Source organism: Zea mays, chromosome 6, assembly GCF_902167145.1.
Source record: "Zea mays cultivar B73 chromosome 6, Zm-B73-REFERENCE-NAM-5.0, whole genome shotgun sequence".
Classification (NCBI taxonomy): Eukaryota; Viridiplantae; Streptophyta; class Magnoliopsida; order Poales; family Poaceae; genus Zea; species Zea mays.
This window is the reverse complement of record NC_050101.1, coordinates 138297271-138369204: the sequence shown is the minus strand read 5'-3', so window position 1 is coordinate 138369204 and position 71934 is coordinate 138297271. Positions and strand designations below refer to the sequence as shown.

The 71934-nt window shown below is 50.2% G+C and overlaps 1 protein-coding gene and 1 long non-coding RNA gene across 2 annotated transcripts; both read left to right on the top strand.

The window, feature by feature from the left end:
* Positions 1-29784: 29784 nt before the first annotated feature.
* On the top strand, positions 29785-30145 carry LOC118472246 (uncharacterized). The gene is made up of 2 exons (XR_004850319.1): positions 29785-29824; positions 29946-30145. It is a non-coding gene; the product is annotated as an uncharacterized lncRNA (long non-coding RNA).
* A 32061-nt stretch (positions 30146-62206) lies between these two features.
* LOC100273684 (Importin subunit alpha) lies at positions 62207-68193 on the top strand. The gene is made up of 11 exons (NM_001148096.1): positions 62207-62545; positions 62674-62770; positions 63434-63525; positions 63621-63752; positions 63840-64025; positions 64114-64277; positions 65223-65301; positions 66278-66406; positions 66680-66807; positions 66924-67292; positions 67385-68193. The coding sequence occupies exons 1-10, from the start codon at positions 62333-62335 to the stop codon at positions 67288-67290; spliced, it is 1587 nt and encodes a 528-aa protein (NP_001141568.1). The 5' UTR covers positions 62207-62332; the 3' UTR covers positions 67291-67292; positions 67385-68193.
* The last annotated feature ends 3741 nt before the right edge of the window (positions 68194-71934 follow it).

Sequence of the window (71934 nt, the reverse complement as noted above, 5' to 3'; positions counted from 1 at the left end):
ATACTCGAAACAAGGGGAAAAGAAACGCAGCTTTACAACACGACGACGGTATGTTTGGGCCTCGGCGGCCGCAAAAACATACGCACACTACAGATAAACTATCCCTGCAGGTTCAAACATCAATAGGGGGAGCAGCAGCACCCTCGGCGTCAACTCCACCATCGACGGAGTCCGACCCAGCCTCGGACGGCGACGCGGTCGAAGGGTCTCCACCTCGAAGAAAGATGTCAGCACCGCGCCTGGGCCATCGTCGCCGGGGTCTCCTCTAGGAACCCGGCCCGAGCAGACGGCTCGACCGGCCGCTCCGTAGCCTCAGCCAGCTGTCCCTCGAGGACATCAGCCTGGCTCATGGCCTCGGCAACCTGACCCCGGCGTTGGTCCCACCAGTGGACGGCCCGGCCAGGCTCCGGCCGACGAAGCTTCTTTTCGAGCCAACTCCGCCTCTGTCCATGCTGACACCGCTACCTCCGGCTCTAGCTCATCGCAGAGCGGCCGCGGGTTTTTCTTTAACTGAGCAAGAGAAGCCTCGGGCGGCAAGGCCGACCGAGCCGAGGGACTCCTACGCCTCCGGGATACGGATACCTCACTCGTCACCTTTCGCAAGAGGCAACTCACACTTGGTTAAGCGGTTCGGCTAGCCGACAGGCGAGTCCTAGTGCTCGAAATGAGGAAGAAACACGGCTTTACGCCAAAATACATAGATGTTCAGGCCCCGACAACCACAATGAACAAACACCGGCACTCAAGGTGCCATTACAAACGGAACTCCACTTCCGCCCCCGCAGGTACGAATAACCCCCCCACATTGGAGGGCCTGCGGGGCGACAAAACCCCAGGTGGCTCGCCAACGCCCGCTCCAGCAGCAGCGACAACGACCTCCGCTCTGGGCGGCCAAACAGCAGCAGCGATGACCTCAGGGCAGATGCTGCTGCGACAAGGCCCTCGCCCACGTCCCCACCATCAAACTGGTGGTCACCGTCTTGGGTGACCATCGGCAAGGGGATGCAGCCGGGCTGCCTGATGAAAATCCTTGAAGCCGAGCGATGGCTGAAAGGTACCAACTTCCACGAAGTTGCGTTCCTCCAATAACAGCAAGACGAAAGCAACGCGGGCGCTCCCCATCCGGGGGCTCGGAAGGTGGAAGGACGCGATGCATGAGGGGAGTACGAAGGCATGACTGCCATCCTAGGGGGTCGCCCCCTTTTTAAAGGCGACTCTCCCCACTTGCATCCTCAGCCGTCGCGGACTGAGTCTTCACCAACACGCTCCAAGGTCCTCCCCCTGCGACACGGGGGCTGGGTCCCGCGCGTCATGCAAGCTGGCCCAGGGCAGAAGAAGCCAAACCGCCGCGCGCAGAGCGCGTAACTGCCCAGCGGTTACAAGCACTCCTCCACTTTCGCCCAGACCAGCGGGTGAAAGGGCGGGCCATCATGCAGGCGGCATGCAACCGCACCAAGGGGGCGCACCCTTTCAACTTCGACGCGTCCAGCATGGAGGCCCAGGCCCACACGTCATGTAACCGGTGCGCCGGTTACTACGTGCGAGAAACTGCACCGCCACTTGCGCTCGTACCGCGCCTTCTCGACTGCGGAACCGGAGTCGCGACTCGAGACGAGCTTGCGCATGGCCCAACAGTGCCAATCAAGCACATCGGTCATGGGTCAGCCAGCCGCGGGAGAAGGCACAACGGTCGATACGGCCAGAAGTGGGCCGACAGTAATGGCGGCGGCAGGCGAGCGGAAGCAGCGATCAAATCAACTGCAGGCTCACGTCCCCTCCTAGAGCAGCAGGAGAGCCCTCTCCCACGGCGTGAAGACGACGCGCCCGTGTTCCGTTCCTCGAACGGCTCGCGCACGCACAACGGCTACCCCGCGAACCACTCGTCCCGTCGCATTAACTCTGCGGCAGGACAGGCGGCACCTTTGGCAGGCGAAGCAGGCGACGCTTCACCTCCGCCATGATGACCGCGTCAAAAAAGGTATGCCACGTCGTTCGATTTCATATCCCTTTTTCTCTTCCCCTTTCTCTCTCTTGCTACAGGGACCGGGAAAGGGGATACTCCGAAAGGGATCCTTCTCCGCGAAGGAAGCGGGCCCCGAGCCCTCCTACTGATCAGATGTTCGAAGGCTGGCCCCTCGGAAGGGTTCGACAGCCGCCTCAGAGCACTCGGGCCCCGAGCCCACTACTGGTCAGAGGTTCGAAGGCTGGCCCCTCGGAAGGGTTCGACAGCCGCCTCAGGCCACTCGGGCTCCGCGCCCACTACTGATCAGGGGTTCGTAGGCTGGCCCCCGAAGGGTTCGACAGCCGCCTCAGAACACGTAGAGCGAGGGATGACTCTGGGTACGTCTGATACATGGCCGAGGCTCGGGCTATGCTCCCGAGGTACCCTAGGACATTTCCGAGACCAGCAGGAGCGATTCTGTAACGGAATCCCACCAGAGAGAGGCATCGAGCCCTCGGACCCTATCAAACGGGACCGGGTCCAGCAAATCACCTGCAGGCACTTTTGGAGCGCGCCTCTGGGCCACCAGCTGACCCTTATCGAACGGGGCACGAGCGTCCACTCGGATCACCCATTAGCAACTCACTGGAGACACCATGTTCAGCGCCCTCCGAGGGCAACATGGCGCTTTCCCCCTCCTCCTTGCGGAAAGGCGACGCAGGGGCGTACGAAAAAAGCCGAGTCAGTCCTTGACCGTCCTCTCGCTCTGTGCGGAGGCTCGGGGGCTGCTCTCGCAAACCCGGCTCCGGCCAAACCGTTGACAGCGTCAACATACCAGCCCGAGAACTTGGAACCTGACTACGCACCCGGGCAACAACCAGTTCGCATGAGGGAACAACCAGACCGGCCGAGGCATCACGAAAGGCATTAAGACCTCGAAGGAGTCAAACCACTCCTCCAAGGCCTCGGGGGCTACACCTGGTGGGTGCGCTCGCGCGCACCCACCAGAACGAAATGCAACCGAGAAAGGCCGGTCCCCTTGCAAAAAAGTTCGACAAAAGCCTCCAAGCAAGTACTAACACTCCCTTCGAGGCTCAGGGGCTACTGTTGGGGACCTTAATTAGGGGTACCCCCAAGACTCCTAATCTCAGCTGGTAACCCCCATTAGCACAAAGTTGCAAAGGCCTGATGGGCGCGATTCCGGTCAAGGCTCCGTCCACTCGCGGGACACGATCTCGTCTCGCCCGAGCCCAGCCTTGGGCAGGAACTGTAGACCAAGGCAGATTCACGCCTCGCCCGAGGGTCTCCTCAAGCAACGGACGCACCTTCGACTCGCCCGAGGCCCAGCTCGGGCAGGCTTCGCGGAGAAGCAACCTTGGCCGGATCGCTACGCCAACCGACCGTATCGCGGGAGCATTCAATGCAAGGATCGCCTGACACCTTATCCTGACGCGCGCTCTCCAGTCGACAGAGCCAAAGTTACCGCAGTCACTTCGCCGCTCCACTGACCGACCTGACAGGAAAGCAGTGCCGCCAGCGCTGCTCCGACTGCTGTGCCACCCGTCAGGGTAAGGCCGACAGCCGCCAAGACCAGCCTCAGGCGCCATAGGAAGCTCCGCCTCGCCCGACCCCTGAGCTCGGACTCAGCCTCGACTCCGGAAGGCGGTCTCCGCCTCACCCGACCCCTGGGCTCGGACTCAACCTCAATCTCGGACGACGGACTCCGCCTCGCTCGACCCCGGGGCTCGGACTCAACCTCGAACTCGGAAGACGCTCTCCGCCTCGCCCGACCCCCGGGGCTCGGACTCAACCTCGACCTCGGACGACGGTCTCCGCCTCGCCCGACCCCCGGGGTTCGGACTCAACCTCGACCTCTGACGACGGTCTCCGCCTCGCCCGACCCCCGGGCCCGGACTCAGCCTCGACCTCGGAGGAGCCTCCGCCCCGCCCGACCTCGGGCTCGGACCGACCACGTCACCGGGGGGGCCATCATTACCCTACCCCTAGCTAGCTCAGGCTACGGGGAACAAGACTGGCGTCCCATCTGGCTCGCCCCGGTAAACAAGTAATGATGGCACCCCGCGTGCTCCATGACGACGGCGGCTCTCAGCCCCTTACCGAAGCAAGGAGACGTCAGCAAGGATTCGACAGCCTCGACAGCTGTACTTACACAGGGCTCAAGCGCTCCTCCGACGGCCACGACATCACATGAACAGGGCGCCAAAACCTCTCTGACAGCCACGACGGCATGTACATAGGGCTTTGGCTCCCCTTTGCTAGACACGTTAGCACATTGCTACACCCCCCCATTGTACACCTGGGCCCTCTCCTTACATCTATAAAAGGAAGGTCCAGGGCTCTCGTACGAGAAGGTGGCCGCGCGGGAGAACGGGCTGGCGCACAAGGCTCTCGCTCTCTCTCTCTCTCCCACGCGAACGCTTGTAACCCCCTACTGCAAGCGCATCCGCCCTGGGCGCAGGACAACACGAGGCTGTGGTTTCCCTTTACTGTTTTCCCCCTTGTGTTTCGTCTCGCGCCGACCCATCTGGGCTGGGACACACAGCGACAATTTACTCGTCGGTCCAGGGACCCCCCGGGGTTGAAACGCCGACAGAAAGAGACGGCGAAAACAAATCACAAGCAAATAAGAGCGGATGACACGGTGATTTGTTTTACCGAGGTTCGGTTCTTGCAAACCTACTCCCCGTTGAGGTGGTCACAAAGACCGTGTCTCTTTCAATCCTTTCCCTCTCTCAAACGGTCAGTTAGACCGAGTGAGCTTCCTTCCTTGATTTCCCGGGTCACTTAGACCCCGCAAGGACCACCACACAATTGGTGTCTCTTGCTTTGCTTACAAGGCTTTGAGAGTAAGAATGAGAAAAAGAAGAAAGGCCAACCAAGCAACAAGAACAACAAAAGAACATAAGTCGATCTTCTCACAAGTCCTAAAACTAGAGTTGAATTGTGGACTTTGATTCGATCGGTGGCTTTGATTTGTATCTTGGAGTGTTGTGTATTGCTCTTGTATTGAATGAGAAGTAGTGAATGCTTGGATGCCTTGAAGAGTGGTGGTTGGGGGGTATTTATAGCCCCAACCACCAAAATGGTCGTTGGGGAAGGCTGCTGTCGAATGGCGCACTGGACAGTCCTGTGCGCCACCGGACACTGTCCGGTGCGTCAGCCACGTCACCCAACCGTTAGGGTTCGATCGTTGGAGCTTCTGACATGTGGGCCACTGGAGAGTCCGGTGGTGCACCGGACAGCTACTGTTCACTGTCTGGTGCGCCATCTGGCACCTGCTCTGACTTCTGCGCGTGTAGTTCCACTGTTCACTGTAGACTTTTGCAGACGATCGTTGGTGCAGTTAGCCGTTACTCCACTGGCACACCGGACAGTCCGGTGCTACACCGGACAGTCCGGTGAATTATAGCGGAATGGCTTCCCAAATTCCCGAAGGTGGCAAGTTTGGAGTTGATCTCCCTGGTGCATCGGACACTGTCCGGTGGCACACCGGACAGTCCGGTGCGCCAGACCAGGGCAGCCTTCGGTTGTCTTATGCTCTTTTTATTTGAACCCTTTATTGGACTTTTTATTGGTTTGTGTTGAACCTTTGGCACCTGTAGAACTTATAATCTAGAACAAACTAGTTAGTTCAATTATTTGTGTTGGGCAATTCAACCACCAAAATCATTTAGGAAAAGGTGTGAGCCTATTTCCCTTTCAATCTCCCCCTTTTTGGTGATTGATGCCAACACAAACCAAAGCAAATATATAAGTGCAGAATTGCACTAGTTTGCATAATGTAAGTGCAAGGGTTGCTTGGAATAAACCAATATATATTTAATAAGATATGCATGGATGGTTTCTTCTAATTTTAGCATTTTGGAGCACGCTTGCACCACTTGTTTTGTTTTTGCAAATGTTTTGGAAATTCTTTTTCAAAGTCTTTTGCAAATAGTCAAAGGTATATGAATTAGATTTTGAGAAGCATTTTCAAGATTTGAAATTTTCTCCCCCTGTTTCAAATGTTCTTCCTTTGACTAAAGAAAACTCCCCCTTAATGAAATTCTCCTCTTAGTGTTCAAGAGGGTTTTAATTATAATTTTGAAAGGGGTCATACCAATTTGAAATTATACCAACCCTAAGATATCAATTGAAAAACTTCTTTAATACAAATTGAAAGAACACATTTTTTGAAATTGGTGGTGGTGCGGTCCTTTTGCTTTGGGCTAATACTTTCTCCCCCTTTGGCATGAATCGCCAAAAACGGATACTTGTGAGTGAAATATAAGCCCTTTTTCAAACTTTCTCCCCCTTTGGTAAATAATATAGGAGTGAAGATTATACCAAATTGGAGAGCGGTGTGGAGCGACGGCGAAGGATGAATAATTCGATGGAGTGGAGTGGAAGTCTTGTCTTTGCCGAAGACTCCATTTCCCTTTCAATCCATGACTTAGCATAAAATACACTTGAAGACCACATTAGTCATAGCAAATGAAAGAGATATGATCAAAGGTATAAATGAGCTATGTGTGCAAAACATCAATCAAAATTCCTAGAATCAAGAATGTTTAGCTCATGCCTAAGTTTGGTAAAAGTTTTCTCATCTAATGGCTTGATAAAGATATTGGCTAGTTGTTCTTTGGTGCTAACATATGCAATATCGATATCCCCCCGTTGTTGGTGATCCCTCAAAAAGTGATACCGAATGGCTATGTGTTTAGTGCGGCTGTGCTCAACGGGATTATCCGCCATGCGGATTGCACTCTCATTATCACATAGGAGAGGGACTTTGGTTAATTTGTAACCATAGTCCCTAAGGGTTTGCCTCATCCAAAGCAATTGCGCGCAACAATGACCTGCGACAATGTACTCGGCTTCGGCGGTAGAAAGAGCTACAGAATTTTGTTTCTTTGAAGCCCAAGACACCAGAGATCTTCCCAAGAACTGGCAAGTCCCTGATGTGCTCTTTCTATCAATCTAACACCCTGCCCAATCAGCATCTGAATATCCAATTAAATCAAAAGTGGATCCCTTGGGGTACCAAAGGCCAAACTTAGGAGTATGAACTAAATATCTCAAGATTCGTTTCACGACCCTAAGGTGAACTTCCTTAGGGGCGGCTTGGAATCTTGCACACATGCATACGGAAAGCATAATGTCCGGTCGAGATGCACATAACTAGAGTAAAGATACTATCATCGACCGATATACCTTTTGATCTACAGATTTACCTCCCGTGTCGAGGTCGAGATGGCCATTGGTTCCCATGGGTGTCTTGATGGGCTTGGCATCCTTCATTCCAAACTTGGTGAGTATGTCTTGAATGTACTTCATTTGGCTAATGAAGGTGCCCTCTTGGAGTTGCTTGACTTGAAAGCCTAAGAAATACTTCAACTCCCCCATCATAGACATCTCGAATTTTTGAACCATTATCCTACTAAACTCTTCACAAGTAGATTTGTTAGTAGACCCAAATATGATATCATCAACATAAATTTGGCATACAAACAAATCATTTGCAATAGTTTTAGTAAAGAGAGTAGGATCGGCTTTTCTGACTTTGAAGCCATTAGCGATAAGAAAATCTCTTAGACATTCTTACCATGCTCTTGGGGCTTGCTTGAGCCCATAAAGCACCTTAGAGAGTTTGTAAACATGGTTAGGGTACTCACTATCTTCAAAGCCGGGAGATTGCTCAGCATAGACCTCCTCCTTGATTGGTCCATTGAGGAAGGCACTCTTCACGTCCATTTGATAAATCTTGAAGCCATGGTAAGTAGCATAGGCAAGTAATATACGAATTGACTCAAGCCTAGCTATGGGTGCATAGGTTTCACCGAAATCCAAACCTTCGACTTGTGAATATCCCTTGGCCACAAGTCGGGCTTTGTTCCTTGTCACCACACCATGCTCGTCTTGCTTGTTGCGAAAGACCCAATTGGTTCCTACAATATTTTGGTTAGGATGTGGAACAAGATGTCATACCTCATTCCTCGTGAAGTTGTTGAGTTCCTCTTGCATCGCCAACACCCAATCTGAATCCCTTAATGCATCTTCTACCCTGTATGGCTCAATAGAAGACACAAAGGAGTAATGTTCACAAAAATGAGCAACACGAGATCGAGTGGTTACCCCCTTTTGAATATCGCCGAGGATAGTGTTAACTGGGTGATCTCGTTGTATTGCTTGGTGGACTCTTGGGTGTGGCAGTCTTGGACCCTCATCATCTTCCTTGTCTTGATCATTAGCATCTCCCCCTTGATCATTGTCCTCCTCTTGAGGTGGCTCCTCTTGATCTTCATCATCATCATCTTGAGCTTGATCCTCATCTTGAGTTGGTGGAGATGCTTGCATGGAGGAAGATGGTTGATCTTGTGCATGTGGAGGCTCTTTAGATTCTTTAGGACACACATCCCCAATGGACATGTTCCTTAGCGCGACGCACAGAACCTCTTCATCATCTAGCTCATCAAGATCAACTTGCTCTACTTGAGATCCGTTAGTCTCATCAAACACAATGTCACAAGAAACTTCAACTAGTCCAGTGGACTTATTAAAGACTCTATATGCCCTTGTGTTTGAATCATATTGAAAGGGAATTAGGCTTACACCTTTTTCCTAATTGATTTTGGTGGTTGAATTGCCCAACACAAATAATTGGACTAACTAGTTTGCTCTAGATTATGAGTTCTACAGGTGCCAAAGGTTCACAACAAACCAATAAAAAGACCGAGAAAGGATTCAAATATTGAGAGCTAAAGTCAGCCGAAGTGTGCCCTGGTCTGGCACACCGGACTGTCCGGTGTGCCACCGGACTGTGTCCGGTGCACCAGGGACTCCAACTCCGAACTGCTCACCTTCGGGAATTCTGGAGGCCGCTCCGCTATAGTTCACCGGACGGTCCGGTGGCGCACCGGACTGTCCGATGTGCCAGCGGAGCAACGGCTACTTCGCGCCAACAGTCGTCTGCAGAATGCATTGAATGCGCTACAGTGCGCGCCAGAGTCAGAGTAGAGCCAGATGGTGCACCGAACACTGAATAGTGCCTGTCCGGTGCACCACCGGACTGTCCGATGGCCCAGAAGACAGAAGCTCCAACGGTCGGAATCCAACGGCCAGGTGACGTGGCAGGCGCACCGGACAGTGTCCGGTGCGCCATGCGACATCAGCCTTCACCAAACGGCTAGTTTGGTGGTTGGGGCTATAAATACCCCAACCACCCACCATTCATTGCATCCAAGTTTTCTAACTTCCCACACCTTACAAGAGCTATAGCATTCAATACAAGACACACCAAAGAGATCAAATCCTCTCCCAAGTCCATAGATCATTCCCAATCAAATAGTGACTAGTGAGAGAGTGACTTGTGTTCATTTGAGCTCTTGCGCTTGTATTGCTTCTTTTTCTCATTCTTTCTTGTGATCAACTCAATTGTAACCGAGGCAAGAGACACCAATTGTGTGGTGATCCTTGCGGGGACTTTGTGTCCCGTTTGATTGAGAAGAGAAGCTCACTCGGTCTAAGTGACCGTTTGAGAGAGGGAAAGGGTTGAAAGAGACCTGGTCTTTGTGACCACCTCAACGGGGAGTAGGTTTGCAAGTACCGAACCTCGGTAAAACAAATCATCGTGTCTCACTCTTTATTTTCCCGCGATTTGTTTTTCACCCTCTCTCTCGGACTTGTTCATATTTCTAACGCTAACCCGGCTTGTAGTTGTGCTTAAGTTTATAAATTTCAGATTCGCCCTATTCACCCCCCTCTAGGCGACTTTCAATTGGTATCAAAGCCCGGTGCTTCATTAGAGCTTAACCGCTCGAAGTGATGTCGGGAGATCACGCCAAGAAGATGGTGATCGACGGTGAGAAGTCCGCTACAAGCCACGGGAAGGCTCCATCAAGGGAGTCCACCAACAAGAAGAAGGATGGATGCCCTTCACGCATTCGATCACACAAGAGTGGCGAGAAGAAGAAGAAAATGAAGAAAGTGGTCTACTACGAGACCGACTCTTCCTCGCCCTCTACATCCGGATCCGACGCCGCGTCCGTCACTTCTAAGCGCCAAGAGCGCAAGAAGTATAGTAAGATTCCCCTACGCTATCCTCGCATTCCTAAGCATACTCCATTACTTTCCGTCCCATTAGGCAAACCACCGACGTTTGACGGTGAAGATTATTCTAGGTGGAGTAATATGATGAGATATCACCTAACCTCACTCCACAAAAGCATATGGGATGTTGTTGAGTTTGGTGTACAGGTACCATCCGTAGGGGATGAAGATTATGATGAGGACGAGGTGGCCCAAATCGTGCACTTCAACTCCCAAGCCATCAATATACTCCTCACCTCTCTAAGTCGAGAGGAGTATAATAAGGTGTAAGGATTAAAGAGCGCCAAAGAGATTTGGGACGTGCTCAAGACCGCGCACGAAGGAGACGAGGTGACCAAGATCACCAAGCGGGAGACGATCGAGGGGGAGCTCGGTCGATTCCGGCTTCGCCAAGGGGAGGAGCCATAAGAAATGTACAACTGGCTCAAGACATTGGTGAACCAAGTGCGCAACCTCGGGAGCAAAAAATGGGATGACCATGAATGGTCAAGGTTATTCTTAGATCACTCATTTTTCTTAACCCTACGCAAGTTCAATTAATACGTGGTGATCCTAGATACACACTAATGTCTCCCGAGGAAGTAATAGGAAAATTTGTGAGCTTTGAGTTGATGATCAAAGGCTCAAAGAAAATCATCGAGCAAGATGGCCCCTCCACGCCCGAAGCACAACCGGTCGCATTCAAGGCAACGGAGGAGAAGAAGGAAGAGTCTACATCAAGTAGACTCCCCATTGACGCCTCCAAGCTCGACAATTAGGAGATGACGCTCATCATCAAGAGCTTCCATCAAATCCTCAAGCAAAGGAGGGGGAAGGACTACAAATCCCGCTCCAAGAAAGTGTGCTACAAGTGTGGTAAGCCCGATCACTTTATTGCAAAATGTCCATTATCAAGTGACAGTGATAGGGGCGACGACAAGAAGGGCAAGAGGAGAGAAAAGAAGAGATACTACAAGAAGAAGGGCGGCGATGCCCATGTGTGCCGCGAGTGGGACTCCGACGAGAGCTCCACGGACTCCTCCTCCGACGAGGACGCCGCCAACATCGCCGTCACCAAAGGGCTCCTCTTCCCCAACGTCAGTCACAAGTGCCTCATGGCAAAGGATGGCAAAAGGAAGAAGGTAAAATCAAGATCCTCCACTAAATATGCATCCTCTAGTGATGAAGACAATTCTAGTGATAAGGAGGATAACTTGCGCACCCCTTTTGCCAACCTAAACATGCAACAAAAAGAAAAGTTAAATGAATTAATTAGTGCTATTCATGAGAAGGATGAACTCTTGGATTCCCAAGAGGACTTCCTAATTAAGGAAAACAAGAAGCATGTTAAGGTTAAAAATGCTTATGCTCTAGAAGTAGAAAAATGTGAAAATTATCTAGTGAGCTAAGCACTTGCCATGATATTATTGCCAACCTTAAAAATGAGAATGCTAGATTAACTCCTAAGGTTGATTCAAATGTTTGTGATGATTCAATTTCCAATCTTAGAGATGATAATATTAGTTTACTTGCTAAGATTGAAGAATTGAATGTTTCTCTTGCTAGCCTTAGAAACGAAAATGAAAAATTAATTGCTAAGGCTAAGGACTTAGATGTTTGCAATGTTACCATATCCAATCTTAGAAGTGAAAATGACATTTTACATGCTAAGATTGTTGAACTAAAAACTTGCAAACCCTCTACATCTACCGTTGAGCATGTTTCCATTTGTACTAGATGTAGAGATATTAATGTTGATGCTATTCATGATCACCTAGCCTTAATTAAGAAACAAAATGATCACATAGCTCAACTCAATGCTAAGATTAATGAGCATGACTTAGAAAATGAAAATTTTAAATTTGCTAGAAGCATGCTCTATAGTGGGAGACGCCCTGGCATCAAGGATGGCATTGGCTTCCAAAAGGGAGACAATATCAAACCTAATGCCCCTCCTAAAAGATTGTCTAATTTTGTTAAGGGCAAGGCTCCCATGCCTCAGGATAACGAGGGTTACATTTTGTACCCTGTCGGTTACCCCGAGCACAAGATTAGGAGAATTCACTCTAGGAAGTCTCACTCTGGTCCTAATCATGCTTTTATGTATAAGAGTGAGACATCTAGCTCTAGGCAATCAACCCATGCTAAATTGCCTAAGAAGAAAACTCCTATTGCATCAAATGATTCTAACATTTCATTTAAAACTTTTGATGCATCTTATGTTTTGACTAACAAATCCGGCAAAGTAGTTGCCAAGTATGTTGGGGGCAAGCACAAGGGGTCAAAGACTTGTGTTTGGGTACCCAAAGTTCTTGTATCTAATGTCAAAGGACCCAAAACCGTTTGGGTACCTAAAATCAAGAACTAAATTTGTTTTGTAGGTTTACGCATCCGGGGGCTCAAGTTGGATCATCGACAGCGGATGCACAAACCATATGATAGGGGAGAAGAAGATGTTCTCCTCCTACGAGAAAAACCAAGATCCCCAACGAGCTATCACATTCGGGGATGGGAATCAAGGTTTGGTCAAAGGATTGGGTAAAATAGCTATATCACCTGACCATTCCATTTCCAATGTTTTTCTTGTAGATTCTTTAGATTATAACTTGCTTTCAGTTTCGCAATTATGTAAAATGGGTTACAGCTGTCTTTTTACGGATATAGGTGTTACTGTCTTTAGAAGAAGTGATGATTCAGTAGCATTTAAAGGAGTGTTAGAGGGTCAGCTATACTTAGTAGATTTTGACAGAGCTGAACTCGACACTTGCTTAATTGCTAAGACTAACATGGGCTGGTTCTGGCATCGCCGACTAGCACATGTAGGAATGAAGAATCTTCACAAGCTTCTAAAGGGAGAACACATTTTAGGACTAACAAATGTTCATTTTGAGAAAGACAGGATTTGTAGCGCATGCCAGGCAGGGAAGCAAGTTGGTGTTCATCATCCACACAAGAACATCATGACAACTGACAGGCCACTCGAGCTCCTACACATGGACATATTTGGCCCGATTGCTTATATAAGCATCGGCGGGAGTAAGTACTGTCTAGTTATTGTGGATGATTATTCTCGCTTCACTTGGTTGTTCTTTTTGCAGGAAAAAACTCATACCCAAGAGACCTTAAAGGGATTCTTGAGACGGGCTCAAAATGAGTTCGGCTTAAGGATCAAGAAGATAAGAAGCAACAACGGGACGGAGTTCAAGAACTCACAAATCGAAGGCTTCCTTGAGGAGGAGGGCATCAAGCATGAGTTCTCTTCTCCCTACACGCCACAACAAAATGGTGTAGTGGAGAGGAAAAATAGAACTCTATTGGACATGGCAAGAACCATGCTTGATGAGTACAAGACCTCGGATCGGTTTTGGGCCGAGGCGGTCAACACCGCCTGCTACGCCATTAACCGGTTGTATCTACACCGAATCCTCAAGAAGACGTCATACGAACTCCTAATCGGTAAAAAGCCAAATGTTTCATATTTTAGAGTCTTTGGTAGCAAATGCTTTATTCTTGTTAAAAGAGGTAGAAAATCCAAATTTTCTCCTAAGGCTGTAGAAGGCTTTTTACTAGGATATGATTCAAACACAAGGGCATATAGAGTCTTTAACAAGTCCTCTAGACTAGTTGAAGTTTCTTGTGACATTGTGTTTCATGAGACTAACGGCTCTCAAGTAGAGCAAGTTGATCTTGATGAGCTAGATGATGAAGAGGCTCCGTGCGTTGCGCTAAGGAACATGTCCATTGGGGATGTGTGTCCTAAGGAATCCGAAGAACCTCCACAAGCACAAGATCAACCATCTTCCTCCATGCAAGCATCTCCACCAACTCAAGATGAGGATGAGGCTCAAGATAATGAAGGAGAAGATCAAGAGGATGAGCCACCTCAAGAGAAGAGCAATAATCAAGGGGGAGATGCCCATGATCAAGATGAGGAAGATGAACAAGTTCCAAAACTGCCACACCCAAGAGTCCACCAAGCAATCCAACGAGATCACCCCATGAACACCATCCTCGGTGATATTCAAAAGGGGGTAACTACTCGATCTCGTGTTGCTCATTTTTGTGAACATTACTCTTTTGTTTCCTCTATTGAGCCACACAAGGTAGAGGAAGCACTTCAAGATTCGGATTGGGTGGTGGCGATGCAAGAGGAGCTCAACAACTTCACTAGGAATGAGGTATGACATTTAGTTCCACGTCCTAACCAAAATGTTGTAGGAACCAAGTGGGTTTTCCGCAACAAGCAAGATGAGCATGGTGTGGTGACAAGGAACAAAGCCCGACTTGTGGCCAAGGGGTATTCACAAGTCGAAGGTTTGGATTTAGGTGAAACCTATGCACCCATAGCTAGGCTAGAGTCAATTCACATTTTACTTGCCTATGCTACTTACCATGGCTTCAAGCTTTACCAAATGGACGTGAAAAGTGCCTTCCTCAATGGACCAATCAAGGAGGAAGTCTATGTTGAGCAACCTCCCAGCTTTGAAGATAGTGAGTATCCTAATCACGTATATAAACTCTCTAAGGCGCTTTATGGGCTCAAGCAAGCCCCAAGAGCATGGTATGAATGCCTAAGAGACTTTCTTATCACTAATGGCTTCAAAGTCGGAAAAGCCGATCCTACTCTATTTACTAAAACACTTGCAAATGATTTGTTTGTATGCCAAATTTATGTTGATAATATTATATTTGGGTCTACTAACGAATCTACATGTGAAGAATTTAGTAGGATCGTGACACAAAAATTTGAGATGTCTATGATATGGGAGTTGAAGTACTTCTTAGGATTTCAAGTGAAGCAACTCCAAGAGGGCACCTTCATTAGCCAAACAAAGTATATTCAAGATATTCTAAACAAGTTTGGAATGAAGGATGCCAAGCCCATCAAGACACCCATGGGAACCAATGGGCATCTCGACCTCGACACGGGAGGTAAATCCGTAGATCAAAAGGTATACCGGTCAATGATAGTGTCGGGGACCATAATTAGGGGTACCCCCAAGACTCCTAATCTCAGCTGGTAACCCCCATCAGCACAAAGCTGCAAAGGCCTGATGGGCGCGATTAAGGTCAAGGCTCAGTCCACTCAAGGGACACGATCTCGCCTCGCCCGAGCCCAGCCTCGGGCAAAGGCAGCCGACCCCGGAGGATTCACGTCTCGCCCGAGGGCCCCCTCAAGCAACGGACACACCTTCGGCTCGCCTGAGGCCCAGTCTTCGCAGAGAAGCAAACTTGGCCAGATCGCCACGCCAACCGACCGTATCGCAGGAGCATTTAATGCAAGGATCGCCTGACACCTTATCCTGACGCGCGCTCTTCAGTCGACAGAGCCGAAGTGACCGCAGTCACTTCGTCGCTCCACTGACCGACCTGACAAGAAAACAGCGCCGCCTGCGTCGCTCCAACTGTTGTGCCACTCGATAGAGTGAGGCTGACAGCAGCTAAGTCCAGCCTCGAGCGCCATAGGAAGCTCCGCCTCGCCCGACCCCAGGGCTCGGGCTCAACCTCGACGCTGGACGACGGACTCCGCCTCGCCCGACCCCAGGGCTCGGACACAGCCTCGGCCTCGGAAGACGGTCTCCACCTCGCCCGACCCTAGGGCTCGGGCTCAACCTCGACGCTGGACGACGGACTCCGCCTCGCCCGACCCAGGGCTCGGACTCAGCCTTGGCCTCGGAAGACGGTCTCCGCCTCGCCCGACCCAGGGCTCGGACTCAACCTCGACCTCGAAAGACGGACTCCGCCTCGCCCGACCCCAGGGCTCGGACTCAGCCTCGGCCTCGAAAGAGCATCCGCCTCGCCCGACCTAGGGCTCGGACCGACCACATCACAGGGGGGGCCATCATTACCCTACCCCTAGCTAGCTCAGGCTACAGGGAACAAGACCGGTGTCCCATCTGGCTCGCCCCGGTAAACAAATAATGATGGCGCCCCGCGTGCTCCATGACGACGGCGGCTCTCAGCCCCTTACGGAAGCAAGGAGACGTCAACAAGGATTCGACAGCCCCGACAGCTGTCCTTCCACAGGGCTCCAGCTCTCCTCCAACGGCCACGACATCACATGAACAGGGTGCCAAAACCTCTCCGACTGCCACGACGGCATGTACTTAGGGCTCTAGCTCCTCTCTGCTAGACACGTTAGCACACTGCTACACCCCCCATTGTACACCTGGACCCTCTCCTTACGCCTATAAAAGGAAGGTCCAGGGCTCTCGTACGAGAAGGTTGGCCGCGCGGGAGAACGGGCTGACGCATAAGGCTCTCGCTCTCGCTCTCTCCCACGCGAACGCTTGTAACCCCCTACTGCAAGCGCATCCATCCGCCCTGGGCGCAGGACAACATGAAGGCCGCGGTTTCCCCTTTACTGTTCTCCCCCCTTTGTGTCCTGTCTCGCGCCGACCCATCTGGGCTGGGACACGCAGCGACAATTTACTCGTCGGTCCAGGGACCCCCCGGGGTCGAAACGCCGACATTTGGCGCGCTAGGTAGGGGCCTGCTGCGTGTTGACGAGCAGCTTCCCGTCAAGCTCTAGATGGGTAGTCTTCAGCAACCTTTCCAACCCGGGACGATGCTCCGTTTCGGGAGTCTTGAGTTCATGTCCCTCGACGGCAGCTACGACATGATATTCCTTCCTCCGCCGCGCGACAGCGACAATGGCGGCCGTCAGCCCGCCCGCCGGCGGCGGAATCAACGACGTCTTCCCCACATGGCGGAAGAACAACATCCGGGTTTGTCTCATCACCTCCCCCACCGACGGAGGAGGAGGCGGGGCAACCATGGCCAAGCAGGAGGCGGCACCTTGTCGGCTGTCGAGCAAGTCGACGACGCCGGCGCCCCAGCGGGGGACACGTCGGGCTTCGACCTTGCGTCTGAGACGAGACGAGCGCCGTTTCCCCGCAACATGCCAACCCCAAGCAGACGAACGACGCCAGCACGCTCGCGAAGGACTTGCTGGGCGTCGCCCTCGTACCTGAGACAACGGTGCAGTCCGCCCCTGACGCGACTTCGTCACCGCCCGTCGACCAAGAGGTACCGACCGATTCCCATCTCGTGCCTTTTGGATTCAGCTTCGACCCACCAAGCGACCTCGCTTTGGTGGAAGCCTTCATAGAGGCATGTACCAACCCTCCGGGGTACCATATGCGGTCGCCCTGGGACAGACTGACGGCCGTCTCGACCTATGGACCCTCGGGTTCCGAGGAAGATGATGAGCCCTACTTTTGTTGGGATTTCTCCGGGCTCGGTAACCCCAGTGCCATGCGGGACTTCATGACTGCATGCGACTACTGCCTCTCCGATTGTTCCGATGGTAGCCGCAGCTTCGGCGACGAGGACTGCGGCCCAAGTCGTGAATGTTTCCACGTCGATCTAGGGGGTCCCGGTGAAGGCAACCATCTTGGTATGCCGGAAAACGGCGATCCCCCTAGGCGTGCGCCTCGTGTTGACATCATTCGGGAGCTAGCTGTGGTCCCAGTCCCTGCGGGGGGTCAGGATGCATAGCTCGAGCAAATCCGCGAGATGCAGGCCAGGCTCGATGAGGGAGCATGACCACTTGAGCAGTTCCGGCGGAACATCGGGCAGGAATGGGCAGACCAAGCTCCGGCCGGAGAAGCGCGTCATCTACCCCAGGGCATCCAGCACCGCATTACCGACGATGTCAGGGCAAGGCTGCCACCGGCTTCCAGTGGGGTCGGCCAGAACCTGGCTGTAGCAGCAATACTACTCTGAGCGATGCCGGAACCATCGACCACCGAAGGGCGGCGTATCCAGGGAGAGCTCAAGAATCTCCTGGAGGATGCCGCGGTCCAACTGGCCGAAAGCTCTGCCTCCCGAAGGCAGGGGTACCCCTCGGAGCATCGCGCCGCGACTTCCCGATTCGTGCGGGAAGCCTCGGTCCACACCGGGCGCACGCGCAACACGAATACGAATGCGACGTGGAGTGCGTGGAGTACGCCGAGGCCCTCACCGAATCTGAGGCCCTCATCGCCGACCTGGAGAGCCTCTCCAAGGAGGCGCCAGACGTGAAGCGCCACGCCGGCAACTTCGAGCCAGCAGAGACGGTTAAGTCTGTCCCTCTCGACCCCAGCAACGACGCCTCTAAGCAGATCCGGATCGGCTCCGAGCTCGACCACAAATAGGAAGCAGTGCTCATCGACTTTCTCCGCGCGAACGCCGAAGTCTTTGCGTGGAGTCCCTCGGACATGCCTGGCATACCGAGGGATGTCGTCGAGCACTCGCTGGATATCCGAGCTGGATCCCGACCCGTGAAGCAGCCTCTGCGCCGATTCGACGAAGAAAAGCGCAGAGCCATAGGCGAGGAGATCCACAAGCTGATGACCGCAAGGTTCATCAAAGAGGTATTCCATCCCAAATGGCTTGCCAACCCTGTGCTTGTGAGAAAGAAAGGAGGGAAATGGCGGATGTGTGTAGACTACACTGGTCTAAACAAAGCATGTCCGAAGGTTCCCTACCCTCTGCCTCGCATCGATCAAATTGTGGATTCCACTGCTGGATGCGAAACCATGTTTTTCCTCGATGCCTACTCAGGGTATCACCAAATCAGGATGAAAGAGTCCGACCAGCTCGCGACTTCTTTCATCACACCCTTTGGCATCAACTGCTACGTTACTTTGCCATTTGGTTTGAGGAATGCGGGTGCGACGTACCAAAGGTGCATGAACCACGTGGGCGGAGAGCACATTGGTCGGACCGTCGAGACTTACGTCGATGACATCGTAGTCAAGACGAGGAAAGCCTCCGACCACCTCTCCGACCTTGAAACGACATTCCGGTGTCTTAAGGCGAAAGGCGTAAAACTCAATCCCGAGAAGTGCGTCTTTGGAGTCCCCCGAGGCATGCTCTTGGGGTTCATCGTCTCCGAGCGGGGCATCGAGGCCAACCCGGAGAAAATTGCGGCCATCACCAGCATGGGCCCCATCAAGGACTTGAAAGGAGTACAGAGGGTTATGGGATGTCTTGCGGCTCTGAGCCGTTTCATCTCGCGCCTCGGCGAAAGAGGCCTACCTCTGTACCACCTCTTGAGGAAGACCGAGCGCTTCACTTGGACCCCCAAGGTCGAGGAAGCCCTCGGGAACCTAAAAGCGCTCCTTACCAGTGCGCCCATCTTGGTGCCCCCCGCTGCCGGAGAAGCCCTCTTGATCTACGTCGCCGCTACCACTCAGGTGGTCAGCGCCGCGATCGTGGTCGAAAGACGAGAAGAAGGGCATGCATTGCCCGTCCAGAGGCCGGTCTACTTCATCAGTGAGGTATTGTCTGAGACCAAGACCCGCTACCCACAAATTCAGAAGCTATTGTATGCGGTGATTCTGACGCGGTGGAAGTTGTGACACTACTTCGAGTCTCATCCGGTGACTGTGGTGTCATCCTTCCCCCTGGGGGAGATCATCCAGTGCCGAGAGGCCTCGGGTAGGATTGCAAAATGGGCGGTGGAGATCATGGGCGAGACAATCTCGTTCGCCCCTCGGAAGGCCATCAAGTCCCAAGTCTTGGCGGACTTTGTGGCTGAATGGGTCGACACCCAGCTTCCAGCGGCTCCGATCCAGCCGGAGCTCTGGACCATGTTTTTCGACGGGTCGCTGATGAAAACAGGAGCGAGCGCAGGCCTGCTCTTCATCTCGCCCCTCGGGAAGCACCTCCGCTACGTGCTGCGCCTCCATTTCCCGGCGTCCAACAACGTGGCTGAGTACGAGGCTCTGGTCAACGGGTTGCGCATCGCCATCGAGCTAGGGGTCCGATGCCTCGACGCTCGCGGTGACTCATAGCTTGTCATCGACCAAGTCATGAAGAACTCCCACTGCCGCGACCCGAAGATGGAAGCCTACTGCGACGAGGTTCGACGCCTGGAGGACAAGTTCTACGGGCTCGAGGTCAACCACGTCGCCCGGCGGTACAACGAGACTGCGGACGAGCTAGCGAAGATAGCTTTGGCGCGAACAACGGTTCCCCTAAACGTCTTCTCTCGGGACCTACATCAACCCTCAGTCAAGACAAACGACACGCCCGAGCCCGAGAAGGCCTCGGCCCGGCCCGAGGCACCCTCGGCTACCGAGGGTGAGGCTCTGCGCATCGAGGAAGAGCGGAATGGGGTCACGCCTAATCGAAACTGGCAGACCCCGTACCTACAATATCTCCACCGAGGAGAGCTACCCCTCGACAGAGCCAAAGCTCGGCGACTGGCGCGGCGCGCTAAGTCATTCGTCTTGCTGGGTGACGGGAAGGAGCTCTACCACCGCAGCCCCTCCGGCATCCTCTAGCGATGCATATCCATCGCCGAAGGCCAGGAGCTCTTACAAGAAATATACTCGGGGGCTTGCGGTCATCACTCAGCGCCTCGAGCCCTTGTTGGAAACATTCCGACAAGGTTTCTACTGGCCGACCGCGGTGGCCGACGCCACTAGAATTGTCTGCACCTGCCAAGGGTGTCAATTCTACGCAAGGCAGACGCACCTACCCGCTCAGGCTCTACAAACAATACCCATCACCTGGCCGTTTGCTGTGTGGGGTCTGTACCTCGTCGATCCCTTGCAGAAGGCACCCGGGGGCTACACGCACCTGCTGGTCGCCATCAACAAATTCTCCAAGTGGATCGAGGTCCGACCCCTAAACAGCATCAGGTCCGAACAGGCGGTGGCGTTCTTCACCAACATCATCCATCGCTTTGGGGTCCCGAACTCCATCATCACCGACAACGGCACCCAGTTCACCGGCAGAAAGTTCCTAGACTTCTGCGAGGATCACCACATCCGGGTGGACTGGGCCGCCATGGCTCACCCCATGACGAATGGGCAGGTAGAACGTGCCAACGACATGATTCTGCAAGGACTCAAGCCGAGGATCTACAACAACCTCCACATGTTCGGCAGGCGATGGATGAAGGAACTCCCCTTGGTGGTCTGGAGCCTGAGGACGACGCCAAGTCGAGCCACGGGTCTCACGCCGTTCTTTCTAGTCTATGGAGCCGAGGCCATCTTGCCCACAGACTTAGAATACGGTTCCCCAAGGACGAGGGCCTACGACGACCGACGCAACCAGACCAACCGAGAAGACTCACTCGACCAGCTGGAAGAGGCTCGAGACGTGGCCTTACTACACTCGGCGCGGTATCAGCAGTCCCTGCGACGCTACCACGCCCGAGGGGTTCGGTCCCGAGACCTCCAGGTGGGCGACTTGGTGCTTCGACTACGACAAGACGCCCGAGGGCGGCACAAGCTCACGCCTCCCTGGGAAGGGCCGTTCGTCATCGCCAAGGTTTTGAAGCCCGAGATGTACAAGCTGGCCAACAGTCAAGGCGAGGTCTACAGCAACGCTTGGAACATCCGACAGCTACGTCGCTTCTACCCTTAAGATGTTTTCAAACCATTCATATACCTCGTTTACATATAAAGTCTAACCATCAAGGAAGGGTCAGCCTTGCCTCGGCAAAGCCCGACCCTCCCTCGGGGGCTAGAAGGGGGGAACCCCCTCCGCGTCAAAATTTACCTCGGAAAAAGTCTTTCTACCAGAATATCTTTCGTGTTTTGACTACTTCGGTAGTGGGATCATGAAAACGACGGAGTACACGTAAGCAGGCACGGCCGACCGAGCCGAGGGACTCCTACGCCTCCTGGATACGGATACCTCACTCATCGCCTTCTGCGAGAAGTAACTCGCGTTCGGATGAGCGATTCTGCTGACCGAACAAGCCTTAACGCTCAAAAGACTTTCTGCCGAAACGGTTTTTCGGGTTTTCTCGGCTACGTCGATAATAGAATCCCGCGGACGAGCAAGAGTACACGTAAGCGGCAAGGCCGACCGAGCCGAGGGATTCCTACGCCTCTGGGATACGGATACCTCACTCATCACCTTCCATGAGAAGTAACTATAGCTCGGATAAACGATTCTGCTACCAACGAGCAAGCCCTGATACTCGAAACAAGAGGAAAAGAAACGCAGCTTTACAACGCGACGATAGTATGTTTGGGCCTCGGCGGCCGCAAAAAACATATGCATACTACAGGCGAACCGATCCTGCAGGATCAGACGTCGATGGAGGGGGAGCGGCAGCACCCTCGGCGTCAACTCCACCTTCGGTGAAGTCCGACCAAGCCTCGAACGGCAACACGGGCGAAGGATCTCCGCTCCGAAGGACGACGTCAGCACCACGCCCGGGCCATCGCTGCCAGGGTCTCCTCCAGGAACCCGGCCCGAGCAGACGGCTCGGTCGGCCGCCCCGAAGCCTCAGCCAGCTGTCCCCCGAGGACACCAGCCCAGCTCATGGCCTCGACAACCCGACTCCGGCGCTGGTCCCGCCAGTGGACGGCCCGGCCAGGCTCCGGCCGACGAAGTCTTCTTTTCGAGCCAACTCTGCCTCTGTCCATGCTGACACCGCTGCCTCCGGCTCCGGCTCATCGCAGAGCGGTCGAGGGTTCCTTTAACTAAGCAAGAGAAGCCTCGGGCGGCAAGGCCGACCGAGCCGAGGGATTCCTACGCCTCCGGGATACGGATACCTCACTCGTCACCTTCCGCACAGAGCAACTCACACTTGGTTAAGCGGTTCAGTTAGCCGACAGGCGAGTCCTAGTGCTCGAAATGAGGAAAAAATATGGTATTACACCCAAAAATACCTACATGTTTAGGCCCCGACAGGCACAATGAACAAACACCGGCACTCAAGGTGCCATTACAAACGAAACTCCGGTTCCACCCCCGCAGGTACGAACAACCCCCCACATTGGAGGGCCTGCGGGGCGACAAAACCCCAGGTGGCTCACCGCCGCCCACTCCGGCAGCAGCGACAATGACCTCCGCTCCAGGTGGCCAAACAGCAGCAGCGATGGCCTCAGGGCGGACGCTGCTGCAACAAGGCCCACGCCCATGTCCCCACTCGAGGGGCGAGGACAAGCTATCAAAGCCAAAGAGCCGGAGGCCCGGAGCGCGGATGGTGGCGGTGATCCCGTCGGCGACGAGAACTTTTTCAGCCATCACCACCTCAGCGCCGACGATGGAAGCCATCTGCCCACCGGCAGATCCCCACTCGGATCCTCCCAGACGGGCGAGCACCGACCTCCGCGCAAAGGCGCCGTACCGAAGCAAAGGCAGGACAACCCAAGAACACGAATGCCTCCCTAGCAGCACGCGACGTCTTGGGCGGTCCTCCGGTGCACGCGGTGGGAGGGGGCCCTGGGAGCCGAGCCAGAGCCAGCGAGCCCAACGCGCTGAAGCTGACGACGCTCGCCGCCGACCAGCCCCGCGTTGTTGAAGTCCGACCCTCCCGCTAGGCCGGTGAGCGCCCTCTCCCCTGAATGCTGAGGGAGAAGGTGACCCACGAATCCGCGCGGGAGGTAGAGCTCCGGCTCAGTCCGGCCTCCGCCCCAGCCAGGATGATGAACATCCTTGAAGCTGAGGGAGGGGCAGAGGCCCCAGCCCGGTTCGCTTCTCCCCACAATCGAGCTGGTGGTCACCGTCTTGGGTGACCACCGGCGAGGGGATGCAGCCGGGCTGCCTGATGAAAATCCTTGAAGCCGAGCGATGGCTGAAAGGTACCAACTTCCGCGAAGTTGCGTTCCTCCAACAACTGCAAGATGAAAGCGACGCGAATGCTCCCCATTCGGGGGCTCAGAAGGTACAAGGACGCGATGCATGAAGGGAGTGCGAAGACATGGTTGCCATCCAAGGGGGTCACCCTTCTTTTAAAGGCGACTCTCCCCACTTGCGTCCTTAGCCGTCACGGACTGAGTCTTCTCCAACACGCTCCAAGGTCCTCCCCCTACGACACGGGGGCTGGGTCCCACGCGTCATGCAAGCTGGCCCAGACAGAAGAAGTCAAACCGCCGCGCGCGGAGCGCACAACAGCCCAGCGGTTACAAGCATTCCTCCACTATCACCCGGACCAGCGGGTGAAAGGGTGGACCGCCATGCAGGCGGCATGCAACCGCACCAAGGGGGCGCACCCTTTCGACTTTGACGCGTCCAGCATGGAGGCCCAGGCCTACACGTCATGTAACCGGCGCGCCGGTTACTACGTGCGAGAAACCGCACCACCACTCGCGCCAGTACCGCGCCTCCTCGACCGCGGAACCGGTGCCGCGACTCAAGGCAACCCTGCGCATGACCCGATGGTGCCAACCGAGCACATCGGTCATGGGTCGGTCAGTCGCGGGAGAAGGCATGACAGTCGATACGGCCAGAAATGGGCCGGCAGTAATGGCGGTGGCAGGCGGGCGGAAGCAGCAGCCAAGTCGTCAGCAAGCTCACGCCCCCTCCTAGGACAGCGAGAGAACCCTCTCCCACGGCGTGAAGACGACGCGCCCGTATTCCGTTCCTCGAACGGCTCGCGCACGCACAACGGCTGCCCCGCGAACCACTCGTCCCGTCGCATTAACTTTGCGGCAGGACAGGTGGCACCTTTGGCAGGCAAAGTAGGCGACGCTTCACCTCCGCCATGATGACCGCGTCAAAAAAGGTGTGCCACGTCATTCGATTTCGTATCCTTTTCCACTTCCTCTTTCTCTCTCTTGCTACAGGGACCGGGAAAGGGGATACTCCGAAAGGGATCCTTCTCCGCGAAGGAAGCGGGCCCTGAGCCCCCCTACTGATCAGAGGTTTGAAGGCTGGCCCCTCGGAAGGGTTCAACAGCCGCCTCAGAGCACTCGGGCTCCGCGCCCACTACTGGTCAGAGGTTCGAAGGCTGGCCCCTCGGAAGGGTTCAACGGCCGCCTCAGGCCACTCGGGCTTCGCGCCCACTACTGATCAGGGGTTCGTAGGCTGGCCCCCGAAGGGTTCGATAGCCACCTCAGAGCACGCAGAGCGAGGGATGACCCTGGGTACGTTCGATACATAACCAAGGCTCGGGCTACGCTCCCGAGGTACCCTAGGACATTTTCGAGACCGACGGGAACGATTTTGTAATGGAATCCCACCAGAGGGAGACATCGAGCCCTCGGACCCCGTCGAAAGGGGACCGGGTCCGGCGAATCACCCGCAGGTACTTTTGGAGCGCGCCTCCGGGCCACTAGCCGACCCCTAACGAATGGGGCACGGGCGTCCACTCGAATTATCTATTAGCAACTCACTGGAGACACCATGTTCGGCGCCCTCCGAGGGCAACATGGCGCTCCCCCCCCCCCACTCCTCCTTGCGGAAAGGCGACGCAGGGGCGTATGAAAAAAGCCGAGTCTGTCCTTGACCGTCCTCTCGCTCTGTGCGGAGGCTCGAGGGCTGCTCTCGCAAACCCGGCTCCGGCCAAACCGTTGACAGCGTCAACATACCAGCCCGAGAACTTGGGACTCGACTATGCACCCGGGCTACGGCCAGTTTGCATGAGGGAACAACCAGACCGGCCGAAGCATCACGAAACGCGCTAAGACCTCGAAGGAGTCAAACCACTCCTCCGAGGCCTCGGGGGCTACACTCAGCGGGTGCGCTCGCACGCACCCACCGGAACGAAACGCAACCGAGAAAGGCCGGTCCCCTTGCAAAAAAGTGCGACAAAAGCCTCCAAGCGAGTATCAACACTCCCTTCGAGGCTCGGGGGCTACTGTCGGGGACCATAATTAGGGGTACCCCCAAGACTCCTAATCTCAGCTGGTAACCCCCATCAGCACAAAGCTGCAAAGGCGTGATGGGCGCGATTAAGGTCAAGGCTCAGTCCACTCAAGGGACACGATCTCGCCTCGCCCGAGCCCAGCCTCGGGTAAAGGCAGCCGACCCCGGAGGATTCACGTCTCGCCCGAGGGCCCCTCAAGCAACGGACACACCTTCGGCTCGCCCGAGGCCCAGTCTTCGCAGAGAAGCAACCTTGGCCAGATCGCCATGCCAACCGACCGTATCGCAGGAGCATTTAATGCAAGGATCGCCTGACACCTTATCCTGACGCGCGCTCTTCAGTCGATAGAGCCGAAGTGACCGCAGTCACTTCGCCGCTCCACTGACCGACCTGACAAGAAAACAGCGTCGCCTGCGTCGCTCCGACTGTTGTGCCACTCGACAGAGTGAGGCTGACAGCAGCTAAGTCCAGCCTCGTGCGCCATAGGAAGCTCTGCCTCACCCGACCCCAGGGCTCGGGCTCAACCTCGACGCTGGACGACGGACTCCGCCTCGCCCGACCCTAGGGCTCGGACACAGCCTTGGCCTCGGAAGACGGTCTCCGCCTCGCCCGACCCCAGGGCTCGGGCTCAACCTCGACGCTGGACGACGGACTCCGCCTCGCCCAACCCAGGGCTCGGACTCAGCCTCGGCCTCGGAAGACGGTCTCCGCCTCGCCTGACCCAGGGCTCGGACTCAACCTCGACCTCGGAAGACGGACTCCGCCGCACCCGACCCCAGGGCTCGGACTCAGCCTCAGCCTCGGAGGAGCCTCCGCCTCGCCCTACCTAGGGCTCGGACCGACCACGTCACAGGGGGGGGCCATCATTACCCTACCCCTAGCTAGCTCAGGCTACGGGGAACAAGACCGGTGTCCCATCTGGCTCGCCTCGGTAAACAAATAATGATGGCGCCCCACGTGCTCCATGACGACGGCGGCTCTCAGCCCCTTACAGAAGCAAGGAGACGTCAGCAAGGATTCGACAGCCCCGACATCTGTCCTTCCACAGGGTTCCAGCTCTCCTCCGATGGCCACGACATCACATGAACAGGGTGCCAAAACCTCTCCGACTACCACGACGGCATGTACTTAGGGCTCTAGCTCCTCTCTGCTAGATACGTTAGCACACTGCTACACCCCCCATTGTACACCTGGACCCTCTCCTTACGCCTATAAAAGGAAGGTCCAGGGCTCTCGTACGAGAAGGTTGGCCGCGCGGGAGAACGGGCCGACGCATAAGGCTCTCGCTCTCGCTCTCTCCCACGCGAACGCTTGTAACCCCCTACTGCAAGCGCATCCATCCGCCCTGGGAGCTGGAGATCACGAAGGCCGCAGTTTCCCCTTTACTGTTCTCCCCCCTTTGTGTCCCGTCTCGCGCCGACCCATCTGGGCTGGGACACGCAGCGACAATTTACTCGTTGGTCCAGGGACCCCCCGGGGTCAAAACGCCGACAGATAGGTTCTTTACTCTATTTATGTGCTTCACGACCGGATATAATGCTTTCCGTATGCATGTGTGCAAGATTCCAAGCCGATCCTAAGGAAGCTCACCTTAGGGCCGTAAAACGAATCTTGAGATATTTAGTTTATACTCCTAAGTTTGGCCTTTGGTACCCTAAGGGATCCACATTTGATTTAATTGGTTATTCGGATGCCGATTGGGCGGGGTGTAAAATTAACAGAAAGAGCACATCGGGGACTTGCCAGTTCTTGGGAAGGTCTCTGGTGTCTTGGGCTTCAAAGAAGCAAAATTCCGTAGCTCTTTCTACCGCCGAAGTCGAGTATATTGCCGCAGGCCATTATTGCGCACAATTGCTTTGGATGAGGCAAACCCTTAGGGACTATGGTTACAAATTAACCAAAGTTCCTCTTCTATGTGATAATGAGAGTGCAATCCGCATGACAGATAATCCTGTTGAACATAGCCGCACTAAACACATAGCCATTCGGTATCATTTTCTAAGGGATCACCAACAAAAGGGGGATATCGAGATTGCTTATATTAACACCAAAGAACAATTAGCTGATATCTTTACCAAGCCATTAGATGAACAAACATTTACCAAACTTAGGGATGAGCTAAATATTCTTGATTCTAGGAATTTTTATTAATATTTTGCACACATAGCTAATTGATATACCTTTGATCATATCTCTTTCATGTGCTATGACTAATGTGTTTTCAAGTGTATTTCAAACCAAGTCATAGATTGAAAGGGAATTGGAGTCTTCGGCGAAGACAAAGGCTTCCACTCCATCAAATTACTCATCATTCGTCGTCGCTCCTCTCTCCAACTTTGGTATAATCTTCACTCATATTTTGTTCGCCAAAGGGGGAGAAAGTAGTTATAAGGGCTTATATTTCACTCACAAAGTATATGTTTTTGGCGATTCATGCTAAAGGGGGAGAAAGTATTAGCCCAAAGCAAAAGGACCGCACCACCACCAATATTCAAAAAATTGAGTTAAGAAAAGATTTTTCAATTGGTGATTTTTTCAATCGGTATCTTATTTTTGATAGAATCTCAAATTGGTACAACCTCTTCAAAACTAATGTCTAAAACCCTCTTGAACACTAAGAGGAGGATTTTATTGAGGGGGAGTTTTGTTTAGTCAAAGGAAAATCATTTGAATCAGGGGGAGAAAATTTCAAATCTTGAGAATGCTTCTCAAAATCTTATTCATTTACCTTTGACTATTTGCAAAAGGACTTTGAAAAGAATTTACAAAAGAATTTGCAAAAAACAAAACATGTGGTGCAAGCGTGGTCCAAAATTTTCAAAATAAAGAAACAATCCATGCATATCTTATGAGAATATATTGGTTCAATTCTTAAGTAACCTTTGCACTTACATTCTGCAAACTGGTTCAATTATGCACTTCTATATTTGCTTTGGTTTGTGTTGGCATCAATCACCAAAATGGGGGAGATTGAAAGGGAATTAGGCTTACACCTTTTTCCTAATTGATTTTGGTGGTTGAATTGCCCAACACAAATAATTGGACTAACTAGTTTGCTCTAGATTATGAGTTCTACAGGTGCCAAAGGTTCACAACAAACCAATAAAAAGACCGAGAAAGGATTCAAATATTGAGAGCTAAAGTCAGCCGAAGTGTGCCCTGGTCTCGCGCACCGGACTGTCCGGTGCACCACCAGACAGTGTCTGTTGCACCAGGGACTCCAACTCCGAACTGCTCACCTTCGGGAATTCTGGAGGCCGCTCCGCTATAATTCACCGGACGATCCGGTGAAGCACTGGACAGTGTCCGGTGGTGCACCGGACTGTCCGGTGGTGCACCGGACTATCCGGTGTGCCAGCGGAGCAACGGCTACTTCGCGCCAACGGTCGTCTGCAGAACGCATTGAATGCGCTACAGTGCGCGCCAGAGTCAGAGCAAAGCCAGATGGCGCACCGAACTGTCCGGTGGCCCAGAAGACAGAAGCTCTAACGGTCGGAATCCAACGGCCAGGTAGGGATGAAAACGGACGGAAAAAATCCCGTCCCGACCCGCCCCATTTTCCATATTTAACCCACCCGTTTTCGGATTTCCGGAAAAATATGGGTTCGGGACGAGTTACGGGTTGGCCGTCGACGGGAGCGGGACGGAAACGGGAAATGCTATTTTCCGTTCGGATTGTCGGGATCCCGTATTCGGTCGGGATATTTCCATATTTATTCTAGATTTAACCTGAAGCGGAGTCACTAGTAAAGGCCTAAATCTACCAAGCCCAACCCAACATCCCAACAGCCCAACAGGATACAGCCTACAGGCCTGGGCTCCACGCGACGCGACCATGCTACTCCTGCACGGCTGCACTCGGTCAGAGTCAGACGATGCAAATTGCTAAAGTCCATGCGACCTTGCTAATTGCTAAAGTGAAACCCTAAGTATTTTTTTTCTTCCAGCCATCCGCCCGTCCGCCGACAACACGCGACGTCACGACACTCACCCGTCCGACCGTCCTCCAACCACCGTCCAGGCCATCCTGCTGTTCGCCGACCGCTGTCCAGGCTGTCCTGCTGTTCGCCGACCGCCGTCGAGGTCGTCCTGCTGTCGCCAACACTGCTGTCCAGGCGTCCAGGCGTCGTTCTCCAGCCGTCGGAGTCGTCGGTCCAGTCGTACAGGCGTCGTTCGCCAGCCTCCAGGCTCCATCTGCCGTCTACCGAGTGTCGAAGACACGGCCAGTACCACAGCCGCAGTACGTACGTGTATGTCTCTCTCGCCAAGCTCCAAATCCAATCCAGGCATCCAGCGCATTTGGTTAACTGATTGTTTGGTTAATTGTTCAATTGTTTATAGAGTGGCATACTGGCATTTGATTGTTTGCAGTAGTTGAGACTCGATATGTCTCACTCTGGAACAGGACCCGGAGGAGGAGGAGCACGCCATTCAGACTCAATGCCTGCGGAGTCAGAGACTGGGAACAACAACCTAGGTTTGGAAAGCATGTTGCCACTGCCTCCACAGCCGCAGCGACCACCACTACCTCCTTCTATGAGAGGCAGCAGCAGCAGCTCTGTTTCAGCAGGCATGTGTTTTTTTATTGCAGAGTTGCAGTGTATTGTTGATTTCATAGTATGAACTTGAACATGTCTAATAGTGTATTGTCAATTCTTTGAAAGGAAACAAGAGAAAAACAAGTGGAAGCTCTATGGGTGCACCAATTGTTCAGTCGTCATCTTCAGCACAAGCAACTGAAAATAAAGATGCAAATAAATTGGTTGTCGCAGACACAAGTAATACTGGTACTAGAGCTGTAGCTTCTGTTGATATAGCGGCCTTGATGATGATGAGGAGGACATACCAGAGGATATGACTGGAACAGGAAAGAGACAAAAGAGGCGCACATCTATTGTATGGAAGTATTTTACCAAAGAAACTGTGGAAGTGGAGGTGAATGGCAAGAAGTTTGAGCAGCTTTGGGCCTACTGTAACTTTCCAAAATGTAAGCAGAGATATAGAGCTGAGTATAATCATGGAACAAATGCATTCCGCAACCATCTGAGGTCACATCACAGTATTGTCAAAGGACAACTAGAACTAAAGGCAGAAAAGGATAATGGAAAAGATGTCACCACTATTCAGCCTTTTAGGTATGATCCAGATGCTAGTCTTAGAAAATTCTATTTAGCAGTAATCATGCATGAGTACCCATTCAACATTGTTGATCATGATTATTTTGTTGATTTCATCAAGTCGTTGAGGCCTAATTTTGCCTTCAAGTCTAGAGTGACTGCTAGGAAAGATATACTTGACATATACTTTGAAGAAAAAGAAAAATTGTATGCCCGATTGAAAAATGTAACATGTCGCTTTAGTGCAACAATGGATATTTGGACATCATGCCAGAACAAATCATACATGTGTGTGACATTGCACTGGATAGATGATTCTTGGCATATTCAGAAGAGAATTGTGGGGTTTTTTCATGTAGAAGGAAGGCATACTGGTATTAAGTTGGCACAGTGCTTTACTGAAGTGATGGTAAAATGGTTTGCTGAGAAGAAATTGTTTTCATTGACCTTGGATAATGCATCAAATAATTTAGTGGCAGTCAAAGACATTATTCAAGATCTTAGAGTGAATGCTTCTTCTTGTTTGACTTGTGATGGAATATTCTTTCATATTAGATGTGCATGCCACATACTCAACTTGGTTGCTAGAGATGGGCTTGCTGTTATTTCAAAAGCACTGGAAAAGATAAAAGATTTGGTACTAACTGTGAAGGGCTCTCCCTTGCAATGGGAGGAACTTATGAAGCATGCTACTGAGTGTGGATTGGATACATCAAAGGGAATTCAACTAGATGTTTCCACAAGGTGGAATTCAACTTACATGATGCTAAGGGATGCATTGCATTATAAGGATGCTTTTAGTAGGCTCAAGACATCAAATCGCCGTAAGTATGAAAACATATCTCCTTCTGAAAGTGAATGGAACATGGCTGTAGCAGTTTTTGAATGTCTAAGCAAATTTTATGATCTCACTGAATTGCTTTCTGGTACATCATACCCCACTGCAAATCTATTCTACAAAGGATTTTGTGAGGTTAGGGACTTACTTGATGACTGGTGTATCAGTACAGATTTGACTATTAGGCACATGGCTACTGGTATGAGAGAAAAATTTGAGAAATATTGGAGTTCTTCTAGTATGAGTCTTGCTGTGGCATGCTTCTTTGATCCTAGGTATAAGAGAAGGGTCATAGAGTTTTACATGAAAAAGTTTTATGGTGACTATTATCAAGTGACCCTTGAAGAATTTATGAGTGTTTTAAGGAAGTTGTATAGCTTTTATGCTTCTGAAACACCACGTCCGACAAAGACTACTGAACATATCATCCCAACAAATTCATCACAAAAGAGGAATGTAAATTTGGAACTTGAGAGTTACTTGTATGATGACTTGCCTGATAGAGATGAGTCTAATGAATTGGATAAATATATGGCTGAGCCACTTATCAAACAAGATCCGTTTGACATTTTAGCATATTGGAAGAACCAAACAGATAAGTATCCAATTCTTTCCCAAATAGCTCGTGACTTAATATCTGTTCAAGTGTCAACAGTAGCATCTGAGTCAGCATTTAGTGCTGGTGGCCGAGTCATTGATCCATATCGTAATAGACTTGACCCTGAGGTGGTGGAAGCTCTAATATGCACCAAGGATTGGATAAATGCAGTAAGAAAAGGTATATGTTTGTCCAATTATTCTTATGTATTTGTTATATGTCTGCCTTTAACTGTGTGTATTGATTTACATATGTATATATTCTTAACTTTCAGATTCTAAAAGCGTTCTTTCAATTGTGGCTGAACTAAAACCCCTAGAGACAAATCCTTTATCCCCTAATGCTAGCCACTTGATGGATGATGAGGTAATTTGCTGCTACCTTGCTGCTTGCTACCTTGCTGCCTTGCTGGAACTTGTTGATTGCTGCTACCTTGCTGCCATGTGCCCATGTTTCTATTGTCTTTACTGCTACATATCATTTGCAAATACTTATACAGATCTATTCTAAAATATAGGAACATGGCTGAGATAGTGATTCCCAATTCATGAATGAAGATGGCGAGCTGTGAAGAAATCTTGCAAATGTGTGTTTGATGTTATCGACTCATGAAGACATTGAAGAACTTATATTGTGTCCATATGTGTGTGTCCGTGTGTGACTGAGACTATTATTCTGTTAACTATTATTGTGTCTGGACTGAATTTATGTAAGTTTACTTGTTGGATTTGGATTTGTGCTATGTGCTCATGTACTATTGTGGACTTATTTTCTTGTTGTTCAATGGCTATGTCGGTGGACTTATTTTCCTGTTGTTCAATTGCTATGTGGTTAACTGGTCATGTAATCATGTGGTCATGTGGACTTTTTCCGGTTAATTTTTCCGTTGAGGCAATTTCCGTTCGTTTCCGGTTAATTTTCGGTCGTTTTGGTTCGTTTCCGTAAACCCGTATAACCCGGACCCGTTTCCGCTCGTGGTTGTTCCGCTCCCGCTCCCATTTCCGACGAAGAATTATGGGAGTGGAAACGGGAGAAGGGTTTTTCAGTCCGTTTCCGTCCGTTTTCATCGCTACGGCCAGGTGACGTGGCAGTCGCACCGGACAGTGTCCGGGGGCGCACCGGACTGTCCGGTGCGCCATGCGACAGCAGCCTTCACCAAACGGCTAGTTTGGTGGTTGGGGCTATAAATACCCTCAACTACCCACCATTCATTGCATCCAAGTTTTCTAACTTCCCACACCTTACAAGAGCTATAGCATTCAATACAAGACACACCAAAGAGATCAAATCCTCTCCCAAGTCCATAGATCATTCCCAATCAAATAGTGACTAGTGAGAGAGTGACTTGTGTTCATTTGAGCTCTTGCGCTTGGATTGCTTCTTTTTCTCATTCTTTCTTGTGATCAACTCAATTGTAACCGAGGCAAGAGACACCAATTGTGTGGTGATCCTTGCGGGGACTTTTTGTCCCGTTTGATTGAGAAGAGAAGCTCACTCGGTCTAAGTGACCGTTTGAGAGAGGGAAAGGGTTGAAAGAGACTCGGTCTTTGTGACCACCTCAACGGGGAGTAGGTTTGCAAGAACCGAACCTCGGTAAAACAAATCATCATGTCTCACTCTTTATTTTCCCGCGATTTGTTTTTCACCCTCTCTCTCGGACTCGTTCATATTTCTAACGCTAACCCGGCTTGTAGTTGTGCTTAAGTTTATAAATTTCAGATTCGCCCTATTCAGCCCCCCTCTAGGCGACTTTCACATATCCTAGTAAAAAGCCTTCTACAGCCTTGGGAGCAAATTTAGATTTTCTACCTCTTTTAACAAGAACAAAACATTTGCTACCAAAGACTCTAAAATAAGAAACATTGGGCTTTTTACCGGTGAGGAGTTCATATGATGTCTTCTTGAGGATTCAGTGAAGATAGAGACGGTTGATGGCGTAGCAAGCGGTGTTGATTGCTTCCGCCCAAAACCGGTCCGAAGTCTTGTACTCATCAAGCATGGTCCTCGCCATGTCAAGTAGAGTTCTATTCTTCCTCTCCACTACACCATTTTGTTGTGGCGTGAAGGGAGAAGATAACTCATGCTTGATGCCCTCGTCCTCAAGAAAGCCTTCTATTTGTGAGTTCTTGAACTTCGTTCCGTTGTCGCTTCTAATCTTTTTTATCCTTAAGCCGAACTCATTTTGAGCCCGTCTCAAGAATCCCTTTAACGTCTTTTGGGTTTGAGATTTATCTTGCAAAAAGAACACACAAGTGAAGCGAGAATAATCATTCACAATAACTAGACAGTACTTACTCCCACCGATGCTTATGTAAGCTATCGGGCCGAATAGGTCCATGTGGAGTAGCTCGAGCGGCCTGCCAGTCGTCATGATGTTTGTCGGCGTTTCGACCCCGGGGGGTCCCTGGACCGACAAGTAAAATTGTCGTTGCGTGTCCCAGCCCAGATGGGTTGGCGCGAGATGGAACACAAGGGGGGGAAACGCGGCGACAATTTTACTCGTCGGTCCAAGGACCCCCCGGGTCGAAACGCCGACAGTTGGCGCGCCAGGTAGGGGCCTGCTGCGTGTTGACAAACAACTTCCCGTTGAGTTCTAGATGGGTAGTCTCCAGCAACCTCTTCAGCCCGGGACGCTGCTCCGCTTCGGGAGCCTCGAGTTCATGTCCCTCGATGGTAGCTACGACATGGTACTCCTTCCCCCGCAGCGCGGCAGCGACAACGACGGACATCAGCTCGCCAGGTGGCGGCGGACACGATGACGTTTTCCCCCCGTGGCGGAAGAGCAGCATCCGGGTTTGTCCCGCCGCCTTCCTCGCCGTAGGAGGAGGAGGCGGGGCGACCGTGGCCAGGCAGGAGGCGACACCTTGTCGGCTGTCGAGCAAGTCGACGACGCCGGCACCCCAGTGGGGGACATGTCGGGCGTTGTCCTCGTGCCTGAGACGACGACGAGTGTTGTTTCCCCGCAACATGCCAGACCCAAGCGGAAAGATGACGCCAACACACTCGCGAAGGACTTGCTGGGCGTTAGCCTCGTACCTGAGATAACGGTGCAGTCTGTCCCCGATGCGACTTCGTCACTTTCCGTCGATCGAGAGGTACCGTCCGTTTTCCACCCTGTGCCTTTTAGATTCAGCTTCGATCCACCAAGCGACCCCGCTTCGGTGAGCGCTTTCATAAAGGCATATCCTAACCTTCCGGGGTACCATATGTGGTCAACCTGGGACCGACTGACGGCCGTCTCGACCTACAGGCCCCCGGGTTTCAAGGAAGAAGACGAGCCCGACTCTGGTTGGGATTTCTCTGGGCTCAGTAATCCCAGTGCCATGTGAGACTTCATGACCGCATGTGACTACTGCCTCTCCGATTGCTCCGATGATGGCCACAGCCTTGACGACGACACCTTGGTATGCCGGAGGATGACGATCCCCTTGGGCTTGCGCCTCGCGTTGACATCCTGTGGGAGCTAGCTGTGGTCCCAGTCCCTGCGGGGGGTTAGGACACACAGCTCGAGCAAATCCGCGAGATGCAGGCCAAGCTCGACGAGGAAGCAGAACAACTTGTGCAGCTCCGGCAAAACATCGAGCAGGAGTGGGCAGGCCGAGCACTCGCCGGAGAAGCGCGTCATCAGGACCGGGACGTCCAGCGTCGAATCACTGATGATGCTAGGGCAGGGCTGCCCCCGGCCTCCAGTGGGGTCGGCCAGAATCTGGTTGCGGCGGCAATGCTGCTCCGAGCGATGCCGGAGCCATCCACCACCGAGGGGCAGCGTGTCTAGGGAGAACTCAAGAATCTCCTGGAGGATGTCGCGGTCCGATGGGCCGAGAGCTCTGCCTCCTGAAGGCAAGGGTACCCCCAGAGCATCGCGCAGCAACTTCCCGACTCATGCGGGAGGCCTCGGTCCACACCGGGCGCATGCGGGACGCGACGCCTGCAGCCCCGGGTCGCCTCGGCAACGAGCACCACCGCCACGACCATCGAGCCCGCCTCGACGAGAAGGTGCGCCGAGGCTACCACCCCAGGCGTGGGGGATGTTACGACAGTGACGAGGATCAGAGCCCCTCGCCTGAACCACCTGGTCTGCAAGCCTTCAGCCGGGCTATACGACGGGCGCTGTTCCCGACCCGGTTCCGAGCCCCGACTACCATCACCAAGTACTCGGGGGAAACAAGGCCGAAACTGTGGCTTGCGGACTACCGGCTGGCCTGCCAGCTAGGTTTGAACGGACGATGACAACCTCATCATCCTCAACCTCCCCCTGTTCCTCTCCGACACCGCTCGAGCCTGGCTGGAGCATCTGCCTCCTGCGCAGATCTCCAACTGGGATGATCTGGTCAAAGCCTTCGCTAGAAACTTCCAGGGCACGTACGTGCGCCCTGGGAACTCCTGGGATCTCCGAAGCTGCCGTCAGCAGCCAGGGGAATCCCTGCGAGAGTATATCCGGCGGTTTTCGAAGCAGCGCACCGAGCTGCCCAACATCACTGACTCGGATGTCATCGAGGCGTTCCTCGCCGGCATCACTTGCCGCGACCTGGTGAGCAAACTGGGTCGCAAGACTCCCACCAGGGCAAGCGAGTTGATGGACATCGCTACCAAGTTCGCCTCTGGTCAGGAGGCGGTCGAGGCCATCTTCCGGAAGGACAAGCAGCCTCAGGGACGCCAGCAGGAAGACGTCCCCGAGGCGTCCGCCCAGCACGACACGAAGAAGAAGGCCAAGAAGAAGTCGCAAGCGAAACGCGACGCCGCCGACACAGATTTTGTCGCTGCCACCGAGCACAGGAACCCTCGGAAGCCTCCCGGAGGGGCCAACCTGTTCGACAAGATGCTCAAGGAGTCGTGCCCCTACTACCAGGGTCCCGTCAAGCACACCCTTGAGGAATGCGTCATGCTTCGGCGCTACTTCCATAAGGCCGGGCCCCCGGTGGAAGGTGGCAAAGGCCAAGACAACGACAAGAAGGAGGGCGACAAGGCAGAGGAGTTCCCCGAGGTCCATGGCTATTTCATGATCTACGGTGGGCGAGTGGCGAACGCCTCGGCTCGGCACCGCAAGCAGGAGCGCCGGGAGGTCTGCTCGGTAAAGGTGGCGGCACCAGTCTACCTAGACTGGTCCGATAAGCCCATCACCTTCGACCAGGGCGACCACCCCGACTGCGTGCCGAGCCTAGGAAAGCACCCGCTCGTTGTCAACCCCGTCATCGGCAACACCAGGATCACCAAGGTCCTCATGGACGGAGGCAGCAGCCTCAACATCATCTATGTCGAGACCCTCGGGCTCTTGGAAATCGATCTGTCCACGATCCGGGCCGGTGCGGCGCCTTTTCACGGGATCATCCCCGGGAAGCGTGTCCATCCCCTTGGACGACTCGATCTGCCCGTCTGCTTCGGAACTCCCTCCAACTTCCGCAGGGAAACCCTCACATTCGAGGTGGTCGGGTTCTGAGGAACCTACCACGCGGTGCTGGGGAGACCGTGCTATGCCAAGTTCATGGCCGTCCCTAACTGCACCTACCTCAAGCTCAAGTGCGTGGAGTACGCTGAGGCCCTCGCCGAATCCGAGGCCCTCATCGCCGACCTGGAGTGCCTCTCCATGGAGGTTCCTGATGCAAAGCGCCACGCCGGCAACTTCGAGCCTGCAGAGGCGGTTAAGTCCGTCCCTCTCGACCCCAGCAATGACGCCTGCAAGCAAGTCCGGATCGGCTCCGAGCTCGACCCCAAATAGGAAGTAGTGCTCGTCGACTTTCTCCGCGCGAATGCCGAGGTGCTTGCGTGGAGTCCCTCGGACATGCCCGGCATACCGAGGGATGTCGCCGAGCACTCACTGGATATCTGAGCCGGTGCCCGACCCGTGAAGTAGCCTCTGCGCCGTTTCGATGAAGAAAAGCGCAGAGCCATAGGCGAGGAGATCCACAAGCTGATGGCTGCAGGGTTCATCAAAGAGGTATTCCATCTTGAATGGTTAGCCAACCCTGTGCTTGTGAAAAAAAGGTGGGAAATGGAGGATGTGCGTAGACTACACTGGTCTAAACAAAGCATGTCCGAAGGTTCCCTACCCTCTGCCTCGCATCGATCAAATTGTGGATTCCACTGCTGGGTGTGAAACCCTGTCATTTCTCGACGCCTACTCAGGGTATCACCAAATCAAGATGAAAGAATTCGACCAGCTCGCGACTTCTTTCATCACACCTTTTGGCATGTACTGCTATACTACTATGTCATTTGGCTTGAGGAATGCAGGTGCAACATACCAAAGGTGCATGAACCACGTGTTCGGAGAACACATCGGCCGAACGGTCGAGGCTTACGTCGATGACATCGTAGTCAAGACGAGGAAAGCCTCCGACCACCTCTCTGACCTTGAAACGACATTCAAGTGTCTGAGAGCGAAGGGCGTGAAGCTCAACCCCGAGAAGTGTGTCTTCGGAGTCCCCCGAGGCATGCTCCTGGGGTTCATCGTCTCCGAGCGAGGCATCGAGGCCAAACCGGAGAAAATCGCAGCCATCACCAACATGGGGCCTATCAAAGACTTGAAAGGAGTACAAAGGGTCATGGGATGCCTTGCGGCTCTGAGCCACTTCATCTCACGCCTCGGTGAAAAAGGCCTACCCTTGTACCGCCTCTTAAGGAAGACCGAGCGCTTCACTTGGACCCCCGAGGCCGAGGAAGCCCTCGGAAACTTAAAGGCGCTCCTTACAAATGCGCCCATCTTGGTGCCCCCCCGCTGCGGGAGAAGCCCTCTTGATCTACGTAGCCGCAACCACTCAAGTGGTCAGCGCCGCGATCGTAGTCAAGAGACGAGAAGAAGGGCATGCACTGCTCGTCTAGAGGTCGGTTTACTTCATCAGTGAAGTGCTATCCGAGACCAAGATCCGAAACCCGCAAATTCAGAAGCTACTGTACGCAGTAATTCTGACGCGGTGAAAGTTGCGACACTACTTCGAGTCTCATCCGGTGACTGTGGTGTCATCCTTCCCTCTGAGGGAGATCATCCTGTGTCGAGAGGCCTCGGGTAGGATAGCAAAGTGGGCGGTGGAGATCATGGGCGAGACAATCTCGTTCGCTCCTCGGAAGGCCATAAAGTCCCAAGTCTTGGTGGACTTCGTGGCTGAATGGGTCGACACCCAACTGCCAACAACTCCGATCCAACCGGAACTCTGGACCATGTACTTCGATGGGTCGCTCATGAAAACAGGAGCCGGCACGGGCCTGCTCTTCATCTCACCCCTCGAGAAGCACCTCCGCTACATGCTGCGCCTCCATTTCCCGGTGTCAAACAACGTGGCCGAGTACGAGGCTCTGGTTAATGGGTTGCGCATCGCCATCGAGCTAGGGGTTCGGCGCCTCGATGCTCGTGGCGACTCGCAGCTTGTCATTGACCAAGTCATGAAGAACTCTCATTGCCGCGATCGGAAGATGGAGGCCTACTGCGACGAGGTTCGGCGCCTGGAAGACAAGTTCTACGGGCTCGAGCTCAACCACATCGCTCGACGGTACAACGAGACTACGGATGAGCTGGCTAAAATAGCCTCGGGGCGGACAACGGTTCCCCCGGACGTCTTCTCCAAAGACATACATTAACCCTCCGTCAAGATCGACGACACGCCCGAGCCTAAGGAGGCCTCGGCCCATCCCGAGGAGGCCTCAACCCAGCCCGAGGTATCCTCGACCGCCAAGGGTGAGGCACTGCGTGTCGAGGGAGAGCGGAGTGGGGTCACGCCTAATCGAAACTGGCAGACCCCATACCTGCAATATCTCCACCGAGGAGAGCTACCCCTCGACAAGGCCGAAGCTCGGCGACTGGCGCGGCGCGCCAAGTCATTCGTCTTACTGGGTGATGAAAAGGAGCTCTACCACCGTAGCCCCTCAGGCATTCTCCAACGATGCATATCCGTCGCTGAAGGACAGGAGCTATTGCAAGAGATACACTCGGGGGCTTGCGGTCACAATGCAGCACCTCGAGCCCTCGTTGGGAACGCCTTTCGACAAGGCTTCTACTGGTCGACCGCGGTGGCCGACGCCACTAGGATTGTACGCTCCCGCCAAGGGTGCCAATTCTATGCGAGACAGACGCACCTGCCCGCTCAGGCCCTACAGACGATATCCATCTCCTGGTCGTTTGCTGTGTGGGGTCTAGACCTCGTCGGTCCCTTGCAGAAGGCACCCGGGGGCTTCTCGCACATGCTGGTCACCATCGACAAATTCTCCAAGTGGATCGAGGTCCGACCCCTAACAAGCATCAGGTCCGAGCAGGCGGTGGCGTTCTTCACCAACATCATCCATCGCTTTGGGGTCCCGAACTCCATCATCACCGACAATGGCACCCAGTTCACTGGGAAGAAGTTCCTGGACTTCTGCGAGGACCACCACATCCGTGTGGACTGGGCCGTCGTAGCTCACCCCATGACGAATGGGCAGGTGGAGCGCGCCAACGGCATGATTCTGTTGGGACTTGAACCAAGGATCTACAACGACCTCAACAAGTTCGGCAAGCGATGGATGAAAGAGCTACCCTCTGTGGTCTGGAGTCTGAGGACGATGCCAAGTCGGGCCACAGGTTTCTCGCCGTTCTTTCTAGTCTATGGGGCCGAGGCTATCTTGCCCACAGACTTATAATACGGTTCCCTGAGGACAAAGGCGTATGACGACCAAAGCAACCAGACCAGCCGAGAAGACTCACTAGACCAGCTGGAAGAGGCTCGGGACATGGCCTTACTACACTCGGCGCGGTATCAGCAGTCTCTGCGACGCTATCACGCTCGAGGGGTTCATCCCCGAGATTTCCAGGTGGGAGACTTGGTACTTCGGTTGCGGCAGGACGCCCGAGGGCGCCACAAGCTTACTCCTCCCTGGGAAGGGCCGTTCATCAGCGCCAAGATTTTGAAGCCCGGGACATACAAGCTGGCCAACGATCAAGGCGAGGTCTACAGCAACGCTTGGAACATCCAATAGCTACGTCGCTTTTACCCTTAAGATGTTTCAAGTCGTTCATATACCTCATTCTCTTTACATACAAAAATAAAGTCTAACCATCAAGGGTCAGCCTTGCCTCGGCAAAGCCCGACCCTCCCTCGGGGGCTAGAAGGGGGGAACCCCCTCTGCGTCAAAATTTTCCTCGGTAAAAGTCTTTCTGCCAGAACGTCTTTCGCGCTTTTCGACTGCTTCGATAGTGGGATCCTAAAAACGACGAGAGTACGCGTAAGCGGCAAGGCCGACCGAGCCGAGGGACTCCTACGCCTCCGGGATATGGATACCTCACTCATCACCTTCCGCGATAAGTAACTCATGCTCGGATAAGCGATTCTGCTGCCGAACAAGTCTTAACGCTCGAAAACTTTTCTGTCAGAATGATTTTCGTGCCTTCTCGACTATATCGATAACAGAATCCTGCGAACGAGTAAGAGTGCACGTAAGCGGCGAGGCCGACCGAGTAAAGGGACTCCTACGCCTCCAGGATACGGATACCTCACTCATCACCTTCCACGAAAAGTAACTCTCGCTCGGATAAGCGATTCTGCTACCGACGAACAAGTCCTGATACTCGAAACAAGAGGAAAGGAAACACAGCTTTATAACATGACAATAATATGTTTGGGCCTCGGCGGCCGCGAAAAACATACGCATGCTACAGACGAACTGTTCCTGCAGGTTCAGACATCGACAGAGGGAGCAGCAACACCCTCGGCGTTGTTTCCACCTTCGGCGGAATCTGGCCCGGCCTCGGACGACGACACGGGCGGAAGGATCTCCACCTCGAAGGAGGACGCCAGCACCACGCTTGGGCCATCGCAGCCAGGGTCTCCACAAGGGCCCCGGCCCGAGCAGACACCTCGACCGGCCGCTCCGTAGCCTCAGCCAGCTGTCCCCCGAGGACATCAGCCCGGCTCACGGCCTCGGCAGTGTGACTCTGAGGTTGGTCCCGCTAGCGGACGATCTGGCCAAGCTCCAGCCGCCGCTGCAGCCCCTCCTCGGCCTGGGAGGCCACCCGCTCCTGGGCCGACGAAGCCTCTTCTTAAGCCGACTCCGCCTCTGTCCACGCCGACACCGCTCCCTCCGGCTCCAGCTCATCGCAGAGCAGCCGAGAGTTCTGTAACTGAGCAAGAGAAGCCTTGAGTGGCAAGGCCGACCGAGCCGAGGGACTCCTACGCCTCCAGGATATGGATACCTCACTCGTCACCTTCCGTGCAAAGCAACTCACACTCGGTTAAGCGGTTCATCTAGCCGACGGGCGAGTCCTGGTGCTCGAAATGAGGAAGAAACATGGCTTCACACCAAAATACCTAGATGTTTAGGCCCCGACAGCCACAATGAACATACACCCACACTCAGGGTGCCATTACAAACGGAACTCCGGTTCCACTCTCGCGGGTATGAACAACCTCCACGCCAGAGGGCCTGCGGGATAACCAACTCCAGGTGGCTCGCCGGCGACCACTGCAGCAGCAGCGACAACGACCTCCGCCTCGGGCGGCTAAATAGCAGCAGCGATGATCTCAGGGCAAATGCTGTTGTAGGAAGGCCCTCGCCCACGTCTCCACACGAGGGGCGAGGACAAGTCGTCAAAGCCAAAGAGCCGGAGGTCTGTCCACGGGTGGCGCCGACGGTCTCATCGGCGGAGAAACCTCCTCTGGCGACCACCACCTCAGCACTGACGACAACGGCCACCTGCCCACCAACACCGCACCAGCGAGCGCCGACCGCCCCAAAGCGCACCGGCAGGTCCTCACTCCCGTTCTCGCCACAAGAACGAGAACGGGACCGTCCCAGAACACGAGTACCGCCCTCGCGGCGTACGACGTGTTGTGCAACCCCCCGGTGCAGCCGGCCACAGTCGCCCGGACGGAGGACGGAATGCTGCACCCTGGCCAGGCAGCAGCAGTTCGCCTTCCCCCGCATGGCTGGAGGACGCCTCCTCCGCAGAGCTGGAGGATGTCTTCCTCCCCCGGATGCCGGAGGAAGAAGCGGGTCGCCAGCCCACGCAGAGGCAGGCCCCGACTTGCCCCGCCCTCCTCTCCAGCAAGAATGATGAAGATCCTTGAAGCTGAGGGCGGGGCAGAGGCCGCAGCCCGGCTTGCTTCTCCCCACCATCTAACTGGTGGTCATCATCCTGGATGACCATTGGTGAGGGAATGCAGCCGGGCTGCATGATGAAAATCCTTGAAGTCGAGCGATGGCTGAAGGGTGCCAACCTCCGTGAGGTTGCGCTCCTCCAACAACAAAACGAAGGCAACGCGAGCGCTCCCCATCCGGGGGCACGGAAGGTGGAAGGGCACGATGCATGAAGGGAGTGCGAAGGCATGGCTACCGCCCGGGGGATCGATCCCTTTTTAAAGGCGGCTCTCCCCACAAGCGTCCTCAGGCGTCACGGACAAAGTCTTCACCAACATACTCCAGGGCCCTCCCCCTACGACACGGGGGCTGGGCACTCCTCCATCCTCGCTGAAACCAGCGGTTGAAAGGGCGGACCGCCATGCAGGTGGCGTGCAACCGCACCGCGAGGGCGCACCTCCTCGGCTTTGTCGCATCCAGCACGGAGGCCCAGGCCCACACGTCATGTAACCGGCGCGCCGGTTACTATGTGCAAGCAACCGCACCGCCACTTGCGCCAATAGCGTGCCTCCTCGACTGCGGAACCGGTGCCGCGACTCGAGGCAACCCTGCGCATGGCCCAACAGTGCCGATCGAGCACATCGATCATGGGTCAGTCAGCCGCGGGAGGAGGCGCGACGGTTGATATGGCCAAAAGTGGACCAGCAGTAATGGCGGCAGCAGATGAGTGGAAGCGGCGGTCAAATCGTCTGCAGGCTCACATCCCCTCCTGGAGCAGCAGGGGAGCCTTCTCCCACGACGTGAAGATGATGCGCCCGTGTTCCGTTCCTCGAACGGCTCGCGCACGCGGCCGCCCCGCGAACCGCCCATCCCGTCGCATTAACTCCTCGGCAGGGCAAGTGACACCTTTGGCAGGCGAAGCAGGCGTCGTTTCACCTCCGCCATAATGACCGCGTCAAAAAAGGTGTGCCCCACCGTTTAAATTCATATCCTTTTCCTCCTCCCCTTTCTCTCTCTTGCTATAGGGACCGGGAAAGGGGATATTCAAAAAGGGATCCTTCTCCGCGAGGGAAGCGGGCCCCGAGCCCTCCTACTGATCAGGGGTTCGAAGGCTGGCCCCTCGGAAGGGTTCGACGGCCGCCCCAGAGCACATGGGCTTCAAGCTCATTACTGATCAGGGGTTCAAAGGCTAGCCCCTCGAAAGGGTTCGACAGCCGCCCCAGAGCACTCGGGCTCCGCGCCCACTACTGATCTGGGGTTCGAAGGCTGGCCCCTCGAAAGGGTTCGACAGCCGCCCAGAGCACGCAGAGCGAGGGATGACTCTGGGTACGTCCGTTACATGGCCGAGGCTCGGGCTACGCTCCCGAGGTACCATAGGGCATTTCCGAGACCAGCAGGAGCGATTTTGTAACGGAATCCCACCAGAGGGAGGCATCGAGCCCTCAGACCCTATCGAACGGGACCGGGTCCGGCAAATCACCTGCAGGTACTTTTGGAGCGCGCCTCTGGGCCACTAGCCGACCCTTATCGAACGGGGCATGGGCGTCCACTCGGATCACCCATTAGCAACTCACTGGAGACACCATGTTCGGCGCCCTCCGAGGGCAACATGGCGCTTCCCCCCCTTCCTCCTTGCGGAAAGGCGACGAAGGGGCGTATGATAAAAGTCGAGACAGTCCCTGATCGTCCTCTCGCTCCGTGCAGAGGCTCGGGGGCTGCTCTCACAAACTCGGCTACGGCCAAACCGTTGACAGCATCAACAAACCAGCCTGAAAACTCGGAACCTGCTCATGCACCCGGGTTACAATCAGGTCACATGAGGGAACAGCTAGACCGGTCGAGGCATCATGAAAGGCATTAAGACCTCAGAGGAGTCAAACCACTCCTCCGAGGCCTCGGGGGCTACACCCGGCGGGTGCGCTCGCGCGCACCCACCGGAACAAAGTGTAAACGAGAAAGGTCGGTCCCCTCGCAAAAAAGTGCGGCAAAGCCTCCAAGCGAGTACCAACACTCCCTTTGAGGCTCGGGGGCTACTGTCGGGTACCATAATTAGGGGTACCCCCAACACTCCTAAACACGGCTGGTAACCACCATCAGCGCAAGCTGCAGAGACTGATGGGCGCAATTCAGGTCAAGGCTTCGTCTACTCAAGGGACGCGATCTCACCTCGCCCGAGCCCAGCCTCGGGCGGGAACAGTAGTCCTAGGCGAATTCACGCCTCGCCCGAGGGCCTCCTCAAGCAACGGGCGCACCCTCGACTCGCCCGAAGCTCAGCTCGGGCAGGCTTCGTTGTGAAGCAACCTTGGCCAAATCGCCTCACCAACCGACCGTATCGCAGGCGCATTCAATGCGAGGATCGCTTTACATCTTATCCTGACAACGTTCCTCAGTCGGTAGGGCCGAAGTGACCGCAGTCACTTCGCCCTTCCACTGACCGACCTGACAGAAAAACAGCGCCGCCTGCCCCGCTCCGACTGCTGTGCCACCCGCCAGGGTGAGGCTGACGATAGCTAAGTTCAGCCTCAGGCGCAACAGGAAGCTCTGTCTTGCCCGACCTTGGGCCTCAGCCTCAGGAGGTGGTCTCCTCCTCGCCCGACCCCAGGGCTCGGCCTCAACCTCGACCTCAGGAGGAGGTCTCCGCCTCGCCCGACCCCAGGGCTCAGCCTCCGCCTCTGCCTCGGAAGGTGGTCTCCGCCTCGCCCGACCCCAGGGCTCGGCCTCAACCTCGACCTCAGGAGGAATCGCGTCCTCGCCCGACCTCCGGCTCGGCCTCAGGAGGAGTCTCCGCCTCGCCCGACCTTGGGCTCGGACCAACCGCGCCGCGGGGGATACATCATTACCCTACCCCTAGCTAGCTCAGGCTACGGGGGGAACAAGACCGGCGTCCCATCCAGGCTCGCCCCGGTAACAGGTAATGATGGCTTCCCGCGTGCGTCCATGATGAAGGTGGTTCTCAGCCCCCTACGGAAGCAAGGAGGCGTCAATAACATCCCCGCAGCCCCGACAGCTGTGCTTCTATAGGACTCGGGCGCTCCTCCGACGGCCACGATACCGCGTACACAGGGCTCTAACACCTCTCCGACAACCACGTTGGCATGTACACAGGGCTTAGGCACCTCTCTGCCGGACACGTTAGCGCATAGCTACACCCCCATTGTACACATGGACCCTCTCCTTGCATCTATAAAAGGAAGGTCCAGGGCCCTCATGCAAAGAGGGTCGCGCGGGAGGACGGGCTGACGAACAGGCTCGCTCTCTCTCCCTCGCGAACGCTTGTAACCCCTACTGCAAGCGCATCCCCCTGGCGCAGGATAACACGAGCCGCATCCCCCCCCCTTGTGTTCCATCTCGCGCCAACCCATCTGGGCTGGGACACGCAGCGACAATTTTACTCGTCGGCCCAGGGACCCCCGGGGTCGAAACGCCGACAATGTTCTTGTGTGGATGATGAATACCAACTTGCTTCCCTGCTTGACATGCGCTACAAATCCTGTCTTTCTCAAAATGAACATTTGTTAGTCCCAAAATGTGTTCTCCCTTTAGAAGCTTGTGAAGATTCTTCATCCCAACGTGGGCTAGTCGGCGATGCCAGAGCCAACCCATGTTAGTCTTAGCAATTAAGCAAGTGTCGAGTTCAGCTCTATTAAAATCAACTAAGTATAGCTGACCCTCTAACACTCCCTTAAATGCTACTGAATCATCACTTCTTCTAAAGACAGTAACGCTTATATCCGTAAAAAGACAATTGTAGCCCATTTTGCATAATTGAGAAACTGAAAGCAAGTTATAATCTAAAGAATCTATAAGAAAAATATTGGAAATGGAATGGTCAGGTGATATAGCAATTTTACCAAGTCCTTTGATCAAACCTTGATTTCCATCCCCGAATGTGATAGCTCTTTGGGGATCATGGTTTTTCTCGTAGGAGGAGAACATCCTTTTCTCCCCAGTCATGTGGTTTGTGCACCCGCTATCCATGATCCAACTTGAGCCCCCGGATGCATGAACCTACAAAACAAATTTAGGCCTTGTTCTTAGGTACCCAAATGGTCTTGGGTCCTTTGACATTAGAAACAAGCACCTTGGGTACCCAAACACAAGTCTTTGACCCCTTGTGTTTGCCCCCAACATATTTGGCAACTATTTTGCCTGATTTGTTAGTTAAAACATATGATGCATCAAAAGTCTTAAAAGAAATGTTATGTTCATTTGATGCAATAGGAGATTTCTTTTTAGGCAATTTAACATGGGTTGATTGCCTAGAGCTAGATGCCTCACTCTTATACATAAAAGCATGATGAGAGCCAGAGTGAGACTTCCTAGAATGAATTCTCCTAATTTTATGTTCGGGATAACCGGTAGGGTATAAAATGTAACCCTCGTTATCCTGAACCATGGGAGCCTTGCCCTTCACAAAGTTAGACAATTTCTTAGGAGCACTAAGCTTGGCATTGTCACCCTTTTGGAAGCCAATATCATCCTTAATGCCTGGGTGTCTCCCACTATAGAGCATGCTTCTAGCAAATTTAAATTTCTCATTTTCTAAGTCATGCTCATTAATTTTGGCACTAAGTTGAGCTATGTGATCATTTTGTTGTTTAATTAAAGATATGTGATCATGAATAGCATCAACATTAATATCTCTACATCTAGTACAAATAGTGACATGCTCAACGGTAGATGTAGAGGGTTTGCAAGTATTTAATTCAACAATCTTAGCATGTAAAATAGCATTCTCATCTTTAAGACTGGAAATAGAAATATTGCAAACATTTAAATCTTTAGCCTTAGCAATTAATTTTTCATTCTCAATTTTAAGGCTAGAGAGAGATGCATTCAAATTGTCAATCTTAGCAATCAAATTAGCATTATCATTTCTAAGACTAACAATTGAATCATCACAACTATCTAACTTCTCAACCTTAGAAATTTGTTTAGCGTTCTCATTTCTAAGGTTGGAAATGATATCATGGCAAGTGCTTAGCTCACTAGTTAATTTTTCACATTTTTCTATCTCCTGAGCATAGAATTTTTAACTTTAACATGCTTCTTATTTTCTTTAATAAGGAAGTCCTCTTGGCTATCCAAGAGTTCATCCTTCTCATGAATGACACTAATCGATTCATTTAATTTTTTCCTTTTGTTGCATGTTTAAGTTGGCAAAAAGGGTGAGCAAGTTATCCTCATCATCACTAGAATTATCCTCATCACTAAAAGTTGCATACTTAGTGGAGGATCTAGATTTTACCTTCTTCTTCTTGCTGTCTTTTGCCATGAGGCACTTGTGGCCGACGTTGGGGAAGAGAAGACCTTTGTTGATGGCGATGTTTGTGGCGTCCTCGTCGGAGGAGTCGGTGGAGCTCTCGTTAGAGTCCCATTCCCGGCAAACATGGGCATCGCCGCCCTTCTTCTTGTAATACTTCTTCTTCTCCTTCCTTCTCCCCTTCTTGTCGTCGCCCCTGTCACTATCACTTGATAATGGACATTTAGCAATGACATGACCGGGCTTACCACACTTGTAGCAAACTTGCTTAGAGCGGGGCTTGTAGTCCTTCCCCCTCCTTTGCTTGAGGATTTGGCGAAAGCTTTTGATGATTAAAGCCATCTCCTCATTGTTGAGCTTGGAGGCGTCGATGGGAAGCCTACTTGACGTAGACTCTTCCTTCATCTCCTCCATCGCTTTGAAGGCGACGGGTTGCACCTCGGATGTAGAGGTGGCGCCTTGCTCAATGATTTTCTTAGAGCCTTTGATAATCAATTCAAAGCTCATAAATTTTCCTATCACTTCCTCAGGGAGACATTAGTTTATATCTTGGATCACCACAAATTAATTGAACTTGAGTGGGGTTAAGAAAAACGAGTGATCTAAGAATAGCCTTGACCATTTCATGGTCATCCCATTTTGTGCTCCCAAGGTTGCGCACTTGGTTCACCAAGGCCTTGAGCCGGTTGTACATCGCTTGTGGCTCTTCCCCTTGATGAAGCATGAAGCAACCGAGCTCCCCCTCGATCGTTTCCCTCTTGGTGATCTTGGTCACCTCGTCTCCTTCGTGCGCGGTTTTGAGCACGTCCCAAATCTCTTTGGCACTCTTCAACCCTTGCACCTTATTATACTCCTCTCGACTTAGAGAGGCGAGGAGTATAGTAGTGGCTTGGGAGTTGAAGTGCCAGATTTGGGCTACCTCGTCCGAGTCATAGCCTTCATCCCCCACGGATGGTTCCTGCGCACCAAACTCAACAATGTCCCAAATACTAGCGTGGAGTGAGGTTAGATGGTGCCTCATTTAATCACTCCACACACAATAATCTTCACCATCAAAAACCGGTGGTTTGCCTAGTGGGACAGAAAGTAAAGGGGTCCATTTGGAAATGCGAGAATAGCGTAAGGGGATCTTACTAAACTTCTTGCGCTCATGGCGCTTAGAAGTAACAGAAGGCGTGTCGGATCTGGAGGTGGAGGGCGACGAAGAATCAGTCTCGTAGTAGACCACTTTCTTCATTTTCTTCTTCTTGTCGCTACTCCGGTGCGACTTGACGCGGGGAGGTGACTCCTCCCTCTTCTTGTTGTCGGACTCCCCCGATGGAGCCTTCCCGTGGCTTGTGGCGGGCTTCTCGCCGGTCACCATCTCCTTCTTGGCGTGAGCTCCCGACATCACTTCGAGCGGTTAGGATCTTAATGAAGTACCAGGCTCCGATACCAATTGAAAGTCGCCTAGAGGGGGGTGAATAGGCAAATATAAATTTTATAAAGTTTAAGCACAACTACAAGCCAGGGTTAGCGTTAGAAATATAATCGAGTCCGAAAGAGAGGGCGAAAACAAATCACAAGCAAATAAGAGCGGATGACACGGTGATTTGTTTTACCGAGGTTCGGTTCTTGCAAACCTACTCCCCGTTGAGGTGGTCACAAAGACCGGGTCTCTTTCAACCATTTCCCTCTCTCCAACGGTCACTTAGGCCGAGTGAGTTTCCTTTCTTGATTTCCCGGGTCACTTAGACCCCACAAGGACCACCACACAATTGGTGTCTCTTGCTTTGCTTACAAGGCTTTGAGAGTAAGAATGAGAGAAAGAAGAAAGACCAACCAAGCAACAAGAACAACAAAAGAACACAAGTCGATCTTCTCACAAGTCCTAAAACTAGAGTTGAATTGTGGACTTTGATTCGATCGGTGGCTTTGATTTGTGTCCTGGAGTGTTGTGTATTGCTCTTGTATTGAATGAGGAGTAGTGAATGCTTGGATGCCTTGAAGAGTGGTGGTTGGGGGGTATTTATAGCCCCAACCACCAAAATAGCCGTTGGGGAAGGCTGCTGTCGAATGGTGCACCAGACAGTCCGGTGCGCCACCGGACAGTCCGGTGCGCCAGCTACGTCACCCAACCGTTAAGGTTCGACCGTTGGAGCTTCTGACATGTGGGCCACCGGATAGTCCGGTGGTGCACCGGACAGCTGCTGTTCACTGTTCGGTGCGCCATCTGGCGCCTGCTCTGACTTCTGCGCGCGCAGTTCCACTGTTCACTGTTCACTGTAGACTTTTGCAGACGACTGTTGGCACAGTTAGCCGTTACTCCGCTGGCACACCGGACAGTCCGGTGAATTATAGCGGAGTGGCTTCCCAAATTCCCGAAGGTGGCAAGTTTGGAGTTGATCTCCCTGGTGCACCGGACACTGTACGGTGGTGCACCGGACACTGTACGGTGGTGCACCGGACACTGTCCGGTGGCACACCGGACAGTCCGGTGCGCCAGACCAGGGCAGCCTTCGGTTGTCTTATGCTCTTTTTATTTGAACCCTTTCTTGGACTTTTTATTGGTTTTGTGTTGAACCTTTGGCACCTGTAGAACTTATAATCTAGAACAAACTAGTTAGTTCAATTATTTGTGTTGGGCAATTCAACCACCAAAATCATTTAGGAAAATGTGTGAGCCTATTTCCCTTTCAAAGGGACATAAGGATTACTTCAATAAGAACAAATCAAAGAAAGCACGCCTACTTCAAGTGTAGTAAGTCTAGTCATTTTATAGCTAATTGTCCATAAAATGACAATGACTAGGAGAAGGACACGAAAGAGAAGAAGGTAGAAAAGAATAAATTCTATAAGAAGAAAAAGAGCGAGGCACACATTGGCAAGGAGTAGGACTCGAACTGCTCTTCCTCTGACTCCGACGACGAGGGATCTGCAATCGTCGCCTTTGATAAGTCATCCCTCTTCCCCAACGAGCATCACACTTGTCTAATGACAAAGGAGAGAGATGAATTTTCTAAAAACACTCCCAATTACACCTATTCTAGTAATAAATCTAATGATGATGAAGAGGACTATAACAAATTGTTTAATGGTCTTGATAGATCTAAAACTGATAAAATTATTAAATTAATTGATGCCCTTAATGAGAAGGATAGGATATTAGAAAAGCAATATGACCTTATTTATAAAGAACATTGAAAGGGAAATAGGCTTACACCTTTTCCTAATTGATTTTGGTGGTTGAATTGCCCAACACAAATAATTGGACTAACTAGTTTGCTCTAGATTATAAGTTTTACAGGTGCCAAAGGTTCACAACAAACCAATAAAAACACCAAGAAAGGGTTCAAACAAAGAGAGCAAAAGACTACCGAAGTGTGTCATGGTCTGGCGCACCGGACTGTCCGGTGCATCAGGGAACCAAACTCTGAACTTGCCACCTTCGGGAATTCTGGGAGCCGCTCCGCTATAATTCACCGGACTGTCTGGTGTAGCACCGGATTGTCCGGTGCGCCAGCGGAGTAACGGCTACACAGCGCCAACGGTCGTCTGCAACGAACAATAAATGCACTACAGTGCGCGCCTACGTGCGCAGAAGTCAGGATAGGCGCCAGAAGGCGCACCGGACAGTGAACAGTGACTGTTCGGTGCACCACCCGACTGTCCGGTGGCCCAGCTGTCAGAAGCTCCAACAGTCGGAACCTAACAGCCGGGTGACGTGGCTGGCGCACCGGACAGTGTCCGGTGGCGCACCGGACTGTCCGGTGAGCCATGCGACAGCAGCCTTCACCAACGGCTATTTTGGTGGTTGGGGCTATAAATACCCCCAACCACCACACTTCAATGCATCCAAGTTTTCAGCCATCAAACCTCATACAAGAGCTATAGACTTCATCCAAGACACATACAAAGAGATCAAATCCTCTCCCAAGTCCAAAGATCATTCCAATCAAATAGTGACTAGTGAGAGAGAGATACTTGTGTTCATTTGAGCTCTTGCTCTTGAATTGCTTTTCTTCTTCCTCTATTCTTGTGTTCAACTCACTTGTAATCAAAACAAGAGACACCAAGTTGTGGTCGTCCTTGTAGTGGACTTAGTGTCCCATTTGATTAAGGATAAAGGCTCACTCGGTCTAGGTGACCGTTTGAGAGAGGGAAAGGGTTGAAAGAGACCCGATCTTTGTGACCACCTCAACGGGGAGTAGGTTTGCAAGAACCGAACCTCGGTAAAACAAATCATCGTGTCATCCACTCTTATTCGCTTGTGATTTGTTTTTGCCTTCTCTTTCGGACTCACATTTAATTCTAACGCTAACCCGGCTTGTAGTGTCTGCTTAAGTTTATAAATTTCAGATTTGCCTATTCACCCCCTCTCCAGGCGACTTTCAATTGGTATCAGAGACTGGTGCTTCATTAGAGCCTAACCGCTCGAAGTGATGTCGGGAGCATCCGCCATGAGGGAGATTGGGATCGGCAACAAGTCCGCAAGCTCGGGGAGAACACACTCAAGGCAGTCCGCCCACAAGCACAAGGAGGAATCCTCTTCCTCCATCAAGTCCCAACGGAAGGGTGACAAGAAGAAGAAGATGAAGAATGTGGTCTACTACAAGACCAACTCTTCGTCACCCTCCACCTCCGGCTCAGAATCGACATCCGCCACTTCTAAGCGCCATGATCGCAAGAAGTATAGTAAGATGCCCCTTCGCTATCCTCGTATTTCAAAACGAACTCCATTACTTTCCGTCCCATTAGGCAAACCACCTATGCTTGAAGGTGAAGATTATTCTATGTGGAGTGATAAAATGAGGCATCACCTAACCTCACTCCACAAAAGCATATGGGATATTGTTGAATATGGAGCGCAGGTACCAAGCAAAGGGGACAAGGATTATGATTCGGAGAAGGATGAACAAATCCAACACATCAACTCCCAAGCCACTACTATACTCCTCGCCTCTCTAAGTCGAGAGGAGTATAATAAGGTGCAAGGGTTGAAGAGTGCAAAGGAGATTTGGGACGTGCTCAAGACCACACACGAAGGAGACGAGGTGACCAAGATCACCAAGCGGGAAACGATCGAGGGGGAGCTCGGTCGCTTCATGATTCACCAAGGAGAGGAGCCACAAGCGATGTACAACCGGCTCAAGACCTTGGTGAACCAAGTGCGCAACCTCGGGAGCACCAAATGGGATGACCATGAAATGGTCAAGGTTATTCTAAGATCACTTGTATTTCTTAACCCTACTCAAGTTCAATTAATTCATGGTGATCCTAGATATAAACTAATGTCTCCCGAGGAAGTGATAGGAAAATTTGTGAGCTTTGAATTGATGATCAAAGGCTCCAAGAAAATCATCGAGCAAGGCACCACCTCAACACCCGAGGTGCAACCCGTCGCATTCAAGGCGACGTAAGAAGAAAAGAAGGATTCTACACCAAGTAGGATTCCCATCGACGCCTCCAAGCTCGACAACGAGGAAATGGCGCTCATCATCAAGAGCTTCCGTCAAATCCTCAAGCAAAGGAGGGGGAAGGATTACAAACCCCGCTCCAAGAAGGTTTGCTACAAATGTGGTAAGCCCGGTCATTTTATCGCTAAATGTCCTTTGTCTAGTGATAGTGACAGGGATAACGACAAGAGGGGGAAAAGAAGGAGAAGAAGAGATATTACAAGAAGGGCGGTGATGCCCATGTTTGTCGGGAGTGGGATTCCAACGAGAGCTCCACCGACTCCTCCTCCGATGAGGACGCCGCAAACATCGCCGTCACCAAGGGCCTTCTCTTCCCCAACGTCGGCCACAAGTGCCTCATGGCAAAGGACGGCAAGAAGAAGAAGGTAAAATCAAGATCATCCACTAAATATGCAACCTCTAGTGATGAGGCTAGCTCTAGTGATGATGAGGATAACTTGCTCACTCTTTTTTCCAATCTTAACATGCAACAAAAGGAGAAATTAAATGAATTAATTAGTGCTATTCATAAGAAGGATGAACTCTTGGATAGACAAGAGGACTTCCTTATCAAAGTAAACAAAAAGCATGTTAAGACTAAAAATGCTTATGCTCTAGAGGTAGAAAAATGTGAAAAATTAACTAGTGAGCTAAGCACTTGCCATGACACTATTTCTAGCCTTAGAAATGAAAATGCCAAATTAATTGCTAAGGTTGAGAAATCAAATGTTTGTGATGATTCAATTGTTAATCTTAGAAATGATAATGCTAATTTGATTGCTAAGGTTGACAAATTGAATGTATCTCTCTCTAGCCTTAAAATTGAGAATGAAAAATTAATTGCTAAGGCTAAAGATTTAAATGTTTGCAATGATTCTATTTCCAATCTTAGAGATGAGAATGCTATTTTACATGCTGAGATTGTTGAATTAAATACTTGCAAACCCTCTACATCTACCGTTGAGCATGTTACTATTTGCACTAAATGTAGAGATATAAATGTTGATGCTATTCATGATCACCTAGCTTTAATTAAAAAACAAAATGATCACATAGCTCAACTTAGGGCCAAAATCAATGAGCATGACTTAGAAAATGAAAATTTTAAATTTACTAGAAGCATGCTCTATAGTGGGAGACGCCCTAGCATTAAGGATGACATTGGCTTCCAACAGGGAGACAATGTCAAGCTTAATGCCCCTCCTAAAAGATTATCTAACTTTGTTAAGGGCAAGGCTCCCATGCCTCAGGATAACGAGGGTTACATTTTATACCCTGCCGGTTATCCCGAGCACAAAATTAGAAGAATTCACTCTAGGAAGTCTCACTCTGGCTCTAATCATGCTTTTATGTATAAGAGTGAGGCATCTAGTTCTAGGCAATCAATCCGTGCTAAATTGCCTAAGAAGAAAACTCCTATTGCATCAAATGAACCTAATATTTCATTTAAGACTTTTGATGCATCTTATGTGCTCACTAACAAATCAGGCAAAGTGGTTGCCAAATATGTCGGGGGCAAACACAAGGGGTCAAAGACTTGTGTTTGGGTACCCAAGGTGCTTGTTTCTAATGTCAAAGGACCCAAGACCATTTGGGTACCTAAGAACAAGGCCTAAATTTGTTTTGTAGGTTTATGCATCCGGGGGCTCAAGTTGGATCATCGATAGCGGGTGCACAAACCACATGACAGGGGAGAAAAGGATGTTCTCCTCCTATGAGAAAAACCAAGATCCCTAACGAGCTATCACATTCGGGGATGGAAATCAAGGTTTGGTCAAAGGACTTGGTAAAATTGCTATATCTCCTGACATTCTATTTCTAATGTATTTCTTGTAGATTCTTCAGATTACAATTTGCTTTCTGTTTCTCAATTATGCAAAATGGGCTACAATTGTCTTTTTACGGATATAGGTGTTACTGTCTTTAGAAGAAGTGATGATTCAATAGCATTTAAGGGAGTGTTAGAGGGTCAGCTATACTTAGTAGATTTTGATAGAGCTGAACTCGACACTTGCTTGATTGCTAAGACTAACATGGGTTGGCTCTGGCACCGCCGACTAGCCCATGTTGGGATGAAGAATCTTCATAAGCTTCTAAAGGGAGAGCACATTTTGGGACTAACCAATGTTCATTTTGAGAAAGACAGGGTTTGTAGCGCATGTCAAGCAGGAAAGCAAGTTGGTGTTCATCATCCACACAAGAACATCATGACGACCGACAGGCCGCTTGAGCTACTCCACATGGACCTATTCGGCCCGATAGCTTACATAAGCATCGGCGGGAGTAAGTATTGTCTAGTTATTGTGGATGATTATTCTCGCTTCACTTGGGTGTTCTTTTTACAGGAAAAATCACAAACCCAAGAAACCTTAAAGGGATTCTTGAGACGGGCTCAAAATGAGTTCGGCTTAAGGATCAAAAAGATTAGAAGCGACAACGGGACGGAGTTCAAGAACTCACAAATAGAAGGCTTCCTTGAGGAGGAGGGCATCAAGCATGAGTTCTCCACTCCCTACACCCCTCAACAAAATGGTGTAGTGGAGAGGAAGAATAGAACTCTACTTGACATGGCAAGGACCATGCTTGATGAGTACAAGACTTCGGATCGGTTTTAGGCCGAGGCGGTCAACACCGCTTGCTACGCCATCAACCGGTTATACCTTCACCGAATCCTCAAGAAGACACCTTATGAACTCCTCACCGGTAAAAGCCCAATGTTTCATATTTTAGAGTCTTTGGTAGCAAATGCTTTATTCTTGTTAAAAGAGGTAGAAAATCTAAATTTGCTCCTAAGGCTGTAGAAGGCTTTTTACTTGGTTATGATTTAAACACAAGGGCATATAGAGTCTTTAACAAGTCCTCTGGACTAGTTGAAGTTTCTTGTGACATTGTGTTTGATGAGACTAACGGCTCTCAAGTAGAGCAAGTTGATCTTGATGAGCTAGATGATGAAGAGGCTCCATGCGTCGCGCTAAGGAACATGTCCATTGGGGATGTGTGTCCTAAGGAATCCGAAGAGCCTCCACAAGCACAAGATCAACCATCTTCCTCCATGCAAGCATCTCCACCAACTCAAGATGAGGATCAAGCTCAAGATGATGATGATGAAGATCAAGAGGAGCCACCTCAAGTGGAGGTCAATGATCAAGGGGGAGATGTTAATAATCAAGACAAGGAAGATGATGAGGGTCCAAGACCGCCACACCCAAGAGTCCACCAAGCAATCCAACGAGATCACTCCGTGAACACCATCCTCGGCGATATTCATAAGGGGGTAACCACTCGATCTCGTGTTGCTCATTTTTGTGAACATTACTCTTTTGTTTCCTCTATTGAGCCACACAGGGTAGAGGAAGCACTTCAAGATTCAGATTGAGTGCTGGCGATGCAAGAGGAGCTCAACAACTTCACGAGGAATGAGGTATGGCATCAAGTTCCACGTCCTAATCAAAATGTTGTAGGAACCAAGTGGGTCTTCCGCAAGAAGCAAGATGAGCATGGTGTGGTGACAAGGAACAAAGCCCGACTTGTGACCAAGGGATATTCACAAGTCGAAGGTTTGGATTTCGGTGAAACCTATGCACCCGTAGCTAGGCTTGAGTCAATTCGCATTTTACTTGCCTATGCTACTTACCATGGCTTCAAGCTTTATCAAATGGACGTGAAGAGTGCCTTCCTCAATGGACCAATCAAGGAGGAGGTCTATGTTGAGCAACCTCCTGGCTTTGAAGGTAGTGAGTACCCTAACCATGTTTATAAACTCTCTAAGGCGCTTTATGGGCTCAAGCAAGCCCCAAGAGCATGGTATGAATGCCTAAGAGATTTTCTTATCGCTAATGGCTTCAAAGTCGGAAAAGCCGATCCTACTCTCTTTACAAAAACACTTGCAAATGATTTGTTTGTATGCCAAATTTATGTTGATGATATCATATTTGGGTCTACTAACAAATCTACATGTGAAGAGTTTAGTAGGACATGACTCAAAAATTCGAGATGTCTATGATGGGGGAGTTGAAGTATTTCTTAGGATTTCAAGTGAAGCAACTCCAAGAGGGCACCTTCATTAGCCAAACGAAGTATATTCAAGACATACTCACCAAGTTTGGGATGAAGGATGCTAAGCCCATCAAGACACCCATGGGAACTAATGGACATCTCGACCTCGACACGGGAGGTAAATCCGTAGATCAAAAGGTATACCGGTCGATGATAGGTTCTTTACTCTATTTATGTGCATCTCGACCGGATATAATGCTTTCCGTATGCATGTGTGCAAGATTCCAAGCCGATCCTAAGGAAGTTCACCTTAGGGCCGTGAAATGAATCTTGAGATATTTAGTCTATACTCCTAAGTTTGGCCTTTGGTACCCCAGGGGATCCACTTTTGATTTAATTGGATATTTTGATGCTGATTGGGCAGGGTGTAAGATTGATAGAAAGAGCACATCAGGGACTTGCCAGTTCTTGGGAAGATCTCTGGTGTCTTGGGCTTCTAAGAAACAAAATTTTGTCGCTCTTTCTACCGCCAAAGCCGAGTACATTGTCGCAGGCCATTGTTACGCGCAATTACTTTGGATGAGGCAAACCCTTAGGGACTATGGTTACAAATTAACTAAAGTTCCTCTCCTATGTGATAATGAGAGTGCAATCCGCATGGCGGATAATCCCGTTGAGCATAGCCGCACTAAACACATAGCCATTCGGTATCACTTTTTAAGGGATCACCAACAACAGAGAGATATCGAGATTGCATATATTAACACCAAAGAACAATTAGTCGATATCTTTACCAAGCCACTAGATGAGAAAACATTTACCAAACTTAGGCATGAGCTAAATATTCTTGATTCTAGGAATTTTGATTGATATTTTGCACACATAGCTCATTTATATACCTTTGATCATATCTCTTTCATGTGCTATTAATAATGTGTTTTCAAGTGAATATTATGCTAAGGCATAGATTGAAAGGTAAATGGAGTCCTCGGCGAAGACAAGGCTTCCACTCCACTCCATCGATTATTCATCCTTCGCCGTCACTCCGCACCGCTCTCCAATTTGGTATAATCTTCACTCCTATATTGTTTGCCAAAGGGGGAGAAAATTTAAAGATAAGGGCTTATATTTCACTCAAGTATTCGTTTTTGGCGATTCATGCCAAAGGGGGAGAAAGTATTAGCCCAAAACAGAAGGACCGCACCACCACCAATTTCAAAAATATAGTCTTTCAAGTTTGTGTTAAGAGAAGATTTTTTCAATTGGTATCTTATTTTTGATATAATTTCAAATTGGTATACCCTCTTCAAAATTAATATCTAAAACCCTCTTGAACACTAAGAGGAGGATTTCATTAAGGGGGAGTTTTGATTAGTCAAAGGAAAAGCATTTGAAACAGGGGGAGAAAATTTCAAATCTTGAAAATGCTTCTCAAAATCCTATTCATATACCTTTGACTATTTGCAAAAGATTTTGAAAAAGAATTTCCAAAACTTTGCAAAACAAAACAAGTGGTGCAAGCGTGGTCCAAAATGTTAAATAAGAAGAAAGCCATCCATGCATATATAGTAGAAATAATTATTGGTTTCATTCCAAGCAACCTTTGCACTTACCTTATGCAAACTAGTTCAAATCTGCACTTTTATATTTGCTTTGGTTTGTGTTGGCATCAATCACTAAAAAGGGAGAGATTGAAAGGGAAATAGGCTTACACCTTTTCCTAATTGATTTTGGTGGTTGAATTGCCCAACACAAATAATTGGACTAACCAGTTTGCTCTAGATTATAAGTTTTACAGGTGCCAAAGGTTCACAACAAACCAATAAAAAGACCAAGAAAGGGTTCAAACAAAGAGAGCAAAAGACTACCGAAGTGTGTCCTGGTCTGGCGCACCGGACTGTCCGGTGCATCAGGGAACCAAACTCAGAACTTGCCACCTTCGGGAATTCTGGGAGCCGCTCCGCTATAATTCACCGGACTGTCCGGTGTAGCACTGGACTGTCCGGTGCGCTAGCGGAGTAACGACTACACAGCGCCAACGGTCGTCTACAACGAGCAATAAATGCGCGCCTGCGCGCGCAGAAGTCAGGACAAGCGCCAGAAGGCGCACCGGACAATGAACAGTGACTGTCCGGTGCACCACCGGACTGTCCGGTGGCCTAGCTGTCAGAAGCTCTAACGGTCGGAACCCAACGACCGGGTGACGTGGCTGGCACACCGGACTGTCCGGTGCGCCATGCGACAGCAGCCTTCACCAACAGCTATTTTGGTGGTTGGGGCTATAAATACCCCCCAACCACCACACTTCAATGCATCCAAGTTTTCAGCCATCAAACCTCATACAAGAGCTATATATTTCATTCAAGACACATACAAAGAGATCAAATCCTCTCCCAGGTCCAAAGATCATTCCAATCAAATAGTGACTAGTGAGAGAGATACTTGTGTTCATTTGAGCTCTTGCGCTTGGATTGCTTTTCTTCTTCCTCTATTCTTATGTTCAACTCACTTGTAATCAAAACAAGAGACACCAAGTTGTGGTGGTCCTTGTAGTGGACTTAGTGTCACATTTGATTAAGGAGAAAGGCTCACTCGGTCAAGGTGACCGTTTGAGAGAGGGAAAGGGTTGAAAGAGACCCGATCTTTGTGACCACCTCAACGGGGAGTAGGTTTGCAAGAACCGAATCTCGGTAAAACAAATCATAGTGTCATCCGCTCTTATTCGCGTGTGATTTGTTTTCGCCTTCTCTTTCGGACTCACATTTATTTCTAACGCTAACCCGGCTTGTAGTGTGTGCTTAAGTTTATAAATTTCAGATTTGCCTATTCACCCCCTCTAGGCGACTTTCAAACATGATAGTTTTTTAGTGTAGAAAAGGCCCTTGATTTACAAACTAAAAACAATGGAATTTATCTACATAGCTACCTGGTTGTCATTCTTCAATAAAATGTCTTAAGTCTGCTAATGATGATTTGAATGCTAAGGTAATTAAATTGAATGAATGCTCTACATCTATTATCGAGCGTGTCTCTTTTTTATAGATGTAGGGATGTTGGTATTGATGCTTGTCATGCTCATGTTTATTTCTAAACACAAATGCATGTGTGGTCTAGTGGTTAGCCCCAAATTTTCTGGAGCAGTGGGTGTGGGTTCGAGTGCTTGCTCTGTACTATTTTTATATAATATATACTACTATATTAAGAAGCTAATGTGGACACCTAGTGCTACTACGACTTCATCCTACGCGCTGACAATCTAGGCTCTGGACCCATCGCACGCCCAACACCCACGCGCAAAAATAGTGTAGAGCGAGCACTCGAACCCATGCACCATACTTTAGAAATTTGGGGCTAGCCATCACACATAACTTAGTGTTTAGAAATAAACAATAATTATATTTATAGCATAGGTGTCGCTCCCTCGCCTAGGTATGTGACTATGATTGGATTAGGTCAATTAATATCTCACACCCAATCTAATTTACGCTCGTGGCAACACACAAGCACATACCTAGTTATTGTTTATGTCTAAACATCAAGGAGGGTGAAGCCGTGGTAGCACCATGTGCCTACATTATGTTCTTAATAGATTAATAAAGTATATATATATATATAGATTTCTAGTTAATTTTAAACTAATTTAATAATAGAAAATAGTAATTATACTAATAGTTTCACATATCACATCAATGTAATAGCAAATTAACACAACTCATCACTCATGATTTCACAATTCACACTCATATTAATCAGTTTAACCCACAAATATATTCATATAGACTAATTTAACATATAGACACAATTCATCAATCATTAATTTAACTTATATGCCATACACACGACACATACAAATAACATGTTAATCAATTGTTACGTAAATGATATACATATAGTTTCATTTTGCTAAAATGTGATAGATCGTTTAGCTCACGAGCTGACTCGTTAACGAACCGAACTAGGGGTGTTTGGTTTTTAGAGACTAATTTTAATGCCTTTATTTTAATTTATTCTATTATAGTCTCTAAATTGCAGGATAATTTAGAGACTAAAATAAAATAAAATGGTGAGACTACAAATTAGTCAATATAAATTAAGCACCCTAAATAATTTAGAGACTAAAATATAATAAAATAGAGAGACTAAAACTTTATTTTTAGAAATCAAACATCTTCTATAATGTCGACCCTGCTGTAAAAAAAAAAAAAAAATCAAACGACCCACCATAAACCGAGGTAGCCACGAGCACGTCTGGCCCTACTCCCCCATTCTCTTGTTTGCTGGCCCGGTTGGAACACCGCCTCCGCCTATATAGAGCTCCCCATCTCCGACTCCCTCTTACCCTTCCCGTTCCCCAATTCGAAATCGAGTCGGGTACTCGGGTCGGTCTTGCCGTGCGTGCGTGGCTGCGCGAACCAGCCCACGCTCCCACTCCCCGCCCGCCACCGCCGGGTCCCTCTAGGGTTTTGCCGCGATGTCGCTCCGGCCGAGCGAGCGGGAGCAGATGCGGAAGGGCAACTACAAGCAGACGGTGGACGCCGAGGAGAGCCGCCGCCGCCGCGAGGGCCAGATGGTCGACATCCGCAAGGCCAAGCGAGAGGAAAGCCTCCAGAAGAAGCGCCGCGATGGGTTCCCCGCCGCCGGCGCCGTGCCGCCGATGGGCCACTCCACCGCACTCCAGCAGAAGGTGCGGCGCCCCCTTGCTCGCTCTTTCTGGCTCCGATCTGATCCGCCTTCTTGGTTAGGGTTTGGCTGATGGGGTGGTACTCGATCTGACGGGTTCGGATCTGATTTTCTCCTTGCCTTCTTCTGCAGCTCGATGGCTTGCCGGCGATGGTACAGGCCGTTCACTCCAACGACCCCACTGTGCAGCTTGAGGCCACCACGCAGTTCAGGAAGCTGCTCTCCATAGGTGAGGTTCGGATCTTATGTACAGTTACCTTTTCCGGATGGACAGTTTGGTGGTGAGATTTGCGCGATTTGTCGAGTAGTATTAGGCCATGCGTGAGGGCATGGTCATTTGTGGGTTTTCAGGTAACTCTCGTGTAAAGGTTGACTTGTGGATTGCGAGCTGGCAAAATTAGCTGTTGCACCTCTAATTTTCTGAATTTACTGTCTCCTCAAAGAAACAAACCCTTCCCTTCAGCCTCTGCAACGTGCATACATGTATGCCCAGAAGTTTGAAAACAAGCTATGCTCCCTAAGTATTTGATTTCATGAACAACTATTCTATTTTTTTCGGTAGTATTCTGCTTGCTGCTCTGGCCATTATTGTTGCATCCATGTATATATAATATATGTACACTTGTTTCATTATTATTTTTTAAACCGGAGAGAATGGTCTAAAAAAGGGTCATGGAGAGGCTGCATGACGCATGCCCCTTTTCATATTTTTGTACTTCCAAGATAGCAGCTGTTATTATCCTGTGTTTTTTTGTATTTGCTGGTGAATATTGATGAGTTCTCATTTGCTGGCGAAAATCTAGATGAGTGCATGATACTTCTTTCTTAATTCACACTGCAACTTATGTGAAAGTTAAGTTGTAACTGAGTGAGTTTCGTCAAATTTCTCTAGAGCGTAGTCCCCCAATTGAAGAGGTGATCAGCACAGGAGTCGTGCCCCGATTCATTGAGTTCCTTACACGTGAGGACCATCCACAACTCCAGGTTTGGGAACACTCATCCTGATCAATCACATGGCTTTACTTCATTTTATCTCTTATTAATCAGTAGCAACTTGCTATATGTAACATATGCTGCAGTTTGAGGCTGCATGGGCGCTCACCAACATTGCATCAGGCACATCAGAGAACACTAAGGTGGTGGTTGAGAGTGGTGCTGTGCCCATCTTTGTTAAGCTCCTCAACTCCAATAGCGAGGATGTTCGTGAACAGGCATGCACTGAATTACAATAGTTACACTCTTCTATATGAGATTTATGTAGAGTGGTGCTTAGGTTCTTTTTTTTTTGTGTTTTGCAGGCTGTATGGGCTTTAGGTAATGTTGCTGGTGACTCCCCAAAGTGCCGTGATCTGGTGCTAGGCCATGGTGGGCTATTCCCCTTGCTGCAACAGCTTAATGAGCATGCTAAGCTCTCGATGCTGAGGAATGCCACATGGACACTATCAAACTTCTGCCGTGGGAAGCCACAACCGAACTTTGATCAGGTTTCTATCTGGGATTATTTGTTTCAGTTGTTTTGGCCAAAGTTGGTCCTTCAAATGATATTGGTTTGTTTTGTTCATGCTTGAGTAGGTCAAACCAGCATTGCCAGCACTTCAGCAACTTATCCACTCTCAGGATGAGGAGGTCCTAACTGATGCCTGTTGGGCTCTATCATACCTATCTGATGGGACTAATGACAAAATCCAAGCTGTTATTGAATCTGGCGTGTTCCCTCGCCTTGTGGAACTTCTGATGTAAGTGCATTTTTATAGTGACAAATGTGATTATACCCTTCGTTGGTCTTGTAATTGTGATTTTACCCTCTGTTTTTCAACTTTGTGATTTTACCCATCTGTTTTAAAACGAAGCTACCGTTTGCCCCTCCCTCTCAACGTCGTTAGTGAAAATCAGAATTAGTGATAAAAAATGAGAAGAAATGGTGAAAGGTTTGAACTACCTTCCTATTTTGTACTGGCGCAACCAAATAGGAGTAAAATCACAATTACATAATATAATGAGGGGTAAAATCACAACAAATTGCATGCACATTTTTGTCTTTTCGCATCAGAATTAACACTGCCAATTGCACGTAACGGTGCAAGGGTATGCCATAGCTTCATTTTCAAAATGGAGGGGTAAAATCATAGTTAAAAAATGAGGGGTAAAATTACAATTGTAAGGAGGTATGAAAGTAGATATCCGAATAGTTCAGACAAATTTAATATTTTAAAAATAGGTACGTATGAAATTTGATGCTGATCTTTTCTTATGTTATCAAGCACATTATTACAAATAAGAATATTTTTTTTTGCATAAATGTATTTTATGCATTATTTGCTCTCTACACCCCAAAAAGGTAATCAAATATCAGAATTCGTATACGTATCTGCATCCAAATTTTATATCTATCATTTGAGAAAACATGATAAATTTGAGGTTTATCTTTTATAATTTTTAAGATCAATGTTAAAAACAAGAATACAAATTTGTACAACAGATTCTATATGCTATTTATTCGCAATCAAAGAAAAACGACCAAAAAATTGATATTCGAATAAGTATTCGTTTTCGACCGGTTTCATAAGACCAGAAAGGGGTATAATTACAAATGCTCCTTTTCATATATGTTGCTCTTTGTATCATTCTGAAGTTTTATGATGCTAGATGATTGAGATCATAACACCTGAACTTTTATTTAGGCATCCTTCAGCCTCTGTACTGATTCCAGCTCTGCGCACGGTGGGTAACATCGTAACTGGGGACGACATGCAGACTCAGGTAAACTCAATTGGCATGTTGGACCTCTTTTTAATGTTTTCCTTTTTTTCTACATTTATCTGTATTCTGGTTATTAGAATGTGTGTTTTCACCAGTCCATCACACTGGTTCAAATTAGTCTACCCTTGTATGATGTTCTTGATTGTTGATTCCGTGATGTAGGTGCAATACTGGCCTTGGCCTAGACTAGATGTGAAAGCTTCTTGTCCTGGGTAGCATTGTAAATTGTTGCAGATTAATCATGGTGCCCATATGGGTTCATGCTGGTGAATAGACGTGAAAGCTTCTTTTGTCAATGACTGCAGATTAAACAATTTATATCCGCTAGATACCTTATCTAGCAGTCAAATTAATATTGGATGGAACAGAAACTTCTACACACACTGGAATCATTATTATTATTTTTGGTTTAGCAAGAAATAAACATGTATTATATTGTTGCATTCATATCTACATGTTAGTCTATCTCCCTATCTTGTATGTATACTTCTGCCCTTAGTTTCATTGCATCTCTCTCTCTATGCAATTCATTATTCTGCCAGACTAAGTCACCTGATTGCATCTCCTGTAGAGATGCAGTTTTTTTTAAATATCCACATACACACACAAACACACACTAAGTTGATGTTTAATCAATTGGCTGATTCGTTAAACCTAAGGTTATAGTTCTTTTGAAACTTCTCTCTTTTATAGTTCAAATGCTAGTTTACTACAAATGCACTTCTGCAGTACTGCTTAGCAGGTGCTATTGGATGTAGGTCTTGATGATTACAGGTTCTTAAGCTTACTTGCAACTATCCATATAATTGGTCCTATTGGATTGGATGTCAGCCTTGATGACAAGAATTCCTTGCGACTTCCATTCAAATAATCTTTTCAAAATTAGCTTTCCACACTGTTGTACCATATTGACATTTCATATTCAACTGAACTTAAATGTTTCTGTATTTATCATTATTATTTGCCCTTCCTGCAGTGTGTCATTGACAATCAAGCACTTCCATGCCTTTTGAACCTACTGACCACCAACCACAAGAAAAGCATCAAGAAAGAAGCATGCTGGACAATCTCAAACATCACAGCTGGTAACAGGGAACAGATTCAGGTTTGTGTGCTTAAAGTTCTATTGATGAATCAAGTCCTCCATAATCATGTGCATATTTGATTTGATTAAGCATATGCCATTTCTTCAAAGAAGGGTTGATGTGTGACTTGAAATTCATTTCAGTAAACGAACATTTTCTCCCATAGTCCCAGTAACTTCAATGATATCACCTGTTGGTTTTTCTTATTCAACTCCACTCTGTTTGGTTGGCTTCTTATTCAACTCCACCATTCTGTTTGGTTTCTTCCTAAATTACTTTTCATATGGCTGCAGGCCGTGATTAATGCAAACATAATTGCACCTCTGGTGCAACTTCTGCAAACTGCTGAATTTGACATCAAGAAAGAAGCAGCCTGGGCAATTTCAAATGCCACTTCTGGTGGCACACATGATCAGATCAAGTATGTAAATATCTGGTTTTAACTTTATCTTCTTAGTTCGTTGTGTTATTTGTAGTAGTGTGCTTCATCATTTTATTTTTTATTTGTGATAACATTGGCTACTTTATAAAATGTAGGTACCTTGTTGCCCAGGGTTGCATTAAGCCACTCTGTGATCTGCTTGTTTGCCCGGATCCCAGAATTGTAACAGTTTGCTTGGAGGGTCTTGAGAACATCCTGAAAGTTGGCGAGGCAGAGAAAAATCTTGGTGCAGGCGATGTCAATGTTTACGCACAGATGATTGATGATGCTGAGGGCCTGGACAAGATTGAGAACCTACAGAGCCATGACAACACTGAGATATATGAGAAGGCTGTCAAGATGCTCGAATCTTACTGGCTAGAGGAGGAAGATGATGCCATGCCCTCTGGCGACAATCCCCAGAATGGCTTCAACTTTGGGAACCAGCCCTCTGTTCCATCAGGTGGATTCAACTTCGGCTGAAGGTATGCTCTCTAGCGATCTTGAGCAAAACTTGGGTGGTGTAAGGTCTATGGCTGTGCAAATTGTGATTTCTGATGTGATATTGTACATGCAGATGCCCATTTGGAATGGCGGCTGTGCCATTGTGCCTTGGCCTAGTGGTTGGGGCTAGTCAGAGTTGGGGTAGTGGCGTCGTCCTCCAAAACCTTGGTTCGGTCCCATTGGTCTGGTCTCAGGTGTTTGTCATGTCAGTCCCAGTCAGCAGGGTCAGTCCTTGTGCTGCATCACCAGTGGTGCTGCATGGAAGTGGTCAGTCTTCAAGGTCAGCCGGTTGGATCATTTGGGCTCTTGCTCCCACCGCCTCTGGTGGTAGGCATGAAGTCGCAGGTGTTGTCGGGAGTTGGGTTTTGCCTCCAATATAGCATGAATGAATTATATTGTTTTACCTATTTGATGAGGTAGAAGAAAAGAACCTTGGAAGATAGGGAATGTGTTGGTTTTTGTCAAAGCGGTTCCTGTCCTGTATGACATGTTGCATGAGTATTGACACAAATTATAAGACATAATGGCAAATAGGTTTTTGGGAGTCTCTTGAGTCTCGAGTCTTAACTCATTGGCTCATTGTAGGTTTGTGGTTCGTTATGTCATCTTCTCTGTTGTAGTCACTTGTGCTTCCTCAAACGTGGTTTTGGCACCATTGTCTCAAAGTCGTTCCAAGCTTATCTAGAGCAGTAGAAGACGAGGGTTGTTTGCGGCATTTGAGGTTATGGTTCCTAGTTTTTTTTTGTGGAACCTGATTTATCGTTGTATGATCATGACAAACAATTGGTAGTAAGGAAATCAAAAAGGGGAAATCCGTACATGTTTGCTCTGTTTCATCTGTATCTTGCATGTTAAATATTTAAATATAAAAAGCATTGAGTCTATCTCCTGTGTCATTCCGTGGAACATCTTCGGGATGCTTTTATGATGACAAATGGCATTAGACCCCGCGGTGCTTTGTTAAGGGCAAGTCATGATTGCGACTGACCTCTTCACCATCATGCTGGCACAGTTCATGGCCTGATGATTGGTTATGCATTGATGGTGGCTCTGTAGATTTTTGAAAATCTGATTCTAGCTGTGAGCTAAAATATGCTGCAAGCCGACGGTTGTGGAGAAGTTAAAATATGTTGGTTGAAATAATTGTAGATTATGTAAAGCATGATGTCTAGATAATATGGATGACATGAACATGCAAAAATTGGGGTACAATGTGATTCTAAATTGAACTATTGTAATATGTATATTTTTAGCAATCTATTCTGTTGTTGTATCTATTTTAGTTGAGATTTAGATTTTTTTGGTAAATGTAGTTCAGAAAGCTAAACCAAACACATATTTAGATAATCAAGTTCTAGATTCCGTTTTGAGATAAGTTTAAGCATAAGCTTGGTAACTTTTTGGACCAAATACTAACGATCCTAGGGTTGACACGTGTTATGCAACACCTTGGGGACTGTTACACATTGGACTGCTCGACCCTAGGGCTTGATCTGTCAGCTGGTTGATTGTCTGTAGACTTGTGCTGGATTGTCTATGCCACATAGAGTTCAGAAAGAACTTAGATCCCGCCTCCCCTCTCTAATGTTGCTTTAGAGTCGGTAGACCACCTAAAATGTCTCAAGACAACACATAGCTAAAGAAGTGAAGATTAAGGTTCGATAAAACTACAACTATAGCTAAAACTAAACCTAGATCTAAGAAACTAAGAAAAAAATGTATAAATTGGTTTGTAGACTGATTGTGGTGCCTTTATTCGGTCGTACCCTTTATATTTATAGGAGGAGGTATAGACCCTTTACTAAGCGGAGCCCAACAAAATCTCGCAAGAATTTCGGAGGATCTCGTTAGGAATCAAGACTTCAACTCAAATATATCTAATATTGGATTTTCTAGGCTAACACGCTTAACTGTTTGGCCTAGTATGCCACACTATCTGACAGTACCAGTGGTGTCAAATTAGGTGCTTGTTGGGGTTAACTGACACGAGGTAAGGTGGGCACAAACACTCGAGAGGAGGGAACAAAAGTACTCAACAAAATGGTAAGCAGGGAGCTGTAGCGTCCTGATAAGCGTGCCCCATCAATGTACAATGTGGGGCTATTTATAGGTAACCGAGTAGGTGGGTGTGCCCTCCTAAGTACTGTTATGCTCCCGGTTCCCTGCTACAACCTCGAAATATTCTCCCTTACGGGGTCATTACAACGATGTTAAGTACAATCTGATTAAACGTACTACAGATCCTACCTCAAGAAGGGGCTTACAAATGGACCCAAATGACAACAAAACACGGCCTGTGTCCCATCGTTGGGCGGCGCGGCCTTCGCACGCACGCGACACCCTTCGCCTTATGAAGTCGGGTCTTCGACTTCGCTGAGACTGTCGTTGTTCAGAACTGTCCGAGCCAGTGAGGACGCCTTCGCGAAGCTACAAGGAGCCCCCTTTTGAACAGTGCGACCCTTTGCTTCGATGCCTTCGGAAGCTCTGGTCGAAGACCTCGATTCCGATACGGGTCGAAGTACCCTTTGCTTCCTGTATCTGTGATAAAACCTGTTCAATTGATGTTAAAGAAATCTGATCGAGGGGGGCAGGCGACCTTCACTCCAACAGTGCTCATGTAAAGCCCAAAATTTGGATGGAATAAAAAAATTATATATAATAAAGTCTTGAAAATTATGGAGCCATATGGGATTATTTTGTTTCCTTTTCTTTTTGCATCTCCAAATAAAGGGATCAAGTTAGATAATAACCATTAAATAAATAAATGTGCATCCCATGGCCCATGCTGGTATTCTTGGATTGTTGCATTTGACTTTGTGAAATCAGGTTTTGAAATGAATTCAAATTAAGTTGAAGCCATGGAAACAAAACAAGGAAATAAAAACAATAAAAGAAAGAGAAGAAAAATAGGAAAAAAGAAAAGAAAGACAAAGCGTATTGGCCCATCTGGGCCGAATTGGTCGAGGCAGCCCATATGAGGTGAGCTGGGGATGCCTGGTCGCGTGTGCGAGTGCGTCGACTGGTGGGGCCACCCGTCATTCCCTGCGTTGCTCGCGTTCTTCGGCCTGGTGCCGATGTCCCGAGGGACCCTCGTGTCAGGTTTCCATTCTCCCCTATCCACGCGCGCGCTCGATTCCTCCCTGGCGCGTGGGTCCGGAGTGGCCAGCCGCTCACTAAACCCTCCCTCAGCTGGTCGCGCGTGCCTGGTGCCGCGGACGTCAAGGGGACCACTTTTCAGTGTTCTTCTCTCACAGTCACAACAGAATCAACAAAGTCGCCATGGGAGGTGGGATTTCGGATCTCGGGGCAGTCGGCCGAACCCCTTTCCTAGGGGGGGCTATTTACACGACCCCACGGCTCCCTCATCGTCCCGAACCCAAGCCGCCAGAAGCCATAGACACCAAGAGCTCGCCACGCTGTGAGGAGAGAGAGCTGAGAAATTTTCGTTGCCAACGCTGCCCACCTTCCCTATCGTCGCTCGGGGGTCGGATAAGGGTCGCGAAGGATTGCAGGGGGACCAAGAACCCGACAGCACGGGTTGGGAAGCACGCCTACACACGGGGCGAGCACAATTGCTCGTCGGATTTAACACACCACCACAGATCCGCCCTGCGTTGGGGGTGGGAGTGCCTGCGCCATCTTCCTCGGTAAGGTGCCTTCCCCTATGCTCGCTTTGACCTCTGCTACGCTTAGAATCTTACGGGTTGGAGTTCAGAGGTAGGTCTAGGAGAGTTTGGAGTCTGAGGCAATGGTGCCACCGCGCCTCGGCTCGCCACGAGCGGTCTGGGCGTCGTGGGTTGGTGGGGTGGGGTGGCCACTGGCTGTTGGACCTAGACGAACGGCTCAGATTAGAAGTGTTCATACTCGTTCGCGGGGGTGCTTGAGAGCCATTCGATCTGGATCTAAGGGGTGAGAGCGTATGTCTGGCATCATAAAACTGTGGCCATCGGATCGAGATCCGAGTGTCTTGAACATCATACCGGTTCATATAGATTTGATCTAATCTGGGTCGTCCGGATGGGACGCAACGGTTGAAATTCGGGATAACCCTTCGCTGTGGCTACTTTGTCGAAAAGCCTTTGTTGTTTCGCAGATTGAACCCGCCATCCTCTAGCAGTGGAAAATAATTATAATCAAGTCCTATTTTTGATACTTTAGCCCCTAAACCTTCCTATAATCATGGCCGCAGTCCAGGCAACCGAGAAATCAATGAAAATAAATGCATAAATCATTTTTAGTGCAAAAATAATGTCCCAATCTTAGAAGAGTCATAACTTCATTATTTTAGTTCCAAATTAATCTGTTCCAGTTGCGTTTGGCTCGTAGTAATTGAAAGGAAATTAGGCTTACACCTTTTTCCTAATTAATTTTGGTGGTTGAATTGTCCAACACAAATAATTGGACTAACTAGTTTGCTCTAGTCTATAAGTTTTACAGGTGCCAAAGGTTCACAATAAGCCAATAAAAAGACCAAGAAAGGGTTCAAACAAAGAGAGAAAAAGACATCCCAAAAGGCACCCTGGTCTGGCGCACCGGACAGTGTCCGGTGCACCAGGGCACTCAACGCTGAACTTGCCACCTTCGGGAAAATGGGAGGCCGCTCCGCTATAATTCACCGGACTG

Excerpts from the sequence above, each read along its gene's own strand:
- LOC100273684 (NM_001148096.1), top strand. The coding sequence starts at position 62,333 with ATGTCGCTCCGGCCGAGCGAGCGGGAGCAGATGCGGAAGGGCAACTAC. Across the intron at positions 63,526-63,620 it reads AGGACCATCCACAACTCCAG|TTTGAGGCTGCATGGGCGCT; the intron begins GTTTGGGAACAC and ends CATATGCTGCAG. Across the intron at positions 65,302-66,277 it reads GGGACGACATGCAGACTCAG|TGTGTCATTGACAATCAAGC; the intron begins GTAAACTCAATT and ends CCCTTCCTGCAG.